A 72,089-nucleotide genomic window follows, 5' to 3' on the forward strand; every position below is an offset into this window, starting at 1 on the left:
TCCGCTCCGGCTGCATCCAGCCCAGCTTCCTCTTTCCACTGAGAGCCACGTCACCGAGCCTCGGTTTCCATCTGTAAAGTGGAGGAAATATCTACCAGCACCTAACTCGGTGGTTGGTGAGGGTTGATGATGGATGTGAAGCACCTGGCAGAGAGGGTTTGCGAAGTCTGTTCCACTAGACTTATCACCCCATAGAAGATGGGCAAGGAAACCCACAGTCAATAATCAGAGGCTTCTATGTCTGTGAAGAATACCCTTGCTGTTTTCATAGGGATTGCAATGAATCTGTTTATCTCTTTGGGTGGTATGGACAGTTTAATGATCTTCCAATCCATGAATGAACACGGGGTATCTTTCTGTTTTTTTGTGATTTTAATTTCAATGTGTGGAGCTTTCATCTCCTTGGATACATTTATTCCTAACACTTTATTCTTGCCATGCTGTTGTAAATGTGAATAGTTTGTTGTTACTGTATGGGAGTGTCTTTTTTTTAGAGACAGGGTCTCACTTTGTCACCCTTGGTAGAGTGCTATAGCGTCACAGTTCACAGCAACCTCCAGCTCTTGGGCTTAGGGGATTCTCTTGCCTCAGCATCCTGAGTAGCTAGAACTACAGGCGCCCTCCACAATGCCAGGCTATTTTTTTTTCCTCAGGGACATAGTCTCACTTTATCACCCTTGGTAGAGCGCTGTGGTGTCACAGCTCATAGCAGCCTCCAATTCCTGGGGTTAGGCAATTCTCTTGCCTCAGCCTCCCAAGTAGCTGGGATTACAGGCACCCGCCAGAACTCCCGGCTATTTTTTTGTTGCAGTTTTGCTGGAGCCAGGCTCAAACCTGCCACCCTCAGTATACGGGGCAGTGCCCTACTCACTGAGCAACAGGCACCACCTTTTTTTTCCTTTTTTTTTTTTTTTCATATAAAGTCTCACTATGTTGCCCTGGGTAGAGGGCTGTGGCGTCACAGCTCACGGCAACCTCAAACTCTTGGGCATAAGTGACTCTCTTGCCTCAGCCTCTCAAGTAGCTGGGACTATAGGCTCTGGTCACAACGCCTGGATGTTTTTGGTTACAGTTGTCATTGCTGCTTAGCTGGCCCTGGTCGGGTTCAAAGCCACCACCCTTGGTGTATGTGGCTGGCACTTTTTTTTTTTTTTTCCCAGTGGTAAGATAGGACTTTTATTAGAAGTTAGAAAGGAATACAGAAAACCACCAGAGCTTCTGGAAGGGGGAAAGAACTGAAGAACTCTCTCGGGAGTCTCCACATGGGCTCTTTTATCTAGGGGTTTTAGGTCTAGAGGATTTTACAATCTTTGTCCCTGAGAAGGGATTAGTGTGTGTGCGCCTACCCAAGGTGGGACCACCCAAAAAACCATCACAGGCTGCTTTGTTCATGATCTTATCAGAGTCCAGAGGGTGTGTCCCGAAGAAGGCAATCTGCTTGTGCCTGGAAATGGGGGGGGTCTGACCTCTGAGCTCACCTGGGCCTAGAGAATGGGGGGCTCCCTGTCTAGCCCTGAGTGGTGGAATCCTGTATCAATCCTCCCTCTCTGAATAGAAGCTCTAATTGCTGTTAGGGAAAAGGGGCGCTGACCGCTCCAAACTGCTTCCTGCTGAAGATGGATGGTGATATGGGGAAGCAATTAGAGGTTCCTCAGGGGAGGTTGATCCAGGATTCACAGTAAATGGAAATTTAGGTTGATTCTTCTAGCTTGGGGGAAAATGTTAATGAAATTGTCCAGGCCCAGAAAATTGGGGTCCCTTGTCCAGGCTGGAATGAGGGAACCCCATATCAATAGAAGGGGACAGTTAGGGTCTCTTCAGATGAGCGGTGATCCAGAGGTTCACAACAGAGTCAGGTCAGGGCTGGAACCCTTTTCACTGTTTGTGATTTGATGATATTATCTCTGAAAGACATAAATCTGATTAGTACATTAAAAGGCAAGGTTAGGACAGTGAAAGGAGGGGGTTGATTTTGAGAGAAAACTATGTTAACACTTTTCTTGCTGTTTTCTAAATAATAATTTCAAATCTTCTTTAGGCTCACAACTATAGGTAAACTGTAGTTGATTCTCTTCTTGGTCACCTTCTGTAGAAGGTGGTGGGTTCCAGGATTTTACTCATGAATGATGTATCCAGAAATCCATTCCCATAACTTTAACAGCTGTAGAAGACAAGATAACAGAAAAGGGACCTTCCCAAGTTGGGGTTAGGGAAGGTGAATTAGAGGGAAGAGTCCTGCGAGCCCCAGACCTGCGAACGTGTTAGACTTCTAACGCATGAGCTCGTGCTCCACCTCCCCTGCACGGCGGGCAAGGCAGGCCAGTGGTGTGCCCTCAGCAGCCTGAAGAGGCCTCAGGATCCCCCCCTCAGCTGGCGAGAGGATTGGCCTTCACCTTCATTGTGCCACAGCAGCTTTCTAGAGTCTAAAAGCCTGTGATTCCTAAGATGCCTTGAAGCTGTTTGAGAGTTTGAAGTTTAGGGTGAACCAATGTTGGTCTTATTCTTTCTTTGCCCAAGGCTCTCTTCCTGTGTGAAAATTGGAGAGCTGAACAGTGAACTTCAGGTACACATAATTGCACTTTAGCCTAGGAAACTTTGTACCCAAATCAGCTAGAAAGTTTAATAGAGCTTCGGTAGCTTTGTGACATTCCTCTGCATCTGGTGCTCCTAATAGAATGTCATCTACATACTGAACAAGAGTCACTGTAGTATATAAAAAATGACTTAAGTCTTTGGCTAGGGCTTGTCCAAACAAGTGAGGGCTGTCCCTATATCCCTTGGGGTAACACAGTCCATGTGAGCTGGGTGTTAGGAGTCAGAGGGGTCTTAGGAATTTTATTTCACTCTTCCCACCTGTACCTCGGTAGCTCACACTTCTGGGTTAATTTCTGTCTCTAATATGTTCCTTTCCAAAAGGGGAGCAGGACTTTCAGGCATGATTAGGAAGGCGTGAGAGAACAGCCAGTCACCCTAATTGCAGCTTAAAGGCTGAGAGAAAAATTTGGTAACCGGCTTTCCAGATACTCCCTGTATAGATACAGATTTGGGGGATAAAAGACCAGGATTAGAGGGGAGTACAGAAAAGGTTGCTCCAGTGTCTAGAAGAAATTCTGTCTCCTGGCCCTCCACTGTGAGGTAAACCCGGGGCTCTTGAGGGGTGATGACACAAGCTGGAGAATCTGCCCCAGGCACCCTCACTCCAGTTTGGGCACTGATGTGATCACTGTCCCAGGAGGCCTTCACCTCTGGGGACAGGCTACCCTCCAGTGATCACCCTTACACTCTGGACAGGGGCCTGATGGCTTGCCCGACAGGTGATTCTGCAGTCTTTCCTGAAGTGGCCAGTCTGACCACATTGGAAGCACTTGTTCTTAGCTCCTCTGACTTCCCTCTGCCCCTGAATGGTGCTTGTTTGTTGGAGTGTCATTACTAGAGCTGTCATTCTCTTTTTATCTCTTCTTTTCCTCCTGATCTCTATTATAAAAGACCACAGTAGCTGTTTTGAGAAGATTCTCCAGGTTATGATCTGGGCCTAGAGCCAATTTCTGGAGTTTTCTTCGAATGTCTGGGGCCACCTGAGTGCTAAATTTATCTTTTAAAATAATTTGGCCCTCTAAGGAGGCAGGTATTAACTAGGTGTGTTTTCTCACCACCTCCCTAAGCCGCTCAAGAAAGGCTGAGGGACTCTCATTTTGTTCCTGGTAAAGGGTAGAGAACTTAGAATAGTTCATAGGTTTTTTTCTTAGATCGACGCAAACCTTCTAGGATGCAAGTTAAAAAATGTTTATACCACCAGTCACCTTGTTTCTCAGGGTCCCATTCAGGATCCTCAAAGGGAACTTCCTGTCTTCCCGTGGGGTATCTGTCCCTTTCCTCGGGAGACATACTGCCATCAGTATTGGACATGAACCACAAATCACCTCACTTCCTAACTTCCTCCAAGACTTCATTTTTCTCATTAAAAGTTGAAGTTTGGGGCGGCGCCTGTGGCTCAGTGAGTAGGGCGCCGGCCCCATATGCCGAGGGTGGCGGGTTCAAACCCAGCCCCGGCCAAACTGCAACAAAAAAATAGCCGGGCGTTGTGGCGGGCGCCTGTAGTCCCAGCTGCTCGGGAGGCTGAGGCAAGAGAATCGCATAAGCCCAAGAGTTAGAGGTTGCTGTGAGCCATGTGACGCCACGGCACTCTACCAGAGGGCGGTACAGTGAGACTCTGTCTCTACAAAAAAAAAAAAAAAAAAAAAAAAAGTTGAAGTTTGATCTAGTAGTAGCATTACATCTTTTCAAAAGAGGTCAAAGCTTTGTCCTAACCCCTGGAGAACATCTATGTACTTATTGGGGTTGTCAGCAAATTTTCCCAAATCAACCTTAATTTGCTTCAAATCTGCTAGAGAAAATGGAGTGTATACTCACACATTTCCCCTTTCACCACCAGCAGTCTCCACTAAGGGACACAAAGATGGATATGGTTGCCTTCTGGTGGTCCCAGTAGGACCAGAAAAATCTCTTAGGACAGCCTCCCTCCTGGGTTTTCAGAATGCATGGAGGAAGGTGTGGGAGAAGTAGATGATGGGTTTGAACTAAGTGGTGACAGCATCTCTCTCGAGAATCTCTGACCATTTGGGGAAGTCACTACAGCCAGGAGAGCTGAGTCTATCTGACAGGTCTTACACAGTAGGGGGTTGTCCCTGAGGAAGAAGAAAGCTTGCACATATGGCACTTCAGACCACTTTTCTTCTTGTTTACAAAAAGTATCTAACTGAAAATGGTATCGTAATTTAAGGTACCCTCCGGGGCCATTGTTCACCAGTGGAGAGTTGATACTGAGGTCAGGCCTGGGCGCAGAAGAAAACCATACATTCTTTTCAGCATCTGGGGATCAAACATGTCCCAGTGCTTCAGAATACAGCCCAGCGGAGTGTCCCAGCAGCACAGGCCAAAATCTCAGGTATCTGGGAGACTGATCCCACCTGATGACAGTTCTCTTGGCAAGAGAACTTGTTACCTGGGTGGTCTCAGAGAGAGAACATTACCCATCTGAGGGAAAGAACAAACATCCAGCGTCTTAATCAATCCCACCCTGTATTCCTGGGTTGTCAAAGTGTCCTCTGACCAACCCGAGAAGACTTCCAGCCAAACAAAAGGAAGCATCCTTCCAGTGCTTGGGGGAGAGTACCTGAGGAGAGTGGCCACCTCAGCCTCTGCGTGGAATTAGCCACTCTTACCAGTGTAGCGCTTAGTACCTGCTGGTTCTCCTGTGCTTATTACTTGTCGGCAGCACAGCCCGAGAAATCAGGTTGTCAGGGAGCCTGGTCCCACCTGATGCAAGTTCTGCCCCTTTCTACACCTGCTTCAGAGTATCAAGCAAAGTGGGGATGAGCCCTACCCTGGAGAAAACAGCTGTGTGGTTACACATTTAACCTTTCATTATTTCTACAAGCTTCTTCTAAATTCCCAGTCACAATCAGGTCTTCAATGCTGTGCTTTCCAACCTCCCTTACTTTCCCAAAAAGTTGGAAAGGCAACAATAATTAAACTCAGGGTTGAGAGACACCTTTAAATTTGCATTATAACCAGCTACAACTAGGCAAAGTCTTAGAGAAACCCAGAATGACTTTGAACTCTTCCATTTATGCCAATAGACGAGGAAAAATCAAATAGCTGGGGTCATTTTTCCTGCCTTTCTTTATTTTCAAGAGACTGGACCTTAGCCGAGGGTTTAGGGTCAGTCTTGCCTTAGGGAGTTGCCCCCAAGCTTCTGTTCATAGGCTCCTGGTTGCCAGAGAAGCCATATAGAGAAGTTATTTTGCTCTTTGTTTGGAGCTAGCTTCTTGGCCTCTGACTCTTTTTTTTTTTTTTTGTAGAGACAGAGTCTCACTTTACGGCCCTCGGTAGAGTGCCGTGGCGTCACACAGCTCACAGCAACCTCCAACTCCTGGGCTTAAGCAATTCTCTTGCCTCAGCCTCCCAAGTAGCTGGGACTACAGGCACCCGCCACAACGCCCGGCTATTTTTTGGTTGCAGTTTGGCCGGGGCCGGGTTTGAACCCGCCACCCTGGGTATATGGGGCCAGTGCCTTACCGACTGAGCCACAGGTGCCGCCCGTCCTCTGACTCTTAACATATTTTTTTTTCTCAAATATATGGAGGGCCAATTGAATTTAATTCTGCAATGAAAGGCAGTAAGAAAGACCTTATGACACACATACAACGTCCGAAACACACTTATAACATTTGGAAAATACCAGAATGAGCCTGTACAAACTTAGCTAGTATTTAAAGCAATCCTTTACCAACATTCAAACTGAGCATGTAAACTACAAGGAGAGAGAGAGAAGCAGAAGAGGTCTGTTTGGAACCACGGAAGAGGAGAGAAGATAGAGCTGGGAGAGCCTGATTTTCTGAAGGCCCTCCCGAGCCGTGGGGTAGGAAACATTGCTAGGTGCCCCCGGACCTCTGGGAGCTACTTCTATTTGTTCAGCTCTCAAGCCTTCTAACATTCCCTTCCACTCCTTTCTTTTGGAACCCAGGGGAATTAGAAAGTTTGTTCCCCAACAGCCTCTAGCCTGTGATGTGGAGGTCAGCAGTCACACTATGCACATTTACCAGCCAAGGGGCATCAAAATAATTACTCTACATTAGTATGGCTATAGAGAAAAGCAGGATAGAGGTAAGTGGTCCCATTGCTTACCACAGATCTTCAATCCTGGACAACGAGCCCCCAAATATGATACCAGAATTTTGCTCTTCAGTAGGTCCTTGGTCTCAGGGATTCAAAGAATGAACCCACGGACCACAGATTAGTGGTAAGATAGGACTTTTATTAGAAGTTAAAAAGGAATACAGAAAAGCACCAGAGCTTCTGGAAGCGGGAAAGAACTGAAAAACTCTGATGTGGCTGGCACTTTAACCACTGTGCAACGGGCGCCAAGCCCAAGTGATTTTTCTTTTTTAGTGAGCCATGTGTGTGTGTGTGCGTGTGTGTGTATGTGTGTGCGTGTGTGTGTGTGTTTAAATCGAAGGTACCTTACTCGGTCCTGCTTCCATGATTGGCTGCCACCGGGGGAAAAGGGAGGAGTCTCTCCCCAATACTCCATTTATTCACAGAACTAAACAGACAAGCACAGAGTCACTTTTGCGGTTAGAAGTTGGCAGCATGGGAAGGGATGGAACAGGTGAGGTGTAGGGGTGATTTTACAAAAAATACAGGCTCCTCCCAATTGGGGTGCAAGGGGAGTGGGACGGACTTGGTCTGCTTCAACCCAAGAGGAAAGAGAAGATCAACAGTGGTTTGCGAAGGCCAGAACCATCAGGGATGGAGGGAGGAGGAAAATCCAGGCATGGGGGGTTGTTTGGCAACTGGGGTAAAGGCATTGCCCTCCCCACTGCTGGGATTCCCCTAGCCCCTTGGGTCTGGCAGGAAGGAGGGCAGCCTGCATCCCCCAGGGTCAGGTCTGGGGCTTCCAGATGCTCCAGGCAGGGGGCTGGAGGGGGCTCACAAAGGCTTGCCCCCCAGCTTCTCTGCCAGCAAGTGCAGGTCCTTGACCTTCTCCTAGCGGTTTGCTGGTAATTCACGCTTGATCCCTGTCAGCTTCTTCTTGATGGCGTCCTTGGAGCTGGCATAAATCATTTTGCTCTTCAGAGGTGCACACTCAGGAGCCCAAAAGATAACCACCGGGTCCTCCTTTTTGCTCTCCTTGGTCTCACAGGTCGCATCATAGAGGGCACAGTGGTAGCCCGTGTCTGGAAGCAGCATGACAAAGGTGGCGTCGAGATCGTCGACAGTGTGGCCCACATCACCTACCAGGACCTCCTTGCCTTGCTCGAGTAGGATGATCTCCTCCTCACTCGGGAAGAAGAGCACCGCCTTCTTGAGCTTCTTCACCTCCTCTGGCGTTCAAGACTTGGGCACCTGCATGTCACTGAACACCTTAAAGACGCCATCAGAGACAGCCAGGCCAGAGGCCATGTTCCCGGAAGCGAAAGGGTGATGGCAGGAGAAGCAGGGAAGAGGAGAGCCGCTGCCGCTGCTGCCAGAATCCGGCTGAACCGCAAGTGATTTTTGTATGTTGCTTTTCTATCCTGAAACTTTACTGAATTCTTGTATTAGTTTTAACAGCTTTGTGGTGCAGTGTCTAGGGTTTTCTATATGTGACATCATATCATCTGCAAGCAGAGGTCATTTAAGATTTTTACTTTCTGATCTGGATACCTTTCATTTCTTTTTCTTACAATAGGGGATCAACTTGGCATGTGGCTGTGTGCCCATGATACTTTATTGGTATGGCGATTTGGCAGGCCAGAGCTTTCTAACCTCTGCCAGACCCCCACCCCCATTCTGAGTTTATTCAAGGACGCAGGAATCCCAAGGGTCAACGACACCCCAACCCCCAAAGATGCTCACCATCATTGATCACGAAGGTACAAACTAAAATCATGGATACATTTTCACATACCAGGTTCACAACAGTTAAAGAGTTTAACCATTCCAAGGACGGGAGAGGTTATGAGCAAAGCAGAGCTTCTGCTCGCTGCCGGTGCAAGGGGGGAAGGTGGAGAGCAGCCATTTCAGAGGGTAATTTGGCAGAATCTGTGAAGTGCAAATTATGCAACATTTACCACGTGCCTGGCTCTCTTCTAAGCGCTGCAGGTGAATATTCACTCACCCTCACAACAGTCCTAGGTTGAAGTACCTACCATGACCACCTTCTTCCAGGTGAGGAAATAGGCACGGAGGGGTTCAGCGACTTGCTCAAGGTTATCTGGCTTGCCAGTATCAGCAGCAGGACCAAAACCAGGCTGTCAGGCTCCACCGTCCGTGAGTCCGTGCTTTAAGCTGAGACGCTTAAAACTGCAAAACTCACATTCCCTCAATGATCTGGCAGACTGGCTGGATACATCTTCTGGAGAAACGCTGGTAGGTGTAGTGGACACGAGGACACCCGCACAAGGATGCTGGTGAAGGGAGAATCGGGTACTGCTCTAAATGCCCTTCCTTCAGTAAGGGGAGGAACAGATACAATGTGGCACGTGCATCCAGTAGGTTGAAACTCAGCAGTCCAAAGGAACACATGAGTCCGTGTTAACAAAAACACTCTCGTGACCGCATGCAGCAAGTTGCAGAACGATGCATAGATTTGCATGTACATTTGTAAACTGAAAAAGCCAAACCAATCCTGTGTGTCATTTGGGAATACATATAGGTGTAGTAAAATCACATTTTCCAAAAGCCTGGAAAGGACACACGACAAAGGCCTCACAGTGGTGTTGGCAGTGTGCCAATTTTCTGACACAGTGTCCCTGAAACTACCAGTTCTCAGCTTCCCTGGGCTCAGCAGTCTTGATAGGTGGGGAATACTCCCTTCCTCTGTTCCTATGAGGCCCTGGAGTGTTTGAGTTTCCTCCGCTTGCCCCCTGAACCTGCTTCAGCAGCCTTTCCCACCTTCCCTTCGTACTCACTCCTCTCACACCTTCCTTCCTCACCTTCCCGCTCATGTTCACCTGTCTTTCCATTACCTCTACCTTGTACATCCTACTCTGACTGGCCTTCCGTAGAGGTCCGGGGTGCCTGAACTCTTGCCTGCTGGAAGTCAAAGGCTTGGTGTCCTTGGGCCGACATTATAGAGCAGGGTCAACTGGGTCAAGCAGGCCCTCCACACGCCCTGCCCGTGTCTGCGTAACTCCTTCCCACATTCCCTGCCATGACTTTGAAAGACATGGTACACTGTTTCCTATATGTCAGGAAAGATAACAAAAGGCAGAGCAAAATCTCCTGTACCCTCCACCTGTCTTAGGAAACCCATGCTTTCTATTATGTTGGGGCCCCACCATTGAGTGATGGTGATAATGAGCCCAGGCCTGGGACCACTGGCCTGCAGAAGATGGCAGCCACTGAACTTCTTAGTCGTGCTCCAGCTCCTCTCATCAGGACACTCCCTGTGGCCTTGGCAAATGGTATGTCCCCCTCGGCGCTACCATGGAGCATAACCCTCAGGCTGGCTCACTGGCCTCACATTTTCTGTCCGCTCCAGGATGGCTGCATCATTCAACTTTGTTATTCCTTCCTCTGCCATCTGCCCATCCCAGGCAGGCATTTCTACTTCTCTTCATGTGGGCCATGACTTTCTCAAAGCTTCTAAGGGTCACCCTGGCAGCGAATTTCCTCCATCTCCTGGAGTCCTCGCCAGGGCGTTAAGTCCTATGACACGAGAAGGTGCCTTCACTCGGTAACACTTGCTTATCCAGTCTTATATTCCAGCCCCTGATCCGGCACCCTCAAAATCCACTCCCAGGGGAATTTCCCCTCCTCCTCCCACCTCCTGTCAGTACAGGCTAGCTCTTCCCTGAGACTTCCTTGTCGTATAATCTCTTTTCTCCCTTATCAAGCTCGGAATTACCCACAAATTTATGGAGAGGAGACAAGGGCGGCCCCCCAGGGTGGCACCTGTGGCTTTGTGGGGGTGAGGGCTCTGCAGCATCTACCAGCATAGAGCACATGCTAGCTCTCGCTAGGGAAGGAAGGCCCACCCTGCAAGTGCCATCCAGCTGTCCTCATCACATAGTTCAGGGCCCTAGTTGTTTTCCAAACAGGGACCCGACCTTCACATGACAGGGCCTGTGCTGGTGGAAGACGAAAACGTCCCCGAGGTACTGCGTCTCTTGCTATATCAACTCACCTTGATATGGTGCTCCTCTCCTTGGGTTGTGTCTGCTCCTCTTCTGCGGGAGGAAAGGGCCTCGTTCTTAGCCATGCAGGAGGCCTTCTGGGTCTTACACTTAGCCCTTAACTGTTTGGTAATGGCCTTCAGTTTCACATTATCTGTCCGCAGCGTTTCTGGACCACTTAGCAATCACCAGCTGCCTCCGCCATCCGCCATCCATGTAGACGTTCTTCCCTTCCGACTGTGCAAACGCCTGAATCATCTCCCTGATGAAGGTGAGACCCTGCAGTGGGATGTTTCTCAGGTAACTCGAGGTGAAACCTCAAGCCATCGGGAGGTTACTTTGTGCTGGAGATTATCCATGCCCCACATAACACTGGGGATGGGATCCTTTTTGTCATTCTGGTGGTGAGTGAGTCCTCAGATGACCCCTGGGGCCACTTTTGTTGGTTTGGGTCCTCCAAAAGTACAGAGGCCAAGAGGTGATTGGCTGTGGAAGATCACTGTGGGCCAAAGGCACCTGAGGGATAAAGGGGGGAAGAGCAGGACCAAGTGGGGAGAGTCTTCAGAGTGCCATGCAGGCCCCCTCAGCTAGCAATCTCAGAGGCAGTTTAGTCCTGGCAACTGTTTCGGTTGGGCTGATGGGAAGTCCCCGGCCTCAGCTATCAGTTAAAGGAGTGGAGTCCAGGCCCTGCAGTGGCATACCCCTGCTGTGCTCGGTCTCCCGCTGGGAGCTGCCCAGAGGAAGTGTCATGTTGGTGCTAACTCAGTGTGGGACCCAGAGAAGTGGCAGGTGGGGCTTCTCAATCAACTGTGCTCCCTGCAGCAGGAGTTAGGAGGGGCACGTTTCCATGGCCACCACTGGGAGGCAGGCGTCCAGGGTGACTAAGATCCCTGTTTTGAGTGACCCTGTGGCGAGGCATTCGCTAACACAGGGACATCGGAAGTTGAGCAAGTTTAGACAGGAAATGATGGGGGCTGTTGTTTGGACTCATCGAGTTTGAGGTACTCACGTAGGATATGTAGACTTCTCTTCAAAATTTGCTTCTGCAGTGATCAAGAAATACAGTAACGTCTCGGGATATAGAACACCAATGTCGGCAAATCGGTGCCCTTCATATATGCCAACAACAGTCAAGCTGAGATTCAAATCAAAGACAAAATTCCCTTCGCAGTAGCTTCAAAGAAAATGAAAGACCTTAGCATAGACCCAACAAAGGAGGTGAAGGATCTCTACAGAAAGCACTATGAACACCCTAGATGATATGATTATGGGGCATCATACACTCACTTCATAAGCCATTTGACACATTTTTATCACAGTGGCTATGTTAACCACTGTGATAAAAATGTGTCAAATGGCTTATGAAGTGAGTGTATGATGCCCCATAATCATATCATGGTATACAGTTATGATTTAATAAAAAAAAAAAAAGAAATAGCTGAAGACGTTAACAAACAGAGGAAGATACCATGTTCGTGTCTGGGGAGAATCGACATTGTTAAAATATCTATGCTACCCAAGGCAATTTACAGATCTCATGCAATCCCCATCAAAGCACCAACGTCGTACTTTGAAGAGCTTGAAAAAATAATTCTTCATCTCATATGGAACCTGAAGAAACTCCAAATGGCCAATGCAATTCTCAGAAATACAAAGAAATCTGGAGGCATCACATTACCAGACTTCAGGTTATACTACAAGTCCATAGTGATCAAAACAGCATGGTATTGGCATAAAAACAGAGACATAGACCTATGAAACAGAATAGAAAACCTAGAGATCAAACCAGCCTCGTGTCACCATCTGATCTTCAATAAACCAAACAAAAGCATGCACTGGGGAAAAGAATCCCTATCTAATTAACGGTGCTGAGAGAACCAGTTAGCCACATGTAAAAGCCTGAAACTGGACCAGCACCTTGAGCCACTGAAAATTGACTCACGCTGGATAAAAAAATTAAATATAAGACACGAAACAATAAAAATGCTAGAAGAAAGCGTGGGGAAAACTCTTAACGCTATAGGGCTGGTGAAAGATTTTATGAAGAAGACCCCATGAACAATTGCAGCAGCATCAAAAATAAACAAATGAGACCTGATCAAGCCTCAAAGCTTCCACATAGCTAAGGACACAATAAACAAAGCAGACAGATGACTTTCAGAATAGGAGAAGATATTTGCATGTTAGAAATCTGACAAAGGGAGGGAGGCGGACCAAGATGGCGCCCGAGTAACAGCTTCTTTGCATCTGGGCACTGTGAGTCTGGGGATATAGGACTCCAGGCATCTCTGGCTGGTGGGATCTGCCTATCATCAGCCCTGTGAAGATACAGGGAGTCAGCAAGAGACTTCTGGACCCCAAGAGGAGGACTAAAACAGTGGGAAAACGGCAAGTGGTCGCGTGTGTTCAGTCCGTCTAAACCCGCCTGCAACTGTAAGTTCAGTAGCAGCGAGACTGCAAACTGGAAAGGCCTTTCCTGTGAACCGTTTTGGTGTCTTTGGACTTGGCACTCAGTTGAACTGCCTTGGGGAGAGCCTGAGCAGGAGTGCGGAGAACTTTGGCCGTTGTCTAGGGCCCCAGTCTGAGCTGCTGAGCCAGACGGAGCTAATAGTGTTTGGCTGTGGGTCACAGGGAGCCATTGTGAGCGATCTGCCCTGGCAAGCTCCGCCCTCAGGGTCACAGAGCTAGAATCGGGTGGGAGCTGGTAACCCCACAACCGAGTAGCCTAAGGGTGGGGTCTGAGCTACCTTGCAGCCCTAACCCTCAGGGGCAGAGTGAGACCAGTTTTGGCACACTGGGTAAGTGGATAGCCACTTCAGCAGTGATTCTGGCGACTAGCACTTTCCTGGGAAAGCTTCTGCTCAGCAAGTTTACAAGTTCAAAGTGCCTTTTAAGTGGGCTGAAGAGAGATTTAGGGTGTTTACCTGCTGGGGTTTGAGAAATCAGCAGCCTCCAGTCGTATCAGAACGGTGATTAACATCTCATACCCCAGAAGACCACGTGTTGCCCAGACAATATTCAATAACATATACATACTGCTTTGTTTTTGGTTGTGTTTTTTTTTTTTTTTTTTGGTTTGGTTGTTTTTTTTGTTTATTTTGATGTTGTTGATGTTGTTTTGTTTTTTTAATTTCAACCTTTTCCATACAGATCCTTTTTCTTTCTCAATTTTTCTAGTTTAATTATAATTTCCCATTGCTGCCTTTTTCAATAACTAGAACTTCATTTTTGCTAGTGTTTCTACTGCTATTATTTGGCTTTTCACCCAATTTTATCCCGTAAAGTTTTCTGTTTGCTTGTTTTGGTTTGATTTATAGCATTTTTGTCTTTTCTCTCTACTTGGTGGAAGTGGGGTACTGTGTCTGATCAGGTTAGCAAAGAGCTGCTGACTTCAAGGGAACCACCCAACTGGGCACACCTAGAAGGTGGGTTTTTTTTTAAAGGTTTTGTCAAAGTACCCTATTGTACACCTCTATTGCTCTGTCTCCCTCTTTCTGTGCCTCTCTTCTTTTTGTCAATATTCCTTTTACCCACCCCCTCTCCTTTCTCCATTTTTTTTTTCTTATCACTCGGTCCTCTTTTCTTTCATCCCTTTTTTGCTCTTCAACCTTCTCACCCTTCTGGTCCTGTAACCCTTAGTCCACAGGCACAAGAACTTAAAGAGCAAGAGGAAGTGAAAGGAAAATTAGGGCAAGGAAACAGATAAAAGAAATCACTCATGAGGAAGAATCAGCAGAAAACTCCAGGCAACATGAAGAACCAGTCCAGAACAACCCTGCCAAGGGACCATGAGGTAGCTACTGCAGATGATTCCACCTATAAAGAAATGTTAGGAATGACAGAAAGGGAATTTAGAATACACATGTGGAAAACATGAAAGAAATGATGGAAACAATGAAGGAAACTGCTAATAAAGTGTAAAATAACCAAAAGGAAATCCAAAAACAGAATCAAATAAGAGATTAACGATACAAAGAATATAAAAAGGATATAGCAGAGCTGAAGGAACTGAAACAGTCAATTAGGGAACTTAAAGATGCAAAGAAAAGTATCAGCAACAAGTTAGACCATGCAGAAGAAAGAATTTCAGAGGTAGAGGACAAAGTTCTTGAGATAACTCAGATAGTAAAGAGGCAGAAAAGAAGAGAGAGAAAGCAGAACATTCACTGTCAGAATTATGGGACTTTATGAGTTATAGGAATCCCAGAAGGGGAAGAAGAATACCCCAGAGGAATGGAAGCCATACTAGAGAATATTATAAAAGAAAATTTCCCAAATATCACCAAAGACTCTGACACACTGCTTTCAGAGGGGTATCGGACCTCAGGTTGCCTCAAAACTAACCGAGCTTCTCCAAGACACGTTGTGATGAACCAGTCCAGAGTCAAGACAAAAGAAAAGATTCTGCAAGCTGCCAGGAGTAAGCGCCAGTTGACCTACAGGGCAAATCCATCAGAGTGACCGCAGACTTCTCTAATGAAACTTTCCAAGCAAGAAGACAATGGTCATCTACCTTTAATCTACTTAAACAGAACAATTTCCAGCCCAGAATTCTGTACCCTGCTAAGCTAAGCTTAAAAATTGATGGAGAAATCTAATCATTTACGGATATACAAACAGTGAGGAAATTCGCCACAACATGACCAGCTCTACAGGAAATACTTCAACCTGTTCTGCACACTGACCACCACAATGGATCAGCAGCAAAGTAAGAACTCAGAAATTAAAGGACAGAACGTAACCTCCACACTGATGCAAAAGATAAAACTAAGCAATGGACTCTCACCAAATAAGACAAATAGAATACTACCACACTTATCAATTATCTCAATAAATGTTAATGGCTTGAATTCCTCACTGAAGAGACATAGATTGGTTGACTGGATTAAAAAACACAAGCCATCCATTTGCTGTCTGCAAGAAACACACCTGGCTTCAAAAGACAAATTAAAGCTCCGAGTCAAGGGTTGGAAGACAATTTTTCAGGCAAATGGAATTCAGAAGAAAAGAGAAGTTGCAATCTTATTTTCAGATACATGTGGATTTAAAGCAACTAAAGTCAAAAAAGACAAAGATGGTCACTTTATATTGGTCAAGGGAAAACTACAACAAGAAGACATTTCAATTCTAAATATTTATGCACCCAATTTAAATGCTCCCAGATTCTTGAAACAGACCTTACTCAGTCTGAGCAATATGATATCTGATAATACCATAATAACAGGGGACTTTAACACTCCTCTTATAGAGCTGGACAGATCCTCTAAACAGAAATTAAACAAAGATATAAGAGATTGAAATGAGACCCTAGAACAACTGTGCTTGATAGACGCATATAGAACACTCCATCCCAAAGAGAAAGAATATACATTCTTTTCATCACCGCATGGAGCATTCTCCAAGATTGATCATATCCTGGGACACAAAACAAATATCAACAGAATCAAAAGAATTGAAAATTTAAAACTGCAGATGCTGGCGTGGATGTGGAGAGAAGGGAACACTTTTACACTGCTGGTGGGACTGCAAACTAGTACAACCTTTCTGGAAGGAAGTATGGAGAAACCTCAGAGCACTCAAGCTAGACCTCCCATTTGATCCTGCAATCCCATTACTGGGCATCTACCCAGAAGGAAAAAAATCCTTTTATCATAAGGACACTTGTACTAGACTGTTTATTGCAGCTCAATTTACAATCGTCAAAATGTGGAAACAGTCTAAATGCCCACCAACCCAGGAATGGATTAACAAGCTGTGGTATATGTATACCATGGAATACTATTCAGCCATTAAAAAATGGAGACTTTACATCCTTCGTATTAACCTGGATGGAAGTGGAAGACATTATTCTTAGTAAAGCATCACAAGAATGGAGAAGCATGAATCCTATGTACTCAATTTTGATATGAGGACAATTAATGACAATTAAGGTTATGGGGGGAAGCAGAAAGAGGGACGGAGGGAGGTGGGTGGGGCCTTGGTGTGTGTCACACTTTATGGGGGCAAGACATGATTGCAAGAGGGACTTTACCTAACAATTGCAATCAGTGTAACCTGGCTTATTGTACCCTCAATTGAATCCCCAACAATAAAAAATATAAAAAGAAATGTGACAAAGGGCCAATAACCAGAATCTACAGAGAACCCAACCTAAAAGACCAATGATCCAATTAATCACTGGGCAAGAGAAATGAACAGAACCTTCTCCCACGAAGACAGAACGATGGGTAACAAACACATGATAAAATGCTAATCATTCCTAATCACCGGAGAAATGCAAATCAAAACCACCTGGGCATGTCACCTATCACCAGCGAGAATAACCCACATCACAATGTCCCAACGCTACAGATGTTGGCGAGGGTACGGAGAGAAGGGAACACTTATATACTGTTGGTGGGATTGCAAACTAATACAGCCTTTCTGAAAAGAAGTATGGAGAATCTTCAAAGAGCTAAAAGGAGACCTTCAACTTGATTCCACAATCCCATTTACTAGGTATCTATCCAGAAGAAAAAGAATCATTTCACCATAAAGATGTTTGCATTCAAATGTTTATAGCAGTTCAATGCACAATCTCAAAGATGTGGAAACAACCCAAGTGCCCATAGACTCATGGATAGATGAATAAACTGCGGTATGTGTATAGAATGAAATGCTATTCAGCCATAAAAAGATGGGGGACTCCTCACAAAAATTGATTCAAGATGGATAAAGGACTTAAATTTAAGGCATGAAACAATAAAAATCCTTAAAGAAAGAATAGGAAAAACACTGGAAGATATTGGCCTGGGGAAAGATTTTTATGAAGAAGACTGCCATGGCAATAGCAACAACAGCAATAATAAACAAATGGGATTTAATTAAATTGAAAAGTTTTTGTACAGCCAAAGAGACAACAACCAAAGCCAATAGACAACTTACCCAATGGAAAAGGATATTTGCATGTTTTGAATCAAACAAAGTTCTATACAGAACTTCAATTAATTCACAAGAAAAAAACCAACAATCCCATACATCAATGGGGAAGAGAAATGAATAGACTCTTCTCCAAAGATGACCAATGAATGGCCAGCAATTATATGAAAAAATGCTCATCATCCTTAATTATTGAAGAAATGCAGATTAAAACCACCCTGAGATCTCACCTAACCACAGCAAGTATGGCCTATATCACAAAATCTCAAAACTGCAGATGCTGGTGCGGTTGTGGAGAGAAAGGAACACTTTTACATTGCTGGTGGGACTGCAAACTAATACAACCTTTTTGGAAGAATGTATGGAGAAACCTCAAAGAACTCAACCTAGACCTCCTGTTTGATCCTGCAATCCCATTACTGGGCATCTATCCAGAAGGAAAAAAAAAACCTTTTATTATAAAGACACCTGTACTAGGCTGTTTATCACAGCCCAATTTACAATTGCCAAAATGTGGAAACAACCTAAATGTCCTTCAACCCAGGGATGGATCTGTAAGCTGTGGTATAAGTATATGATGGAATATTATTCAGTCATAAAAAATGGAGATTTTTCAGCATTTGTACTAACCCAGATGGAGGTGGAACACATTATCCTTAGTGAAGCATCACAGGAGTGGAGAAGTATGAATCCTATGTACTCAATTTTGATTTGAAGACAATGACAATTAATGACATGGTGGGGTGTGGAGGGAGGGGAGAGCAGACAGAGAAGGAGGGAAGGGCTGAGGGAGAGGAAAAGAAGAAAAAAAAAGAACAAGAAAAGAAAATGGTGACTGTCCTGACCCGCAGGACAGCAACGGGGGACGCAGGAACCACCTAAAGGAGAAAAACAAACAAGGGGCGCGAGAAAGGGAGACAAGACAGTTTTCTGATCAAGCCTCAAACTTTATTGAAGAAACTTGTGCCTTATAAGCATCACGGGGAAGGAGGGTGTGTCTCGTTGGGAGGTTCAGAGGAGTTGTTAACTGGGGATTGGCTAGAGTAAGTAAGATGGGGCATAAGGTGATTGGTTGGCTAGTTGCCGGGTAAAGTTACCGGGAAAAGGTGAAACTGTTTTTTACTTAAAGAGGAAGTAAGGCAGAGCTGTGCCTTATATGGCTTCCGACATCTCCTCCCTTTTTGTTTTAGGGAGGTGGGCATTAACCGAGAGAGGGAGTAGTGACCTGGCTCCTCTCGTGGATTTCCCAGATCCACATTTGTTATTTGCGGTATCTTTTGGAGAGGAGAGGGAAGCGAAATTTTTGATACCAACCTCTATGCAAGCCAGGTTTGCTCTCAGAGAAAAATCAGAGGGGATCTGATCCTTCATTTGACTTCTCCTTGGGATCGGGAGGTCGAAGGATTGTGGGACCTTCTCTTGCAATGCCTTGCTGTGCACTCAACTCGGTGCCCATACCCTTTTTTCCTTTTATTAGGAATGGGTAAGTGTACCTCTGATCTATACACTGCCCTCATTATGAGGGGAAGCCATGAGAGTCGGTTTCTTGGTCAGACAAAGCCAGGCGATGGTAGTGAATTTGAATTGGTTTTGCTACTGCAGAGTCTATTTGTTGTTTAATGAAGGTGGTGACATTTTTGAATAGCCAGGGACCAAAGGAAAGGACTAATAGAAGACCTAACAGGGGGCCTAGGAGCAGGAGGAGATAAGGGAGAAGTCCATTGAGTCCTGTCCAAAGGGGGTTATCACGAAGTTCCTTTCTTCTTTCTTCGAGCTGGTCTTGCAGGGTTTTTATCTTGTCTCGAACAATGCCTGACTTGTTGGCGTAGAAACAACATTTCTCCTGTAAAGCCAAACAGATACCTCCCTGCTCTGCCGTGAGGAGATCTAAGCCTCTACAATTTTGTAGGACTACCTCTGCTAGGGAGTCTATTTGATCTTGAAGATTGTGAATTGTTTCAGAAAGAGCTGAGACATCCTCTATTAGTTGACGAGACAGTTTGTGGTAGGAATGTATAGATATTCCTGTTCTGGTAACTCCTGTGGCTACTGCTGTAGTGATGCCTAGTCCTGCTATTAGTGGGATAAGTTGAATAGCTCTTTTAGAGCATGGATGTCCAGCTATATAATCAAGACTGGGGAGAGGAACAGGTTGATCTCCTAGTATAATAGAGATATCAGGGAGTAGTTGGGCGGTTATGCAATAGCCTGTCCAGTTACCTGGTAGGGCCATGTAGGCCAAATTTCCTCTGCATACAAAAACATGTCCGGGAGGGGGGCACTGGTGTGAGGTGTTGTTAGAAATGGAGGAGCAGTTTGTGAAGGTGATGCTTCCTAAGTCTACATCATAATTATTGTTCTGGGGAGATTTGTATATACAAGGGGTTTGCGTAAATTCTATGGGTTGGACTCTAAAAGGTAGACTGTCGCTACAGTTTAGATGTGAGTTGTTTAGATGTGAAGTGGAGGTGTTTGTTAGTAGGGCTAGGGGCATAGGTATGCCAAGAGTTAGACATAGCCAGCAGTTTTCCACGAGGGTTGGGTTGGAATTATTTAAAGCTTTGAAAGTGGCTTCTAAAATATCAGAGGTTTGGACGTCGAGATCTATGTCTCGAGATTTAGGTAAAGCTAAGGGGTGGTATTGTAGGGGAGTATATTTTTCTTTAATTATTTTTTCAATTTGTTTTTGTACCGCATCTTCTCTTATCCTATCTGATGGCCCACCGCCATCAGATGTGTGAATTGGTGGTTTTAGTGGCCAGCAAACATTTTTGCCAATAGTGCCTAAGCAGGAGGCTTGGGCATATTTGGAGTGTCCCAGGTTATGAGTAGAATCAAGCTCACCTCCAAAGGAGCCAGAATAAGTTCTTTGTAAAATGGCTGTTAGATATGTGTTGCCGTTTGTGTGGGTGCACTGCTGGACACTATTGTAGCACATAGAGTGCATTTGATCGGTTATTTCGCACTCCGTGGGACAAGGTCCTGGTTCGTTTTGAATTGGGAGTATTATTTTGGGTGCATTAACACACTGCCAGTTTTGCTTATGTCCTCCTCCTATCTGTGATGTGAAAGTTAAATAGGCAGTTTTGCCACTGCAATCAACTTGGCTAGTATGGGAGGTGGGTATTATTGTAGTTGTTCCTCCCTTACAGTCACAAGGTGCCCCATATAGTTTTTGGAGTAGTTGTTCTGTGGTAATTGGGGGCCCCATGGCACCTAGGGTAGTGTTTAATAAGGTAAAGAATATTATGGTAGGGTAGAAAACCATGGCTTTGATTGATTTTGTTCTAGTAGGTAGGAGTTTATTGAGAAGTATTGTCTTCAGGAAGGTCGTGTTCCAGGGCTGCATCTGTAGAGGAAGATAAAGTTTTCTCAGGGATTTTCCCTGGAACTGATAGTGTTACTGAGGGGTTGATGGGTTTGATTAATCGTTCTGGGAGCCAATGAGGTCCATCTTCTTTGGTATCATATATACAGGCATGTCCTCGACCCCAAATGAGAACGGGGTCAGGGCCATTCCATTTTAAAGTAAAGGGATCTTTCCACATGACTTTGGCATATTGGGTGTTTGTTTCTTGGTGCCAGAGTCTGTCAGCTGCAGACTTTCCGTGGTAATCTAATTGTAAGAAGTTTAGGACAAATAGAGCATGGTTAAGGAGGTTACGAGGGGAGCCTTTGGTGGGATAAAAGGAGTTAGTTTTAAGTTTGTTAATTGTGGTTTTTAAGGTTTGATGTGCTCTTTCAACGATCCCTTGGCCTTGTGGATTATAAGGAATCCCGGTAATATGCTTGATTCCTAATTGATGGCAGAATGATTGAAAGGCTTTGGAAATGTATCCGGGGCCGTCGTCAGTTTTGATTTTTTGAGGTTTATTCATGGTAGTAAGACTTTGGAGAATATGGGCTATGACATTTTTTGTGGCTTCACCGCTTTGAAGAGTGGCGAAGATGAATCCACTGAAGGTGTCAATAGTGACATGGACATATTTAAGGGTGCCAAATTCAGGGAGATGGGTAACATCCATTTGCCAAATTTCATTGGGGAGTATACCCCTGGGATTGACTCCTAAGTGAGGAACCAGTAATGAGGTTACACATCTGGGACAGGACTTGACAATTTGTCGAGCTTGTTCTCTGGAAATTTTGAATAGGAGTTGGAGGGTGTGAGCATTAAGATGGTGAGTAGCATGAGTTTGTTGGGCTTTGGTAATAGGGTCTGTAAACATGGGGTATATAGGTCGGGTATTTTTGTCAGTGATGGCATTGCCCTGGGAAAGGGGTCCTGGTAGTTCTGTATGTGCTCTTAAGTGTCCGATGTAAAAGGGAGTTTGCCTGGTTCTTATTAACTTTTGTAGTGGATAGAATAGAGGTACTGCATTAGTGGTAGGTTTGATATAGGGAATAGTTTCTAACAAAGGGATGGAAAAGGCTAGATAAGAACTATCAGTGTAAAGATTAAAGGGAGAGTTGAGTAATTCTGTAAAGACTTGAAGGATTGCAAAAAGTTCTACAAGTTGGGCAGATTTGAAAGGGGATTTAATGGAATGTTCTTTATCATTGATAGTAAAGGCAGCCGTGCCATTGGAGGAGCCATCTGTAAATACTAAGAATGCTTGTTTAAGTGGTGTTTTTGAGGTGATTTTGGGGATAACGAAGGGATGTAATCGTGCAAATTGGAGTAATTTGTGGGGAGGGAAATGGTTATCTATTGTTCCTTGGAATGAAGTGAGGGAAATGGTCCAATTGTCATCATGTTGAATAAGCCAATTTAATTGTTCCTTAGTATATGGAAAAATAAGTTGATTGGGATCTCTTCCGAAGTATTGTAAGCTTTTTTCTCTCCCTTGTCGTATGATTTTTGTGACTAATGAAGGGTAGGGGGTAAGTACCCGGGAGGGAGAGGAGGGTAGGTGAATCCAAAGAAGGGGATTGTCTTGCCATAAAACTCTGGTTGGTGTGTGAGGTGTAGGGCATATGATAAGAGAGAAAGGTTTATTGTAGGAAAGGAATGTAATTTGTTGTTGTTGAATGGCATTCTCAACGGAGCGAAGGGCTTTCTTTGCTTCAGGGGAGAGGGAGCGTGGTGAGAGAGGATTAGAATCACCCTGTAGGGTGTTAAAAAGGGGCTTAAGTTCCTCGGTTGTAAGTTTTAGATAGGGCCTTAACCAGTTAATATCGCCGAGGAATTTTTGGAAGTCATTAAGGGTTTGAAGGTGTGAAGTTTTTAGTTGGACTTTTTGAGTTGTAATTTTATTTGAGTTTAATTCGAATCCAAGATAATAATAGGGGTCTTTGAGTTGTATTTTATTGGGAGCTATTTGGAGTCCTAAGGTGTTGAGTTGATTTGTTAGATCTTAGCTGCATTTGAGTACTTTCGAGGCTGAAGGTCCTGCTAGAAGAATATCATCCATATAGTGAATGATATACATAGAGGGCCATAGTGGTCGGAGGGGGTCTATGGCTTGGGCGACAAATTTTTGACATAGGGTGGGACCGTTTGCCATTCCCTGTGGGAGTACTTTCCATTGATAGCGGGGCATAGGCCCTTTGAAGTTGATGACGGGGAGGCTGAAGGCAAAACGCTCCCTGTCCTGAGGGTGTAAAGGAATGGTGAAGAAACAATCTTTAAGATCAATAATAATTTTGAAATAATTGGCTGGAATAGCAATTGGGGAGGGGAGGCCTGGTTGAAGGGCTCCCATGGTATACATGGTTTTATTAATTTCTCTGAGATCTTGGAGAAGTCTCCAGGATCCTGTTTTCTTTTTTATTGTAAATATGGGGGTGTTCCAGGGGGAAGTAGTAGGTTCTAAGTGGCCAGCTGCTAGTTGTTCCTGTACTAACTGAGTAGCTGCTGTAAGTTTTTCATTACTTAGAGGCCATTGATCTACCCACACCGGTGCGTCGGATTTCCATTTTATCTTATCAGCATGGGGTACAGGAAAGTCAATGGCCATTATGGAAAATGTTCACTCCCTAAACCCGAGCAGTTATTGTTTTGTACTAGGGAAAGGGGTTGTTTTATTCCTTGGCCGTTTTTACCTAATCCTTGCCCTGGTAAGAAGCCCTGCTTAAGCATTTGATGAGTGATGATTTCATTGGGACTGCACATAATGATTTTCATCTGGGATAAGATGTCTCGCCCCCAAAGATTGATGGGCAGCCCTGAAACTATGTAAGGTTGTACTTGTCTGGTATTACCTTCTTCGTCTTTCCATGTTAATATTTTGGAACTTTGTTTAGGGTTGGTGGATTGACCAATACCTTTAAGGTGAGTTATGGAGGCTTCACAGGGCCAACTAGAGGGCCAGTTTTGGGCAGCGATGACTGTAGCATCAGCCCCTGTATCTACTAGGCCTGTAAAGGCTTTGCCATCAAGATGTAAAGTTAACAATGGTCTTTCAGGGGTTATTTCTTGTGCCCAATAAGCATCAGCTGATCTGAGAGCAGCATTTAGTCTGGGGAAGGAGGAACTATTTTTATTGGAGGAATTTATGGGGAGCAATATAAGTTGAGCTATTTTTTTGCCTTTGGGGATGGACACAGGTCCTGATGGTGCTGAGGCTAAGAGTGTTATTTGTCCTGTATAATTATTATCAATAATTCCAGGAGTGATGTGGAGACCGGCCAGTGTAATACTTCCTCTGCCTAAGACGAGGCTGAAGGTCTCAGGAGGTAGGGGCCCATATGATTCTGTGAGTATGAGCTGTATTCCTTGGTCAGGAATTAATATTGTATCGGTGGCAGCACAGAGGTCCAATCCTGCGCTACCTGGTGTAGTGTGGAGGAGAGATTTGACATCTGAGCGGGGAGAATTTGTTGTTGGTTTTCTTGGGTTTGAGGGATGAACCTGGTGGCCCCTTGGTTCAGTCCCTGAGTTGGGGCCAGGGGCTGGCCCCTCAGGGAGTTTCCCTGGTTGGGGTTTTCCCATGAAGGGGTAAGGAGTTTACCTTCGATATCAGTTTTGGAGTAGCATTCATTAGCCCAGTGAAGGCCGCGCTTGCAACGTGGGCAACGAGTTTTGGGAGGTGCTCGGGGCTGGGAACATTTAGGCGGGGAATTGGTGGTAGCTGCTGATTGTTTTTCATTAGGGCAGTTACAGGCGAAGTGCCCTGGCTGTTTACAATTATAACAGGTTTTTTGTTGGTTATTTGAGGTGAGGTCTTTTAAGGCTGCCCCAATGGCTAGACCAAGCGTGTGAGAAGTGCCAATGCCTGAGCATAATTTTATGTAGTCGGACAGACTGCCACAACGATGGGGTCTAAGGATTTCCTGGCATGTTAAATTTGCATTTTCATAAGCAAGATGTTTAATGAAGGTGCCCTCGGTTTCTGCTTCCCCTAATAATCTTTCGGCAGCGTCAGTGAGGCAGCTGACAAAGTCAATATAGGGTTCATCAGGGCCTTGGCGAACTTTAGCCAAGGAGATGGTGGCTGAGCCTTTAGGAGGGAGTCGTCGCCAAGCTTTGAGGCCTGCATTCTGAATTTGGGCTAATAATCCAGGGGGAAATGTTGCTTGGATTTCATTAGCTTCATAGGGACTCTGGCCGAGTAGTTTATCTCGGGTCCAAGAGCGTGTGGTTTTACTTTCACTATTGCACTGGGTGGTTTCTCGACAATTTTCTACAAAGTCAGTCCGTCAAAGGACATAGTCACCTCCTGATAATGTAGCTCATGCCAGGGAGAGCCAATCGTTGGGTGTCAGCCATCGGTCACTAAGGCTCTCAAGGATGGTAAGTGTATAAGGGGCAGTGGAGCCATAATTGGTTACTGCCGCTTTTAGATCTTTTAAATGTTTAAGGTTTAGGCAGTGGTATTTTTGTCCTTTAACAAGATTCTTTTGGTCAGTGTCTAAATCCTCCGTGTCTGAAATATCAGGATCAGGTTTTATGGAGTCGGGGGAGGTTTCATTTTCATTAGAAGGGTCTTCCTCAATCTCATTGTCTTCAGATTCTGCTACGGCAAGGTTAGAATTTTGGCTACGGGTGACTGGGAATGTAAGAATAGGGGGGTTGTCTTTGGCCCTTTTTGTTCTCCCTATCTTTTGTGGTGGTGAGGGAGATGGATTATTGGCGGTGAGGTTAGGATTTAGTTTAAAAAGTTCAGTTTCAAGGGCCTGAATTTCTTTAATAAGGTGAAGGTGCTCACACTTGGTTTATAATATTTCTTTGAGGGAGGAGACTTCTTGAGTGAGTGTTGTTTTTGCTAGTCGGATGGGGTCAAGTGGGAGATTATTGGGTGTAGAGGGAGGTTTTGGAATAACTGAGGTGTTGAGGTTGTAAGAGTGTGGGTTATGGGGGGGGGCTTATTGATGACAGGGGCTGTAAGGCCCCAGGGGTTATCATGGTAATGGACAGCTTGATTTTTTAGGGATTCTTCTTCCTCAGGGTTTAAATGATGTATTTGATTATTAGAAATGAGCAATGGGTAGAGTTTGGGAGATGAAGGTTTTTGAGGGCAAGGGTTGGTAACATTTGGAGTTTTAAGAGCATTGTCGGGGCTGTTCAGGGGTTTAGGGGAAACTGGGGGGTTGTCAGGAATTTCTACCGTGACAGAGGGGCAGGTGGAAGGAGGGCGAGAAGCCTCTTTAAGGACTTCTTCTCCTACTTTGATGACATCTCAAATGTCAGGATCTAGTGAATGAACTTTTAACATGTCGTGAATTAAATTCCAGTAGGAAAAGGCTGTAACTGGGACTTTGTCAGGACCAAAGGTGTGGTAAAAGTCCTGCAAAGCATCTACTACTTGTTCCCAGCGTTTTTGGCTGATTGTTCCCTCTAAAGGGAACCAGGGGCAGGTTTCATGAATAAAATTAAAAAATTCTCTAAGGTCCTTTCTTTTAACCCTTACTCCTTGCACTCTGAGTGATCCCTTGAGTCCGTCAAGGAACATTTCATGTGTACTCAGCGAATTCCCCATTATGTTGGCTGGATGGCTCTCTCAGGATCTCGGTTCATGCAAGTCTCCAGTCGACTGGGAACTTAAGTTTCTCTGTGACCACTCTCTCTGTGCCTTATGATCTCTGCTCGCATGTCATAGGTCGGCAGGTATAATCCGCCTGCTCGGACCCTCTCAGGCAGGACAGCTGCCTACCACCCTCAGGCATAGACTTTGGGAGGCAGCGTCCCTGGGAGTGCCCTTGAGGTGGACGACCGTGTAAGACTTAGTGAGCTCAGAGTTTGTTAGAGAGTGTTAGGCAGAAAAACTAGTCCAAGTGTTTTGGAGTTCTCACTGCCGAAACGGGTACCTCTCATCCTTCCCCGCTTTGGCTCTGTGAGCTTGGTAAGTGAATTAGATCCGGGAGAGCCAATAATAACAGCCAAGACGAAGGGATGAAATGTTTGAAATCTTGTAAGTTATCGTTTGCCTACCTTATCTTCCGATCCGTCTCACGGTGGGTGAACCGAGGCGATCTGAATGGGGAGTGCACGCGGGTCCTCACTGCAGCTCCGAAGGGTGCCCGGCCGGGGCTTCCGTAGGCAAGTGTTCTCCAGGGGGGTCCCGATCACCCCACGTTGGGCGCCAGGATGTCCCGACCCACGGGACAGCAACGGGGGACGCAGGAACCACCTAAAGGAGAAAAACAAACAAGGGGCGCAAGAAAGGGAGACAAGACAGTTTTCTGATCAAGTCTCAAACTTTATTGAAGAAACTTGTGCCTTATAAGCATCACGGGGAAGGAGGGTGTGTCTTGTTGGGAGGTTCAGAGGAGTTGTTAACTGGGGATTGGCTAGAGTAAGTAAGATGGGGCATAAGGTGATTGGTTGGCTAGTTGCCGGGTAAAGTTACCGGGAAAAGGTGAAACTGTTTTTTACTTAAAGAGGAAGTAAGGCAGAGCTGTGCCTTATATGGCTTCCGACAGGTGACTAATTTTCACATAAATTGGTTTTAATTTTGACTAAAGTATATTACTTAAACATTAATTTTTAACTCAACATGCTAATATGTTGTTTAGGATATTGTATCCTCATTTATAAGTGACATATGTTTGTAATTTCTCCTTTACAATAATATATTTTCTCCAACGTTAATATCAGGTGTACCCAGATCAAGTAGAATGATTTTGATGTATTTCTTCTTTTTCTACTGTCTATAAGATTTAGCATGATCTGTTTTTTGAAATTATCTGTTACTTTTATATATAAATATTAGTTGTCTATTTTTTGATACTTAAAAAAATAATAAGAAGTTAATTGATGACTCCATACTGAATCTCAAAGTCAAAGCATTCTATAATAGACATACTCTTATTTGACAATGTGAATGTTACTTTCTTTGCATTATTATTATTATTGTTATTGCTTAATATTTCGATGAAGCAATTGTCTGATTCCTTTTCTGAATGTATTTATGTTCGTTCGTTCTTTACAAGTTTTTTGTTTCGAATCCTTATATTAAACATTGTTATTGTTATTAAATTTTAAGTCTTTTTAATTTCGTGAAGGCAAAAACATGGAAACCTAATTAACACATGTATATGTAAAAATTAAAATTAAAATTAAAAAAAAGAAAGAAATGCTCTAACACATACAGCAAAAAAAAAAAAAAAGATGAGGGACTTTATACCTTTTGTATTTACCTGGATAGAGTCGAAGAACATTCTCCTTAGTAAAGTATCTCAAGAATGGAAAAACAAGCATCCTGTGTACTCAATGCCAATTTGAAACTAGTAGATGAACAACCACAGGCTCACATGAGAGGAAAAACACAATTAAATTCAAGAAGGGGGGAGGGGTACAAGGGTAAGGAGCTCAGTAAGCTCTCACCTAATGGATACAACATAGGGGTATATAGCACACCTCGTGGGTAATGGACTCAAATTCAACTCTAACTTTTCCTAACAAACATAAACTATGGAACCTAATCGTATGTACCTTCATATTAATCTGAAATAATAACAACAATGATAAAGGCATTTGCTTCTTTTTTTTTTTTTAAGACATTTGCTTCTGTGGCTGCAGGGAAGGGACAGGGCTAGAGTTATAGATTGAGGCATCATTCTTTCCCCCAGCAAGCATTTATGGGAGTACTTTTTCACACTTACCGTCACCGTACAAGTCCCCTGTGTTCTCCCTCCTGTTCCCACTTCCTTCACCCTTCTCAGAGGTGACCTCTATCCTTAACTTGTCTTCATCATTTCTTTTCTTTTCTGTCTTTCTTTCCCCCCCCCCTTCACTGTCACCCAGACTGGAGTGTGGTGGTGTCATCATAGCTCTCTACAACCTCAAACTCCTGGGCTTGAGTGATGCTTCCACTTCAGCCTCCTGAGTAACTGGCACTACCGGTGTGCATCATCACGCCCAGCTAATTTTTCTTCTTTCTTTTGGTAGGGATGGGGGGGGCGGTCTTGCTATGTTTTCCAGGCTGGTCTCAAACTTCTGGCCTCAAGCAATCCTCCCACCCCCAACCTACCAAAGTGCTGGGATTACAGGTGCGAGCCAGCACGTGGCCTCTTCTCTTTCAGTTGTTTTCTACTGCCTTCATATTCCTAATAATACATTCCTTACTACATATTTCTAACAATATACATCCTTTCTTTGACTTTTTATATGTGGAATAATTTATATTAAATAACATTGTATGGGAGAAGAGACCCATCCCCATTGTTGTATGTGTTAAGCAAGTGTCCATTGTCGTTGCTTGATGCTATTTTACTAAATAAATCCCAAGTCGATTCTCTTTATCATGGTCGTTATGTTCTATAACATCACTGTCAACATTGAATTAGGCAATCTTGAAATGTTGCTCCTAGGGGAAATACACTGTCACGTTCCAGTGATCCTCTGGTCACAACATTCTCATCAACCGGTCATTACATAACCTTGTTTCGTGTGTGTTTCAGTTTAAAGACACCTCATTTATTATATGTATATAGTTGATTCATCGATTTTGAAACCATGGCCAGCAGCGCTCTAACTCATGTCTGAAACAAACGGAAAAAAAAAGCTTTCCTAACATGTGTGTTTTCTCCAGCAGGCACATCACAGCCATTTTGCTCTAGGAACACTAGATAGCACCTCATCACTGAGCTTGGGGACATTTTTAATGGTGAGATCCCCAATGGAAAGCACACACAAAAAATGCAAAACGTGGCACTCAATAGAAGAGGATACTTGCTTGTAGTATGAGCACTAACGTAAGAAGGCAGAGGTCCCCTCCACCTCTTTCGACCTCAGGTGACTAACATACGTGTGCTTTGAAGAACTCAAAATTTTCCCTGCTCTGCACATGTTTGTGAATGACCTTGAAAGCATGCCTACATTGATTTGGTGTCATAAGTAAAGTTTAGCAAGTAGGCAAATTTGCAAATATGGGGTCCATGTATTATAAGGAGTGGCGATAGCTCAATCTATTGATATCTATCCATTCTACGGTTGATGAGCATTTGTGTTGTTTCCAGCTTAGAGAATATCACACACAGTGCCTCTGTAAACCTTCTGGGGCACATTTCCCTGTAAACGTGCACAAGAGTCCTCCTGGCCAGAGCTTTCTGACCTTTGGACTGGGACGCTGAGAGCCTTACCCTTGGAGGCAGGCACCCCTGGACCTGTCAGGTCTTGCCCTGAGTGGCCTTGTCTTCTTACTGCTTCGAGCCTCACAAGCGTCATTTTGTGTGTGGACCGTAGAACAAAGTGGCCTGGAAACCATGTTCCAGTATTTGTACCTCGGAGTGGACTTGGTGGCTCATAGGAGAGGTAAGCTTGCAAGTTTACTAGATTATGTCAGGTTTCTTACAAAGTGACTGTGCTAATTTATGCTCCTATCAAAGATATTTTTAATTGTTTCTGTTGGTCTACAGCCTCATCGACATTTGATGTTATCAAACTACAAAGTTTTTGTGTATCGGGTGAATGTGAAATGGTATCTTACTGTGGTTTTAATGTGTAATTTCCTTGATTAGTAGTGCGATGCTGCATCTTTTCGCGTATGTATTGGCCTTTAAGTTTTCTTTTCTACGAGGTGACCCTATTTACTATCTTTCACCCACGTCCCCCTTGGATTATTTGCCTGTTCATTTGTGAGAGCTCCCCTTGTAGTCTGGGTTTTAAGTCTTTGCTGCTTTCATGTGGTATAACTATCTTCTTGTAGTTTTGTGGCTTGCCTGTCCTCCCTTCGTTGTACCTTTGAATGAGAAGGAGGACTTTTGAAAGTTTTGCACAACATTTTATTATGAAAAGCTCCAAACATACAGAAAAGATGAAAGTGTTATCTGTACCCATTGTCTATGTTCCACTCTTCACATTTTGTTACGCTTGTTTCTCACACATCCATCCATTCCTTCTTCATTCCTCAATTCATCTTAGTTTGAAATTCAGGTGCATTTCAAAGTAAAATGTCAGACATCATAGTGCTTAATTTTAATGTACTAGAATTTTAAAATTCTTTTCAAAGTTTTTTTTTTTTTCTGTCTTGTTTATGAAATCTTCCCTACTCCAAGGTCATGAAGACATTCTTCTATAATCTCTTCTTCAAATGAGAGTTTTAGACCTACCTGGAGTTAATTTTTGTTCATGGTTTAAGGCAGGAGTCCATTTCTTTTTCTTTTCCAACCCCATACCCAGTTGTCCTCGCACTCTCTAATGAAAAGGCCATCCTCTTTCAAGTGCTCTGTCATGGTGTCTCTTTTCATAAATTGTCTACGTATGCGAGAATGTTAGGTCTATTAGTCTACTTTTGAGCCACTCCTATACTTTCTTGTAATGATTACAGCAGCTTCATAATACATTTCATCATGCTTGCCCTTGAAACAGTGCTGCAAAAAAATATTGATCACCTTTTAGAGCAAGTCCTCTCACCTCATTCTTCTTCATGAGAGAATTGTGACCATTCTTGGCTCTTCACACTTCTATATACATTTTAGAATCAGTTTGTCACACTCCACAAATACCCTTTGGGGTTTTGATCGGGACTGCATTGAATCTACAGATTGCTTTGGGGAGAACTGACATCTTTATAAAATTGACTCTTCCGATCTGAGAACATGGACCTTACTTTCAGTTAGGTCTTTCAATACAGTTTGGGGAGAACTGACTCTTCCGATCTGAGAACATGGAATATCCTTACTTTTAGTTAGGTCTTTCAATAAAGTTTTATTATTTTCCTCTTAGTGGTCACGTCCATTGAGATGTTATCATCAACTGGACTTTAAAAATTAATCTTCTGTGTGTTCAAACTATTTAGAAATACACTTAGTTTCTGTATATAGACTCTACACAGAACTTTGCTGAGTACTTTCAATCATTTCTATAATTTAAATGTGGATTCATTTGCCTTTTCTGTGGACACGATCAAGTCCTCCACAAATCATGAGAGATTGTATTTATATTCCCTTATTTTCAAACTCTGCTTTCTATCTATTTGCTTGCCGTACTGTACTGCCTAGGTGTTCTAGAACAATGATGAATAGAAGCTGCAATAGCAGACATTTTGCTTTATTCCTGATCTTGAATCCTCTCAACATTTCTGCATTAGAGACGATGTTTCCTGTAAATTCTTTGTAGATACCTTCATCAACTTAAGACAATTCCTTTCTCTTCCTGGTTTCTTAACATTTCAAAAGGTCATGAATGTTTCCTGATCCCTTAGTGCCCAGGGGATCTGTAATGATGTTCCCCTTTTCATTCTGATGTTGGTATTTCATTTCTTGTCTCTTTTTTCTTATCAATCCATCTGGAGATTTAACAATTTTATTTATCGATCTTCTCTTTCAAATAACCATCAGTAATTACTAATGTTTTCTTTTGTTTTATTGTTTTCTTACTGAATTCTGTTTTTGTCTTTATTGTTTACCTCCTTCTGCTTACTCTGGATTCATCTGTTCTTTCATTTCTACTTTCCTTATTTTTTTCTTTCTTTCTTTCTCTCTTTTTTTTTTTTTTTTTTGAGATAGAGTCTCACTCTGTTGCCCAGGCTAGAGTGCCGTGGTGTCAGCCCAGCTGGCAGTAACCTCAAACTCCTGGGTACAATAGATCCTCTTGCCTCAGTTTCCCAAGTAGCCGGGACTACAGGTGCCCGCCATAACACCTGGCTAATTTTCTACTTTTAGTAAATATGGGGTCTCATTCTTTCTCTGGCTGGTCTTGGCCTCCTGAGCTCAAAGGATCCTCCCATCTCAGTCTCTCAGAGTGCTAGGGTTACAGGTGTGAGCCACCGTGCCTAGCCCCTTTTCTAGTTTCTTAAGATGGAAACTTCGGTCAGTGTTTTGAGATTTTTTTTCTTTTTTAATATGAGCATTTAATTTTTATAATTTTTCCTGTAAATACTGCTATAGCTGCATCTCACAAATTTTGATATGGTGTGTTTTCATTTTCCTTCATTGAAAATAATTCTTATTTGTTCTCATTTTATCTGTTTTACCCATCATTTATTAAGAAGTCTGTTTTTCCATTATCCTAAGTGAAGTATCTCAAGAACAGGAAAAGAAACACCACATGTACTCTCTAACAAGCTGGAACTAACCAATGGGTACACATGTTCACAGAGGGAAGTAAAACTCAGTAGAAATCACCTGGGAGGAGGGAGGAGGAGTGGAGGGGCAGAAACCTACCTAACAGGCACAATGAACACTATGCGGTGATGTGCACTCTTGTGGCCCTGACTCAAGCACTACAAAAACTATCCCTGTAACAAAAAAAGTTTGTACCCCATTAATATTTTGAAATAAATATGGCAAATATAAACATAAAAAAGAAGTGTGTTAATTTACAAATATCTGGGGATGTCCCAGGTAGTGTTCTGTTATTCATCTCTAGTTGCATTGCATTTTGGTCAAAGAACATACTTTTTATGATTATACTCATTTTTGGAGGTTTGTTTTGTGCCCCAGACATGATCTTGGTAAATGCCCTGTGTGTACTTGAAAAGAATATTTACTCTGCTGTTGTTGATCAGAGTTCTATAAATATCAAATAGGTAAAGTTGGGTGATAGTGTTGTTCAAATCTTCTACATCCTTACTTATTTTCTGTGTACTTATGTTATTGATCATAGAAAGAAGAATGTTGAAGTCTGCAAGTATAATTTTAAAATTGAATAATTACTCTTTTTTTTGAGTTGTTTAGATTACTTAAACATATTTATTTATTTTATTTATTTTTTTACTGTTGGGGATTCATTGAGGGTACAATAAGCCAGGTTATACTGATTGCAATTGTTAGATAAAGTCCCTCTTGCAATCATGTGCCCCCATAAAGTGTGACACACACCAAGGCCCCACCCCCCTCCCTCCGTCCCTCTTTCTGCTGAATAATTACTCTTTTTGGTTGTATTACTTTGGCTTCAACTGTTTTGAAACTTTGTTGTTAGGTGAATATTAATTTAGAATTTTAACATTTTCTAACAATTTGTAATTGGTGAATTTTTACATCTTTAATCTTTTGTAACATCCTTTTTTATCCCAGGCGATATTCCTGAAGTCTACTTTCTCAGTTATTGCTATAGCCACTTGGGTTTTCTTTGAGTAGTGTTTGCATGGCAAATCGTTTTCTATCCTTTAACTTGTAACTGATCTATGATATTATATTTATATTTATATATTTATTTATTTGTTTGGAGACAGAGTCTCACTTTGTCACTCTTAGTAGAGTGCGTGGTGTCATAGCTTACAGTCACTTCAAACTCTTGGGCTTAAGCGATTCGCTTGTCTCTGCCTCTCCAGTAGTTGAGACTACAGGTGCCTGCCACAATGCTCAGCTATTTTTAGAGATGAAGTTTCACTCTGGCTCAGGCTGGTCTCGAACCTACAAGCTCAGGCAATCCACTAGCCTTGGCCTCTCAGAGTACTAGGACTGCAGGCATGAGCCACTGCAACCGGCATATGATATATTTAAAGTAGATTTCCTACCAACAGACTGGAGTTTGGTTTCTTTTTTTATATAATCTGACATTCTAGCTTCTCTATTGATGTGTTTCAAGAACTGACATTTAATACGGTTATTGTAGTAAATTTAAAACTACCATCTTGCTATTTGTCCTCTTTCTTATTACCTCTTTAGATCAGTAAATATAGTTTACCATATTAACAAAAAAGAACCACTATATGATGAATTCAATAGATGTAGAAAAAGCTTTTTGACAAAATTCATCATCCATTTAAGATTAAAAATTAAAAACCTCTCAGAAAAGTAGGAATTAAGTAGAACTTTGTAAATTTAGGATAGGTATGAAAATGACAGGTGACATACTATTATTTTTATTAAAATATTCTTTCTTGGGGATTCCCATGTTCCCATGTTCCACGTCCTGTTCTTTTTTTTTTTTTTTTTTTTTTTTTGTGGTTTTTGGCCAAGGCTGGGTTTGAACCCGCCACCTCTGGCATATGGGACCGGCACCCTACTCCTTGAGCTACAGGCACCGCCCTCCACGTCCTGTTCTAAGACATGGAGCTACATCTGTGAAAACAGCAGATGATGTTCTCGGTTCCAAGAGCTTACTCTCCTTTTTTTTGGATAGAATGTCAGTATGTTGCCCTCATTAGAGTGCGGTGATGTCACAGCTCACAGCAACCTCAGACTCTTGGGCTTAAGCGATTCTCTTGCCTCAGCCTCCCAAATAGCTGGGACTACAGGCACCCAACACAACACCCAGCTTTTTTTTTTTTGTTTTTGTTGTCATTGTTTTTCAGCAGGCCCGGGCTGGGTTCAAACCCACCATTCCTGGTATATGGGGTTGGCACCCTAACTACTGAGCTATGAGCCCTGAGCCAAGAGCTTACCTTTCTATCATAGGTTTATAGCAGCATTTTTCAAATCTTCAAATCCTTTATTCTTGGAGATTGCCTTTCTAGATGCTGGTTCAATCTTTATTGATTGCTCAGGGTGTTGCACTGATCTAGAACACTCCTTTACTAAATTCCAAGTGGCGAACCCACCATTTCTTGGTTTATTCCAGTGTTTCAAGAGGACCCATCCTCCAGGAACTTCCTGAGAAAGGGTACATGTAATACGATTTCTTTTCAGAGTTTGCATGACCAGTGTTTTTGATCTCATACTTATTTGATAACTTGGCATATGATTTTATGTTGAAAATAATTTTCTCCAATTATTGTGACATAAGAAAAATTCTTCTAGATGTCTGCCTAGGCACAGAACTTATGAATATGACCTCAAAGGAAAATATAACATCAAAAAAAAATAAACAAATGGGACCTAATGAATTATAAAGCTACTTCACAGGTAAGGAAATAACTGACAGAGCAAATACATCCTTCAAGGGCTAATATCCAGACTCTAAAAAGAATTCAGACAAAATAGCAAGTAAAAAACAAACCACTCCTTCAAAAAGTGGGCAAAAGACATGAACAGAATTCTGTCAAAAGAAGATAGTCACTGGCCAAGAAACTTGAAAAAATGCTCAATGTCACTAATCATCAGGGAAATGCAAATTAAAACCACAACGAGATACCACCCTACCTTGTCAAACAGAATGGCTATTCTTAAAAAGTCAAAAACAAGGGTGGCGCCTGTGGCTCAGTCGGTAAGGCGCCGGCCCCATATACCAAGGGCGGCAGGTTCAAACCCCGCCCTGGCCAAACTGCAACCAGAAAATAGCCGGGTGTTGTGGTGGGCGCCTGTAGTCCCAGCTACTCGGGAGGCTGAGGCAGGAGAATCGCTTAAGCCCAGGAGTTGGAGATTGCTGTGAGCTGTGTGAGGCCACGGCACTCTACCGAGGGCCATGAAGTGAGACTCTGTCTCTACAAAAAAAAAAAAAAAAGAAAAGTAAAAAAAAAAAAAAAGTCAAAAACTAATAGATGCTGGTGTGGATACAGAAAGAGTGATTCTGCCATGATTAGGAGCCAGAGGGAATGGCTGCCCCCACCCAAAGATGTCTCTGAGTGGGAGGAAGCCTTTCCACAGGTTTCAGTTCTTGGGGGGAGGCTGCACATCAAGTTGAAAACTTGGAAGACTATGTGGACTTGAACAATACACAGCTGCAGATTTGAGTGAGGGTTAGAGTGGATTTGCCATTGATTTGGTGGCAGATGGGGCAGCCATCCTGGGAAGGTCCTGGCTGCCAGGGGCCCACCATTGTGTGAAGGTTGTGAGAAGGTTGTGAGAGTGGGCATTCTTACCAGCATCCTAAAGCACGGCCATCTTTATTCTGTCTGCTGGGATCAAAACTCCACTCTTGGGTCAGGCTCAGTAGCTCTTGCACACTGGTGGAACTCTTGTTAGGGGGCACTGTGAAACCTGCCTCTGAAGGATTCTGGAGGGCTTTATGATCCCAACTCAGCAGGGTCTGAATGATGAGGAAATAATCATATGATCACCAAGGGCAACTAAGTTGCCGGGTGCATGCCTGGGAACTAGAGAGGTTACCTGCTGTATTCTTCATCCCCTTAAAAAACTAAAGAGCCACCTGGTGTTCCAATATATTCATTTACATATATATATATATATAATAATTGGTTCCTTCCAAGATATCTATCACCTATCTATATTCATATATATAAATATTTTTAAAGTTTTTTTCTCTTCTCTTTGTTGCTGCTTTTTGGCTATTAGATCTACTCTGTTTTGTTTGTTTTTTAACTAATTTGGTTGGTTCTATTCTTTTTTCTTTTGTAGAGACAGAGTTTCACTTTATGGCCCTCGGTAGAGTGCAGTGGCCTCACACAGCTCACAGCAACCTCCAGCTCCTGGGCTTAAGCGATTCTCTTGCCTCAGCCTCCCGAGTAGCCGGGACTACAGGCGCCTGCCACAACGCCCGGCTATTTTTTGGTTGCCCGGCTATTTTTTTGGTTGCAGTTCAGCCGGGGCCGGGTTTGAACCCGCCACCCTCGGTATATGGGGCCGGCGCCTTACCGACTGAGCCACAGGTGCCACCCCGGTTGGTTCTATTCTTAACTTCCATTTTTACTTTTATCATGAGCAACGGCTCCTGTATTTTTTGGTTGCGGTATTTTAGCCTCATTTATTCTCTCTCTATTTCACTCCTCCTCATTGTCTCTTTTGATAGAGACTTTTCTACTTTTCTCATCTTTCCCACATAAATCACTCTTGAAACAGCTAAGATATCCCCTCCTTTAAAAAAAGCAACCTCCAACTCCTGGGCCTAGGCAATTCTCTTGCCTCAGCCTCCCCAGTAGCTGGGACTACAGGCACTCGCCACAATGCCTGGCTATTTTTTTGTTGCAGTTTGGCCAGGGCTGGGTTCAAACCCGCTAGCCCTTTGTATATGGGGCTGGTGCCCTACCCACTGAGGCACAGGTGCCACACCTTCCTTTAGCATTCTTAAACAAAACAAGTTTTAGGCCAGAATTCTGTATCCTACTACACTAAGCTTCAAAATTGATGGTGCAATCCAATCTTTTGCAGAAAGACAAACACTGAGGAAATTTGCCACAGCAAGATCAGCTCTACAGGAAATACTTTTTTTTTTTGAGGCAGACTCTCACTTTGTCACCCTTGATAGAGTGCCATGGCATAATAGCTCACAGCAACTTCAAACTCTTGGGCTTAAGCAATTCTCTTGCCTCAGCCTCCCAAGTAGCTGGGACTACAGGCGTCCACCACAACACCCAGATAGTTTTAGAGATGAGATATCGTTTTGGCTCAGGCTGGTCTCGAACCTGTGAGTTCAGGCAATCCACCCACCTTGGTCTCCCAGAGTGCTAGAATTGCAGGCATGAGCCACCTTGCCTGGCAGAATCTAGTTTTTATAGGCTTTTTCAGTGAATGTTCACATGTTCTTAATCTGGGAGGAATTATAAAGAACATCCAAGTTCTTTAGAAAAGCATTCTGGTTTGGAGTTAGTGTCAAAATTTCTTTCTGAAGTGTGGGTACTTTGAGACTTTTATGAGAAAGTTCTGGAAGAGAGAATACACTACTACTATCCATTTGAACCACCTTTTTTTAAAAAATTAAATCATAGCTGTGTACAATAACGCAATCATGAGGTACAATGTGCTGGTTTTATATACAGTTTGAAATATTTTCATCAAACTGGTTAACATAGCCTTCATGGTATTTTCTTAATTATTGTGTGCAGACTTTTATATTCTACATTTAGTAATTTTCACCTGTACCCTTCTAAGATGTGCTGTAGGTGTGGACCCACTAATTACCCTCCATCCACCCATCCTCCCCTCTTCCCTCCCCTCCCTTGCCCTTTTCCCCGTATTCTTGTGCTGAGATTGGGTTATAGCTTTCTTATGAAAGCTATAAATTAGTTTCATATTAGGGCTGATTATATTGGGTACTCTTTCTTCCATTCTTGAGATATCTTGCTAAGAAGAATATTTTCCAGCTCCATCCATGTAAACATGAAAGAAGTATAGTCTCAATCTTTCTTTACAGCTGCATAATATTCCATGGTGTACATATACCACAATTTATTAATCCATTCGTGGATCGATGGGCACTTGGGCTTTTTCCATGACTTAGCAATTATGAATTGGGCTGCAATAAACATTCTGATACAAATATCTTTGTTATAATGTAATTTTTGGTCTTCTGGATATATACCTAGTAGAGGAATTATAGGATCGAATGGCAGGTCTATTTTTAGATCTCTAAGTGTTCTCCAAACATCTTTTCAAAAGGAATGTATTAATTTGCATTCCCACCAGCAATGTAGAAGTGTTCCCTTTTCTCCACATCCACGCCAACATCTGTGGCTTTGGGATTTTGTGATGTGGGCTAATCTTACTGGAGTTAGATGATATTTCAAAGTAGTTTTCATTTGCATTTCTCTGATGATTAAGGATGATGAGCATTTTTTCATGTGTCTGTAGGCCATGTGCCTGTCTTCTTCAGAGAAGTTTCTCTTTAAGTCCCTTGCCCAGCCGGAGATGAGATCACTTGTTCTTTTCTTGCTAATACGTTTGAGTTCTCTGTAGATTATGGTTATTAATCCTTTGTCAAAGACATCTCCTGCAAATATCTTTTCCCATTCTGAGGACTGTCTGCTTGCTTTACTTACTGTGTTCTTGGCTGTACAGAAGCTTTTTAGTTTCATCAGGTCCCAGTAGTGTACACCTGTTTTAATGTCTTCTCTTCTTCTTCTACCTCACTTGCCAGAATTTCAATTTTGTTCCTTAGACTCTGAATATTCCCAGTCATCAATTCTGCAGTCTCTACCACTATTTCTACTTCTTCCTGCAATAATGCCAGACCTTCTTTATTAGCTTCCTCCTGTGCACTTTCCACATTCAGTAGACTTGACATGTGAATTAAATCTTTCCACTTTTCAGGGTTTTATAAGTTGTAGCAATTTTTTCTTCAGGAAGTTGAGATGATACCGTATTTCTTCTTTTTCTTTACTACTATTACTCAATTGTTATTATTACTATTCCATTATTGTTTGCAAATGCTCTTTGGTACTCTTTGAAAGAGGTTGCCATGTTTTTCTTTTGTTGGTAGTATCTTTATCTGTTTTATGTTAGTATGCTTTGTTTGTTCTTCAGAAGACCGATGCTTTGGATGATTTTTATTTCTTTTTGCTGTGTTTCTGTTTTCTCAGACAACTCTTCATCAATTTTTCTTTTTGAATTTCTTTTAAATTGTTGAGACTTTTTCTTGGAAACATGTAGTTTACCAGACATCTTGATCATTGATTTCTCAGGAACCTTTCCGGTTCAGAATAATTCACACCCAAACAATCAAAAGCAGAGGAGATCTGCTGTGTGGCTTCTTTTAATTGCATATGGTAAAATGTGATAAGAGAGAAATAATTTAAAGACAGGACTTACAGAACTTATAATCCAGTCCTCAAGAGACACAAATCCTGCACGTGCCTTGATACTGGACTTCCCATCTTCCAGAACCATGAGCCAATAAATTTTTATTTTTTATAAATACTCAGCCTATGGTATTCTGCTATGGCAGCACAAATGGACTAGGACAAACACTTGCCATGAGATGTCCTCTCTCAACAGAGTTAAAAGTGTATTAATACTGAATTGTTATCTATTGGCACAAAGCAGATCTCTAGAACTTACTTGTTTCCCATAACTGACATCTCTTTCACTTTTAAAGGATTCTTTTGTAAGATACAGAATTCTAAATCAGTGGGGTTTTATTCTGAACTTTTTAAATACTTCACTCCACTCTCTTTTTGCTTATATGGCTTCTGAGGAAAAGTTGGATATAATTCTTACCTTTAGGTAAGGTGTTACTCCACTCCTGGCTTCTTTCAAGATTTTTTCTTTATCTTTGATCTTCTGAAGTTTGAATATGATATGCCTACATGTAGTTTGTTTATTTTGCTTTTCTTTTAGCATTTATCTTACTTGGTTTCCTCTGAGAATCTTGGGGCTGTGGTTTGATGTCTGACATTAATTTGGGGGAATTCTCAGACGTTATTTCTTTTCTTGCTTCTCATTCTGGTCGTTCATTATGTGTATATTACACTTCTTGTAGCTGCCCAACAGCTTTTGGATATTTTCTTCTGGGTTTTTCTTCAGTCGTTGTTGTCTTTGCTTTTCAGTTTCAAAAGTTTCTATTGACATACCCTCAAACTCAGAGATTGTCTCCTCAGCCATGTCCAGTCTTCTAATGACCCCATTGAAGGCATTCTTCATTTTTATCACAGTGTTTATGACTTCTAGCCTTCCTTTTTGATGTTTTCATAGATTTTACATCTCTCTGCTTACATTATCCATCTGTTCTCATATGATTTTTACCTCTCATATTAAAATACTTAATATGTTACTTATAGTTAAAAAAATCCCGATTTGATAGCTTCAACATTCTTGCCATATATGACTCTCTTTCTGATGTTGGTTCAGTCTCCACGAACTATGCTTTTTGCCTTTTAGTATGCCTTGTAATTTGTTTGTTTAAAGGTAGAAGTGATATACTGGATAAAGGGAACTGTGGTAAATGGGTTTTTGGTAATGTGGTTGTAAGGTGTGGGGGGAAGGCAAGCACTCTATAGTCCTATGATTAGGTCTTACTCTTTTGGCAAGCCTGTGCTCCCGAACTGTGAACTTCACCAGTATTTGTTAGTTTTTCCTCCTTAGCTGGAATAGGATTGCTAGAAGGAGCTGGAGTTGGGTAATTTCCTTCCCCCATGTGTAACACATGGAGTTGGATATTTTTCTTCCTGTGTATAGATTAAGCTCTGTTACAACCTCGGAAGGTTAGGCTCTGGTAGAATAGTTTTTCTTGAGGGAAGGTATTTTTAAGAAAAACAGAATGGTCTGACATATTTTTAAATGGTTTCTTTTCCCCTTCCCATGCCAAAACCATGAGGAGATTCTTCTTTACTATTCATTGTGAAGACCCTGTACATTTCCTAGAGGTGTAACTCACCAAAGGGTGTGGCCTTCCTGTGTCTGGGTCCCTTTAGATTTTTTAACTTTCAAACTCCTCCATGATCAATCTCTAGGAATTCATCAATTACAGTTTAGATTTTTCTACTCTGGCACTGGTTCCCGTGGCAGCTTCTATTCACAGGTTTCTTCTCTGCTAAGTTGTGATTCTCTGTATCTACCTGTCTTTTTAATTTTGGGGACAGTAATTTGCTATGTGACCTTACTTCTTTGACAGGATCTAAGAAAAGTTGTTGATTTTTTATTTGTTCAGCTTTTTACTTGTTAGAATGGAGTAGTGATTTACAAAGTATTTAACATGATGTCCTGGAAACCAGAAGTCCTCCTCTGCCCATTTTAAAATTAGTTTATTGAGCCATCTCCTATTCAGCAACATGGTCACCCTCTGACCCCTTGTGAAGTCCAAGATCATCAAAAAGAAGACCAAAAAGTTCACCTGGTACCAGTCGGACTGATATGTCAAAATTAAGCATAACCAGTGGAAACCCAGAGGTATTGACAACAGGGTTCAGAGAAGATTCAAGAGCCAACATTAGTCCAACATTGGCCAATATTGGCAAAAGAAAACAAAGCATATGCTGTCCAGTGGTTTCTGGAAGTTCCCCATCCACAATGACAAGGAGCTGGAAGTGCTACTGATGTGCAACAAATCTTATTGTGCAGAGGTTGCTCACAACCTTTCCTCTAAAAACCACAAAGCCATGGTGGGAAGAGTTGCCCACATGGCCATCAGAGTCACCAATCTCAATGCCAGGCTGTGCAACAAAGGAAATAAATGGATAGTTCATGTACACATTTTATTTATTTATTAAATAAAATCATAAAAACAAACAAACAAAAAATCAGATTCTTTGCTCCCTGGTTGTTGAGTGGTAGGAGTTCTTTATATATTCTGGATAGTAACCTCTTGTGAAGCCCAAGGTCATCAAAAAGAAGACCAAGAAGTTCTTCTGGCACCAGTCTGATTACAGACTTTATAGGTTACCTATTCACTCTGTTGATTGTGTCCTCTGATGCACAAATGTTTTACAATTTGTTTTTTCTTTTTCTTTCTTTTTTTTTTTTATTAAATCATAGCTGTGTACATTAATGCGATCATGGGGCACCATACACTGGTTTTATAGACCATTTGACATATTTTAATCACACTGGTTAACATAGCCTTCCTGGCATTTTCTTAGTTATTGTGTTAAGACATTTATATTCTACATTTAGTAAGTTTCACATGTACCCTTGTAAGATGCACTGTAGGTGTAATCCCACTAATCCCTCCTGCCCATCCTTCCCCCTCCACACATCCTCCCTCTGCTGATCCTCTCCCCCTTCCCTATATTCTTAGGTTATAATTGGATTATAGCTTTCATATGAAAGCCATACATTAGTTTCATAGTAGGAATGAGTACATTGGATACTTTTTCATCCATTCTTGAGATACTTTACTAAGTAGAAGAATTCTAAGAAGAATATGTTCCAGCTCCATCCATGTGAACATGAAAGAGGTAAAGTCTCTATCTTTCTTTAAGGCTGCATAATAAATATTCCATGGTGTACATATACCACAATTTATTAATCCATTCGTGGATCAATGGGCACTTGGGATTTTTCCATGTCTTAGCAATTATGAATTGGGCTGCAATAAACATTCTGATACAAATATCTTTGTTATAATGTGATTTTTGGTCTTCTGGACATATGCCTAGTAGAAGAATTATAGGATTGAATGGCAGGTCTATTTTTAGATCTCTAAGTGTTCTTCAATCATCTTTCCAAAAGGAATGTATTAATTTGCATTCCCACCAGCAATGTAGAAGTGTTCCCTTTTCTCTGCATCCACGCCAACATCTCTGGCTTTGGGATTTTGTGATGTGGGCTAATCTTACTGGAGTTAGATGATATCTCAAAGTAGATTTGATTTGCATTTCTCTGATGATTAAGGATGATAAGCATTTTTTCATGTGTCTGTAGGCCGTGCGCCTGTCTTCTTCAGAGAAGTTTCTCTTCAAGTCCCTTGCCCAGACTGCCCTGGGATCACTTGTTCTTTTCTTGCTTATACGTTTGAGTTCTCTGTGGATTCTGGTTATTAATCCTTTGTCGAAGACATATCCTGCAAATATCTTTTCCCATTCTGAGGGCTGTCTGCTTGCTTTACTGACTGTGTGCTTGGCTGTGCAGAAGAATTTAGTTTGATCAGGTCCCAGTAGTGTATTTTTGAAGTTGCTTCAATTGCCTGGGGGCTGGTCCTCATAAAATATTCACTCAGATCGATTTCTTCAAGAGTTTTCCCTGAACTTTCTTCTAGTATTTTTATAGTTTCATGTCTTAAGTTTAAATCTTTAATCCAGTGAGAGTCTATCTTAGTTAATGGTGAAAGGTGTGGGTTCAGTTTCAGTCTTCTACAGGTTGCCAGCCAGTTCACCCAGCACCATTGGTTAAATAGGGAATCTTTTCCCCACTGAATGTTTTTATTTTTTTATTATTTTTTAAATCTCAAAATCTTTTATTTAATTAATTAATTTATTTTTATTGTTAAATCATAGCTGTGTACATTAGTGCAATCAAGGGGTACAATGTGCTGGTTTCATATACAATCTGAAATATTCTCATCAAACTGTTCAACGTAGCCTTCATGGCATTTTCTTAGTTACTTTATGTAGGCATTTGTATTCTGCATTTGGTAAGTTTCGCCTGTACCCATTCTAAGATGTACTGTAGGTGTGGCCCCACCCATTACCCTCCCTCCACCATAACCTCTCCCCTCCCTTCCCCTTCCTTGGCCCTTTCCCCATAGTCTTGTGCTATAGTTGGTTTATAGCCTTCATGTGAAAGCTATAATTTAGTTTCATAGTAGAGCTGAGTATATTGGATAATTTTTCTTCCATTCCTGAGATACTTTGCTAAGAAGAATATGTACCAGCTCCATCCATATAAACATGAAAGAGGTAAAGTCTCCATCTTTCTTTAAGGATGCATAATATTCCATGGTATACCTGTACTACAATTTGCTAGTCCATTCGTGGGTCGATGAGCACTTGGGCTTCTTTCATGACTTAGCAATTAGGAAGTGGGCTGCAATAAACATTCTGGTACAGATGTCTTTGTTAAATGGTGATTTTTGGTCTTCTGGGTATAAACCTAGTAAAGGAATTATAGGATTGAATGGCAGGTCTATTTTTAGCTTTCTATTCTCCAAACATCCTTCCAGAGGAACGTATTAGTGTGTATTCCCACAAGCAGTGTAGAAGTGTGCCCTTTTCTCCATATCCACGCCAACATCTCTGGTTTTGGGATTTTGTTATGTGGGCTACTCTTACTGGGGTTAGGTGATATCTCAAAGTAGTTTTGATTTGCATTTCTCTGATGATTAAGGATGATGAGCATTTTTTCATGTGTTTGTAGATCGTGCGTCTGTCTTCTTCAGAGAAGTTTCTCTTCAAGTCCCTTGCCCACCCTGAGATGGGGTCACATGTTCTTTTCTTGCTAATATGTTTGAGTTTTCTGTGGATTCTGGTTATTAGACCTTTATCGGAAGTATAACCTGCAAATATTTTCTCCCATTCTGAGGGCTGTATGCTTGCTTTACTTACTATGTTCTTGGCTGTGCAGAATCCTTTTAGTTTGATCAGGTCCCAGTAGTGTATTTTTGATACTGCTTCAATTGCCTGGGGAGTCCTCCTCATAAAATATTCACTCAGGCCGATTCCTTCAAGAGTTTTCCCTGCACTTTCTTCAAGTATTTTTATAGTTTCACGTCTTAAGTTTCAATCTTTTATCCAGTGAGAGTCTATCTTAGTTAATGGTGAAAGGTGTGGGTCCAGTTTCAATCTTCTACAGGTTGCCATCCAGTTTACCCAGCACCATTTGTTAAATAGGGAATCTTTTCCCCACTGAATGTTTTTAATAGGCTTGTCAAGGATCAAATAACGGTAAGTAGCCGGATTCATCTCTTGGTTCTCTATTCTGTTGCATACATCTTCCTCTCTGTTTTTGTGCCAGTACCATGCTGTTTTCATCACTATCGATTTATAGTATAGTCTGAGGTCTGGTAGCGTGATTCCTCCTGCTTTGTTTTTATTTCTGAGTAATGTCGTGGCTATTCAAGGTTTTTTCCTGATTCCATATAAAATGAAATATTATTTTTTCAAGATCTTTAAAGTATGACAATGGAGCTTTAATAGGGATTGCATTAAAATTATATATTGCTTTGGGTAGTGTGGACATTTAAACAATGTTGATTCTTCCCAGCCATGAGCATGGTAAGTTTTTCCATTTGTTAACATTTTCAGCTATTTCTTTTTTTAGAGTTTCATAGTTCTCTTTATAGAGATCTTTCACGTCCTTTGTTAGATAAACTCCCAAGTATTTCATCTTCTTTGGCACTACTGTTTTTTTTTTGCAGTTTTGGCCAGGGCTGGGTTTGATCCTGCCACCTCTGGCACCTGGGGCTGGTGCCCTACTCCTTTGAGCCACAGGTGAGGCCCCTTGTCACTACTGTGAATGGAATAGAATCCTTAACTGTTTTTTCAGCTTGACTATTGTTGGTATATATAAAGGCTACCGATATATGAATGTTGATTTTGTAACCTGAGATGCTGCTGTATTCCTTGATCACCTCTAAGAGTTTTGTAGTTGAATCTGTGGTGTTTTCCAGATATACAATCATATCATCTGTGAATAGCAAAAGTTTGATCTCTTCTGATCCTATATGGATACCCTTGATCGCCTTTTCTTCCCTAATTATGATGGCTAAAACTTCCATTACAATGTTAGAGCAGTGGAGACAATGGGCAGCCTTGTCTTGTTCCTGATCTGAGTGGAAATGATTTCAATTTAACTCCATTCAATACGATATTGCCTATGGGTTTGCTGTAGATGGCCTGTATCAGTTTAAGAAATGTCCCTTCTATACCAATTTTCTTAAGTGTTTTAATCTTGAAGAGATGCTGGATATTATCAAAAGCTTTTTCTGCATCAATTGAGAGAATCATCTGGTCTTTGTTTTTTAATTTGTTTATGTGCTGAATTATATTTATAGATTTACGTATATTGAACCAGCCTTGAGACTCTGGGATAAAACTGACTTGGTCATGATGTATAATTTGTTTGATGTGTTGCTCGATTCTGTTTGTTAGGATCTTGTTGAATATTTTTGCATCTACATTCATTAGTGATATTGGTCTATAATTTTCTTTTCTTTTTGGGTCTTTTCCTGGTTTGGGGATCAGGGTGATGTTTGCTTCAGAGAATGTGTTGGGTAGTCTTCCTTCTTTTTCTACATTTTGGAACAGGTTGAGTAATATAGGTACTAGTTCCTCTTTAAAGGTTTGGTAGATTCTGACTTGGAGCCATCTGGTCCCGGGCTTTTCTTTTTAGGGAGATTTTGTGTGGTTGATGCCATTTCAGAACTTGGATATAGGCCTGCTCAACATTTCTGCTTGATTCTGGCTAAGTCTTGGAAGGTGACATGCTTCCAAGTATTGGTCAATTTCCTTCAGATTTTCATATTTCTGAGAATAAAGTTTCTTATAATATTCATTAAGGATTTTTTTGATTTCTGAGGAGTCTGTTGTTATTTCATCTTTGTTATTTCTGATTGATGAAATTAAAGATTGTACTCTTTTTTTTTTTTTTTTTTTTTTTTTTCTTTTTTTTTTATTGTTGGGGATTCATTGAGGAAGATTGTACTCTTTTTTTCCTGGCTAGGGTAGCCAAAGGTTTATCTATTTTATTGACCTTTGCAAAAAACCAACTTTTTGATTTATTGATCTGTTGTATAATTCTTTTGTTTTCAATTTCATTTAATTCCGCTCTAATTTTGGTTATTTCTTTTCTTCTACTGGGTTGGGGGTTGGACTGTTCTTCCTTTTTCAGTTGCTCGAGATGTCCCATTAAGTTGTTAACTTCCTCTCTTTCCTTTCTCTTGAGGAAGGCTTCCAGTGCTATAAATTTGCCTCTTAGGACTGCCTTTGTTGTATCCCAGAGGTTCTGATAATTCATGTTTTCATTGTTGTTTTGTTCCAGAAATTTGGTGATTTCCTTCTTAATCTCATCTCTGACCCAGCTCTCATTCAGCATGAGGTTATTTAACTTCCATGTTTTTGTATGAGTATGCAGATTCCTGCTGTTACTGAGTTCAACTGTTATTCCATGGTGGTCCAAGAAGATGCAAGGAATAATTTCTATTCCTTTGAAATTACTCCGGTTAGACTTGTGACCTAAGATGTGATCGATTTTGGAGTATGTTCCGTGGGCTGATGAGAAGTATGTGTATTCAGTTTTGTTGGGATGAAATGTTCTGTAGATGTCTGTTATATCCAAATGTTGGATGGTTAGGTTTAAATCTAATGTTTCTTTGCTCAGCTTCTTATTGGAGGATCTATCTAACACTGCCAAAGGAGTGTTGAAATCTCTGACTATTATGGAGCTGGAAGAAATCAAGTTGTTCATGTCTGTTAGTTTCTCTTAGAAATTCAGGCCCATTCTGGTTAGGTGCATACATATTAATAATCAAAATCTCATCATATTGAGTATTACCCCTAACAAATATGAAGTGACCATTCTTATCCTTCCTTACTTTTGTTGGTTTAAAGCCTACTGTGTTTGCAAATAGAACTGCAACACCTGCTTTTTTCTGATTACCATTTGCCTGAAATATGGATGACCATCCTTTCACCCTGAGTCTATATTTATCTTTTAATGTAAGATGCGACTCTTGTATGCAGCAAATATCTGGCCTCAGTTTTTGTATCCAGTCAGCTAACCTGTGCCTCTTTAGAGGACAGTTTAAGCCATTCAGATTAATGGAGAATATTGATAAGTCTGCTAAAATTTTGGGTATCAAGTTTTTCAAAAGTCTAGTGGACATTTTTAATCCTTTCACCACTGTGGAAGTTGGAGTTTGATCAAAAGTTTCTGACTGCGTTTATTTTTGTTGTAGAGGATTGGGCTGGTCATTATGGAGGATAGGTCTGAGAATATCCTGAAGAGCTGGTTTGGTTATGGCAAATTTCATCAACATATGAATGTCATTAAAGTATTTAATTTCTCCATCATAAATGAAACTCAGTTTAGCTGGATACAGAATCCGGGGTTGAAAGTTATTTTGCTTTAGGAGATTAAAAGTCGATGACCATCCTCTTCTGGTTTGAAAAGTTTCAGCAGAGAGATCTGCAGTCATTCTAATATTCTTCCCTTTGTAGGTAATGGATTTCTTATGTCTGGCTGCTTTCAGAATTTTCTCCTTCATATTAACTTTAGTGAAGTTAATTATGATGTGCCTGGGGGATGTCTTATTCAGATTGAGTCATACTGGGGTTCTGAAACTGTCTGCTATCTGAATTTCAGAATCTCTTGGCATGTCTGGAAAATTCTCTTTCATAATTTCATGGAGAAGGACCTCTGTGCCTTGCAAGACCACTTCATCACTTTCAGGGATTCCAATGAGGCGGGTATTTCCCTTCTTCCAATTATCCCAGAGCTCTCTGAGAGAACGATCCATTTTTGCTCTCCATTTCTCTTCCTATTTGAGAGTTCGGGAACATTCAAAAGCTTTGTCTTCAATGTCAGAAATCCTTTCTTCTACTTGCTCCACTCTGTTACTGAGGGATTCTACTGTATTTTTCAGATCTTTGAGGGCTGCAAATTCTTGCTTCAGTATGTCAAAATCTTTGGTGGTTTTGTCTTTAAATTTGTTAAATTCTTGATACAACTTTTGAATTTTTACTCAAATTTCTAATTCTGACTTTTGAATTGCTCCTCAAATTTCTAATTCCAAATTTTCCTCCATTCTATTAATCTTGTTTGCAATTCAAATTCTGAATTCGATTTCTGACATCTCGGCCATCTGTTTATGAATGGGATCTTCAGTTACATCTGCCATATCTTTCCTTGGGGTGTTGATCTATTCCGGTTATTCATGTTACCAGAGTTTTTCCGGATTCCACCCCATGATTATTTTACACCATTTTACTTTTCCCCTGGAGCTTTGTAGAGGACCCATAGATTGCTATGGCCTGAGAAACTAGGGACCTGTTTGGTGTGGTGGGGCTAAGTGGTTCTGTGTTGTTTTCAGCTGGTCTCTGTCTGACCCTAGTGAAACAGTTACTCTTTGTTGAAGTCTCAGCTGTGGAGAAATACCAGCAATTAAGTCACTCCGCCCCCCACAGGCAACAATTGGAAGAGGAAAATCAAACCTTCCTACAACCACAGAACTAGGGCACCACTTGAATAGTCCTCAGGTGATTGGCTCAGTTCAAAAGGTCCAAATCAATTGTCTCAATCAGCATCTGTCTCAGATGGGAGAGTTTAAAAGTTCTCTGGGAACTGGATCACAGGGGTCTGGTGACAACTCAAATATGACTTGCTCTGGTGCTCCGTGAAGTCAGGAGGACCCACCCAGCAAATAGAATAGTCTGGGAAGGTTGATGCCTCCTTCCCCACCTTGCACCTCTGTCACACCCAGTCACTGACAGCCCTGCAGTGCTGTGACCCAGTTACCTCCAATGAGCAGATACTCCATGGGTTTGCACCTGCATGAATCACAAGGAAATCTGTATCTTCTCAGCCAGGCCATTGCTCTCTGCCTCTATCCAGCAGGAGGAGGTGAGGCCTGACAACCTAGTGTGCTTGATGGAGGCTGGGGGTGTTCACTCAGTTCCAGCCCCGCCCCTGATTGATGTTACTGACAGAACAGAACAGCTTTGTGGGAATTTGTTTCTGTCCATGCTAAATTCTCCTGCAGAAGAGAAGCTGTTTTGAGTTCCCAGAAGCTGCACCTCAGGCCCTGTCTTTGCTCCTGCAGGTTTGTATTTGCAGCACGGTTAGGTGTCAGTTCTAGCCTCCTGCCTTCCTTTGTCTATAGGCTGACGATCTCCTGAGTGCGTCTTAGGCTCAGTAAAGCAGTCCTCTGGGTCAGCCCTGCCCTGGGAATTTCCCGGCTCTATGCATGCATTTTCTAGTACCCACACTCCAACCAGGCTGGTACCGCCTCAGGCAAACCCTTTACTCATGGGGCCTGCGCCTTTCAGTCCCAGATCTTTTCCACAGTGGTTGCCACCTGAGAAGATGCCCGGCCTCCTCTGGTTGCCCAGGGAGACAGAGGGTGTGGCTTCGGAATTTCTGGGGGTGAGCCCTATTGTTGCCAAAAACGGCTGCTGCTCTGTGCCTTGAGGCACCGCCGCTCCAGTGTGGTTCCCTCTCAGCCAGAGAAGGAAGAGTTTGAAGTAAGCTGCAACACCACGGCACTCTACCAAGGGTGACATACTGACACTTTGTCTCAAAAAAAGGAAAGTAAGCTCTTTGAACTGAGAACTTCATCTGCTGTTTTCACAGATGTAGATCCATGTCTTAGAACAGGACATGGAACATGGGAATCCCTAAGAAAGAATATTTTAATAAAAATAACAGTATTGCACCTGTCATTTTCATACCTATCCTAAATTTACAAAGTTCTACTTAATTCCTACTTTTCTGAGAGGTTTTTAATTTTTAATCTTAAATGGATGATGAATTTTGTCTAAAAGCTTTTTCTACATCTATTGAAGTCATCATATAGTAGTATTTTTTGTTAATATGGTGAATTATATTTACTGATCTAAAGAGGTGATAAGAAAGAGGACAAATAGCAAGATGGTAGTTTTAAATTTACTGCAATAACTGTATTAAATGTCAATTCTTAAAACACATCAATGGAAAAGCTAGAATGTCAGATTATATAAAAAAAGAAACCAAACTCTAGTCTGTTGGTAGGAAATCTATTTTAAATATAATATCATACGCCAGTTGTAGTGTCTCACAACTGCAGTCCGAGCACTCTGAGAGGCCAAGGCTAGTGGATTGCTTGAGCTTATAGGTTCGAGACAAGTCTGAGCCAGAACGAAACTTCATCTCTAAAACTAGCTGAGCATTGTGGCAGGCGCCCATAGTCCCTACTCCTGGGGAGGCAGAGACAAGGGAATCACTTGAGCCCAGGAATTTGAGGTTGCTATAAGCTATGACACCATGCACTCTACTGAGAGTGACAAAGTGAGACTCTGTCTCCAAACAAACAAATAAATAAATATAAATATAATATCATAGATTGGTTACAAGTTAAAGGATAGAAAACGATTTGCCACTCAAACACTAACCCAAAGAAAACCCAAGTGGCTATAGCAATAACTGAGAAAGTAGACTTCAGGAATATCACCTGGGATAAAAAAGGATGTTACAAAAGATTAAAGGTGTGAAAATTCACCAATCGTGAATTGTTAGAAAATGTTAAAATTCTAAATTAATATTCACCTAACAACAAAGTTTCAAAATGGTTGAAGCCAAAGTAATACAACCAAAAAGAGTAATTATTCACTTTTGCAATTATACTTGCAGACTTCAACATTCTTCTTTCCATGATCAATAGACTTCAACATTCTTCTTTCTATGATCAATAACATAGGTACACAGATAATCAGTAAGGATGTAGAAGATCTGAACAACACTGTCAACCAGCTTTACCTATTTGACATTTATAGAACTCTGATAAACAACAGCAGGGTAAACATTCTTTTCAAGTACAGACAGGGCATTTACCAAGATCATAACTGGGGCACAAAACAAACCTCCAAAAATAATTATAATCATACAAAGTATGTTCTTTGACCATCAGAGAAATGCAAATCAAAACTTCTTTGAGATATCATCTAACTCCAGTAAGATTAGCCCACATCACAAAATCTCAAAACCAGAGATGTTGGTGTGGATGTGGAGAAAAGGGAATAATTCTACATTGCTGGTGGGAATGCAAACTAATATATTCCCTTTGAAAAGATGTTTGGAGAACACTTAGAGATCTAAAAATAGATCTGCCATTCAATCCTATAATTCCTCTACTAGGTACATATCCAGAAGACCAAAAATCACATTATAACAAAGATACTTGTATCAGAATGTTTAATGCAGCCCAATTCATGACATTTATAGAACTCTGATAACAGCAGAATAATCATTCTTTTCAAGTACACACAGGGCATTTACCAAGATCACATCTGGGGCACAAAACAAACCTCCAAATATAATTATAATCATACAAAGTATGTTCTTTGACCAAAATGGAATGAAACTAGAGATGAATAACAGAAGACTATCTGGGACATCCCCAGATATTTGTAAATTAACACACTTCTTTTTTTTTATGTTTATATTTGTTATTTGTATTTCAAAATATTAATGGGGTACAAACGTTATTTTGTTATAGGGATAGTTTTTGTAGCACTTGAGTCAGGGCCGTGAGAGTGACCATCACTGCATAGTGTTCATTGTGCCCATTAGGTAGGTTTCTTCCATTCTACTCCTCCTCCCTCCCCCTTGGTTGATTTCTACTGAGTTTTACTTCCCTCTGTGAACATGTGTACCCATCGGTTAGTTCCAGCTTGTTAGAGAGTACATGTGGTGCTTCTTTTTCTGTTCTTGAGATACTTTACTTAGGATAATGAAACAACAGACTTCTTAATAAATGATGGGTAAAAGCAGATAAAACAAGAACAAATAAGAATTATTTTTAATGAAGGAAAATGAAATCACATCATATCAAAATTTGTGAGATGCAGCTAGGGCAGTACTTATAGGGAAATTTATAAAAATTAAATGCTTATATTAACAAAAGAAAAAAATCTCAAAACACTGACCTAAGTTTCCACCTTAAGAAACTAGAAAAGTGGCTGGGCACAGTGGCTCACACCTGTAACCCTAGCACTCTGAGAGACTGAGATGGGAGGATCCTTTGAGCTCAGGAGTTCAAGACCAGCCAGAGCAAGAGTGAGACCCCATATCTACTAAAAGTAGAAAAATTAGCCAGGTATTATGGTGGGCGCCTGTAGTCCCAGCTACTTGAGAAACTGAGGCAAGAGGATCTCTTGAACCCAGGAGTTTGAGGTTACTGCCAGCTGGGCTGACACCACGGCACTCTAGCCTGGGCAACAGAGTGAGACTCTATCTCAAAAAAAAAAAAAAAAAGAAAAGAAAGAAAGAAAGAAAAAAATAAGGAAAGTAGAAATGAAAGAACAGATGAATCCAGAGTAAGCAGAAGGAGGTAAACAATAAAGACAAAAACAGAATTCAGTAAGAAAACAATAAAACAAAAGAAAACATTAGTAATTACTGATGGTTATTTGAAGAGAAGATCAATAAATAAAATTGTTAAATCTCCAGATGGATTGATAAGAAAAAAGAGACAAGAAATGAAATACCAACATCAGAATGAAAAGGGGAACATCATTACAGATCCCATGGGCACTAAGGGTATAATCAGGAAACATTCATGACCTTTTGAAATGTTAAGAAACCAGGAAGAGAAAGGAATTGTCTTAAGCCGATGAAGGTATCTACAAAGAATTTACAGGAAACATCGTCTCTAATGCAGAAATGTTGAGAGGATTTAAGATCAGGAATAAAGCAAAATGTCTGCTATTGCAGCTTCTATTCATCATTGTTCTAGAACACCTAGGCAGTACAGTACGGCAAGCAAATAGATAGAAAGCAAAGAGTTTGAAAATAAGGGAATATAAATACAATCTCTCATGATTTGTGGAGGACTTGATCATGTCCACAGAAAAGGCAAATGAATCCACATTTAAATTATAGAAATGATTGAAAGTACTCAGCAAAGTTCTGTGTAGAGTCTATATACAGAAACTAAGTGTATTTCTAAATAGTTTGAACACACAGAAGATTAATTTTTAAAGTCCAGTTGATGATAACATCTCAATGGACGTGACCACTAAGAGGAAAATAATAAAACTTTATTGAAAGACCTAACTAAAAGTAAGGATATTCCATGTTCTCAGATCGGAAGAGTCAGTTCTCCCCAAACTGTATTGAAAGACCTAACTGAAAGTAAGCATATTCCATGTTCTCAGATCGGAAGAGTCAATTTTATAAAGATGTCAGTTCTCCCCAAAGCAATCTGTAGATTCAATGCAGTCCCGATCAAAACCCCAACAGGGTATTTGTGGAGTGTGACAAACTGATTCTAAGATGTATATAGAAGTGTGAAGAGCCAAGAATGGTCACAATTCTCTCATGAAGAAGAATGAGGTGAGAGGACTTGCTCTAAAAGGTGATCAATATTTTTTTGCAGCACTGTTTCAAGGGCAAGCATGATGAAATGTATTATGAAGCTGCTGTAATCATTACAAGAAAGTATAGGAGTGGCTCAAAAGTAGACTAATAGACCTAACATTCTCGCATACATAGACAATTTATGAAAAGAGACACCATGACAGAGCACTTGAAGGAGGATGGCCTTTTCATTAGAGAGTGCGAGGACAACTGGGTATGGGGTTGGAAAAGAAAAAGAAATGGACTCCTGCCTTAAACCATGAACAAAAATTAACTCCAGGTAGGTCTAAAACTCTCATTTGAAGAAGAGATTATAGAAGAATGTCTTCATGACCTTGGAGTAGGGAAGATTTCATAAACAAGACAGAAAAAAAAAAACTTTTGAAAAGAATTTTAAAATTCTAGTACATTAAAATTAAGCACTATGATGTCTGACATTTTACTTTGAAATGCACCTGAATTTCAAACTAAGATGAATTGAGGAATGAAGAAGGAATGGATGGATGTGTGAGAAACAAGCGTAACAAAATGTGAAGAGTGGAACATAGACAATGGGTACAGATAACACTTTCATCTTTTCTGTATGTTTGGAGCTTTTCATAATAAAATGTTGTGCAAAACTTTCAAAAGTCCTCCTTCTCATTCAAAGGTACAACGAAGGGAGGACAGGCAAGCCACAAAACTACAAGAAGATAGTTATACCACATGAAAGCAGCAAAGACTTAAAACCCAGACTACAAGGGGAGCTCTCACAAATGAACAGGCAAATAATCCAAGGGGGACGTGGGTGAAAGATAGTAAATAGGGTCACCTCGTAGAAAAGAAAACTTAAAGGCCAATACATACGCGAAAAGATGCAGCATCGCACTACTAATCAAGGAAATTACACATTAAAACCACAGTAAGATACCATTTCACATTCACCCGATACACAAAAACTTTGTAGTTTGATAACATCAAATGTCGATGAGGCTGTAGACCAACAGAAACAATTAAAAATATCTTTGATAGGAGCATAAATTAGCACAGTCACTTTGTAAGAAACCTGACATAATCTAGTAAACTTGCAAGCTTACCTCTCCTATGAGCCACCAAGTCCACTCTGAGGTACAAATACTGGAACACAGTTTCCAGGCCACTTTATTCTACGGCCCACACAGAAAATGACGCTTGTGAGGCTTGAAGCAGTAAGAAGACAAGGCCACTCAGGGCAAGACCCGACAGGTCCAGGGGTGGCTGCCTTCAGGGTAAGGCTTTCAGCGTCCCAGTCCAAAGGTCAGAAAGCTCTGGCCAGGAGGACTCTTGTGCACGTTTACAGGGAAACGTGCCCCAGAAGGTTTACAGAGGCACTGTGTGTGATATTCTCTAAGCTGGAAACAACACAAATGCTCATCAACCGTAGAATGGATAGATATCAATAGATTGGGCTATTGCCACTCCTTATAATACATGGACCCCATATTTGCAAATTTGCCTACTTGCTAAACTTTACTTATGACACCAAATTAATGTAGGCATGCTTTCAAGGTCATTCACAAACATGTGCAGAGCAGGGAAAATTTTGTGTTCTTCAAAGCACACGTATGTTAGTCACCTGAGGTCGAAAGAGGTGGAGGGGACCTCTGCCTTCGTACTTCAGTTCTCATACTACAAGCAAGTGTCCACTTCTATTGAGTGCCACGTTTTGCATTTTTTTGTGTGTGCTTTCCATTGGGGATTTCACCATTAAAAATGACCCCAAGCTCAGTGATGAGGTGCTATCTAGTGTTCCTAGAGCAAAATGGCTGTGATGTGCCTGCTGGAGAAAACATACATGTTAGGAAAGCTTTTTTTTTCGTTTGTTTCAGAAATGAGTTAGAGAGCTGCTGGCCATGGTTTCAAAATTGATGAATCAACTATATACATATAATAAATGAGGTGTCTTTAAACTGAAACACACACGAAATAAGGTTATGTAATGACCGGTTGATGAGAATGTTGTGACCAGAGGATCACCGGAACGTGACGGTGTATTTCCCCTAGGAGCAACATTTCAATATTGCCTAATTCAATGTTGACAGTGATGTTATAGAACATAATGACTACGATAAAGAGAATCGATTTGGGATTTATTTAGTAAAATAGCATCAAGTAACGACAATGGACACTTGCCTAACACATACAACAATGAGGATGAGTCTTTTCTCCCACACAACGTTGTGTAGGAGTGTTAACACAATATAAATTATTCCATATATAAAAAGTCAAAGAAAGGATATATATTGTTAGAAATATGTTGTAAGAAATGTATTGTTAGGAATATGAGGGCAGTAGAAAACAACTGAAAGAGAAGAGGCCACATGCTGGCTCACACCTGTAATCCCAGCACTTTGGTAGGTTGGGGGTGGGAGGATTGCTTGAGGTCAGAAGTTTGAGACCAGCCTGGGCAACATCGCAAGACCCTCCCATCCCTACCAAAAAAAAAAAAAAAAAAAAAAAAGAAGAAAAATTAGCTGGGCATGATGATGCCCACCGATAGTGCCAGTTACTCAGGAGGCTGAAGTGGAAGCATCACTTGAGCCCAGGAGTTTGAGGTTGTAGATAGCTATGATGACACCACCACACTCCAGTCTGGGTGACAGAGTGAAGGGAAAAAAGGAAAGAAAGAAAGACAGAAAATAAAAGAAATGACGAAGACAAGTTCAGGTAAGAGGTTACCGCTGAGAAGGGTGAAGAAAGTGGGAATAGGAGGGAGAACACCGGGGACTTGTATGGTGACAGTAAGTGTGAAAAAGCACTCCCATAAATGCTTTCTGGGGGGATGAATGATCCCTTCATCTGTAACTCTAGCTCTGTCTCCTCCCTGCATCCACAGAAGCAAATGTCTTTATCATTATTATTATTATTATTTCAGATTAATATGAAGGCACATACGATTAGGTTACATAGTTTACGTTTGTTAGGAAAAGTTAGAGTTGAATTTGAGTCCATCACCCATGCGGTGTGCTATGTACCCCTATGTTGTATCCATTAGGTGAGAGCTTACTGAGCTCCTTACCCTATTACCCCCTCCCCCCTTCTTGAATTTAATTGTGTTTTTCCTCTCATGCGAACCTGTGGTTGTTCATCTACTAGTTTCAAATTGTCATTGAATACACGGGATACTTATTTTTCCATTCTTGAGATACTTTACTAATGTTCTTCGACTCTATCCAGGTAAATACAAAAGGTATAAAGTCCCTCATCTTTTTTATGGCTGAATAGCATTCCATGGTATACACATACCACAGTTTATTCATCCATACATGAGTCGATGGGCACTTGGGTTGTTTCCACACCTTTAGCATTGTGCATTGAACTTCTATAAACATTTGACTGCAAATGTCTTTATGGTGAAATGATTCTTCTTCTTCTGGATAGATACCTAGTAAATGGAATTGCGGAATCAAGTGGAAGGTTTACTTTTAGCTCTTTGAAGATTCTCCATACTTCTTTTCAAAGAGGCTATATTATTTTGCAATCTCACCAATAGTGTATAAGTGTTCCCTTCTCTCCGCACCCTTGCCAACATCTTCACCTTTGGGACATTGTGATGTGGGCAATTCTCGCTAGTGGTAGATGACATCTCCAGGTGGTTTTGATTTGCATTTCTCCAGTGATTAGGGACGATGAGCATTTTTTCATGTGTTTGTCGGCCATCCTTCTGTCTTCGTGGCAGAAGGTTCTGTTCATTTCTCTTGTCCAGTGATTAATTGGATCATTGGTGTTTTTGCTTGGGTTCTCCGTAGATTCTGGTTATTGGGCCTTTGTCAAATTTCTAATATGCAAATATCTTCTCCCATTCTGAAAGTCGTCTATCTGCTTTGTTATTGTGTCCTTAGCTGTGTGGAAGCTTTGAGGCTTGAGCAGGTCTCATTTGTTTATTTATTTTTATTTATTTATTTTTTTGTAGAGACAGAGTCTCACTTTATGGCCCTTGGTAGAGTGCCGTGGCCTCACACAGCTCACAGCAACCTCCAACTCCTGGGCTTAAGCGATTCTCTTGCCTCAGCCTCCCAGGTAGCTGGAACTACAGGCGCCCGCCACAACGCCCGGCTATTTTTTGGTTGCAGTTTGGCCGGGGCGGGCCTGAACCCGCCACCCTCGGTATATGGGGCCGGCGCCCTACCGACTGAGCCACAGGCACTGCCCCTCATTTGTTTATTTTTGATGCTGCTGCAATTGCTCATGGGGTCTTCTTCATAAAATCTTTCACCAGCCCTATAGCGTTAAGAGTTTTCCCCACTCTTTCTTCTTGAGTTTTTATTGTTTCGTGTCTTAGATTTAAATTTTTTATCCAGCATGAGTCAATTTTTGTCAGTGGCTTGAGGTGCAGGTCCAGTTTCAGTCTTATACATGTGGCTAACTGGTTCTCTCAGCACCGTTAATTAGATAGGGATTCTTTTCCCCTGTGCATGCTTTTGTTTGGTTTATTGAAGATCAGATGGTGACATGAGGCTGGTTTGAGTTTCATAGGTCTATGTCTCTGTTTTTATGCCAATACCATGCTGTTTTGATCACTATGGACTTGTAGTATAACCTGAAGTCTGGTAATGTGATGCCTCCGGATTTGTTTTTATTTCTTAGAATTGCATTAGCCATTTGGAGTTTCTTCTGGTTCCATATGAGATGAAGAATTATTTTTTCAAGCTCTTCAAAGTACGACGTTGGTGCTTTGATGGGGATTGCATTAGATCTGTAAATCGCCTTGGGTAGCATAGACATTTTAACAATGTCGATTCTCCCCAGCCATGAACATGGTATCTTCCTCTGTTTGTTTGTTAACGTCTTCAGCTTTTTCTTTTCTAGGGTGTTCATAGTGCTTTCTGTAGAGATCCTTCACCTCCTTTGTTGGGTCTATGCTAAGGTCTTTCATTTTCTTTGAAGCTACTGCGAAGGGAATTGTGTCTTTGATTTGAATCTCAGCTTGACTGTTGTTGGCATATATGAAGGGCACCGATTTGCCGACATCGATGTTCTATATCCCGAGACGTTACTGTATTTCTTGATCACTGCAGAAGCAAATTTTGAAGAGAAGTCTACATATCCTACGTGAGTACCTCAAACTCGATGAGTCCAAACAACAGCCCCCATCATTTCCTGTCTAAACTTGCTCAACTTCCGATGTCCCTGTGTTAGCGAATGCCTCGCCACAGGGTCACTCAAAACAGGGATCTTAGTCACCCTGGACGCCTGCCTCCCAGTGGTGGCCATGGAAACGTGCCCCTCCTAACTCCTGCTGCAGGGAGCACAGTTGATTGAGAAGCCCCGCCTGCCACTTCTCTGGGTCCCACACCGAGTTAGCACCAACATGACACTTCCTCTGGGCACCTCCCAGCGGGAGATCGAGCACAGCAGGGGTATGCCACTGCAGGGCCTGGACTCCACTCCTTTAACTGACAGCTGAGGCTGGGGACTTCCCATCAGCCCAACCGAAACAGTTGCCAGGACTAAACTGCCTCTGAGATTGCTAGCTGAGGGGGCCTGCATGGCACTCTGAAGACTCTCCCCACTTGGTCCTGCTCTTCCCCCCTTTATCCCTCAGGTGCCTTTGGCCCACAGTGGTCTTCCACAGCCAATCACCTCTTGGCCTCTGTACTTTTGGAGGACCCAAACCAACAAAAGTGGCCCCAGGGGTCATCTGAGGGCTCACTCACCACCAGAATGACAAAAAGGATCCCATCCCCAGTGTTATGTGGGGCATGGATAATCTCCAGCACAAAGTAACCTCCCGATGGCTTGAGGTTTCACCTCGAGTTACCTGAGAAACATCCCACTGCAGGGTCTCACCTTCATCAGGGAGATGATTCAGGCGTTTGCACAGTCGGGAGGGAAGAACGTCTACATGGATGGCGGATGGCGGAGGCAGCTGGTGATTGCTAAGTGGTCCAGACATGCTGCGGACAGATAATGTGAAACTGAAGGCCATTACCAAACAGTTAAGGGCTAAGTGTAAGACCCAGAAGGCCTCCTGGATGGCTAAGAACGAGGCCCTTTCCTCCCACAGAAGAGGAGCAGACACGACCCAAGGAGAGGAGCACCATATCAACGTGAGTTGATATAGCAAGAGACGCAGTACCTCGGGGACGTTTACGTCTTCCACCAGCACAGGCCCTGTCATGTGAAGGTCGGGTCCCTGTTTGGAAAACAACTAGGGCCCTGAACTATGTGATGAGGACAGCTGGATGGCACTTGCAGGGTGGGCCTTCCTTCCCTAGTGAGAGCTAGCATGTGCTCTGTGCTGGTAGATGCTGCAGAGCCCTCACCCCCACAAAGCCACATGTGCCGCCCTGGGGGGCCGCCCTTATCTCCTCTCCATAAACTTGCTGGGTAATGCTGAGCTTGATAAGGGAGAAAAGAGATTATACAACAAGGAAGTCTCAGGGAAGAGCTAGCCTGTACTGACAGGAGGTGGGAGGAGGAGGGGAAATCCCCCTGGGAGTGGATTTTGAGGGTGCCGGATCAGGGGCTGGAATATAAGACTGGATAAGCAAGTGTTACTGAGTGAATGCACCTTCTCGTGTCATAGGACTTAACGCCCTGGCGAGGACTCCAGGAGATGGAGGAAATTCGCTGCCAGGGTGACCCTTAGAAGCTTTGAGAAAGTCATGGCCCACATGAAGAGAAGTAGAAATGCCTGCCTGGGATGGGCAGATGGCAGAGGAAGGAATAACAAAGTTGAATCATGCAGCCATCCTGGAGCGGACAGAAAATGTGAGGCCAGTGAGCCAGCCTGAGGGTTATGCTCCATGGTAGTGCCGAGGGGGACACACCATTTGCCAAGGCCACAAGGAGTGTCCTGGTGAGAGGAGCTGGAGCATGACTAAGAAGTTCAGTGGCTGCCATCTTCTGCAGGCCAGTGAGGCTGGGGGAAGGACCGTGGTCCCAGGCCTGGGCTCATTATCACAATCACTCAATGATGGGGCCCTGACATGATAGAAAGCGGGGAACAGCCCATAACCAACTGGCACCAACCAGGACACTAAATTTCCTTAGCAACCAGCAAAGTCAGTGGGGCAGTCACGAGCGCCTGACCTGTAGGAAGCTAGAGAGATTGTTCACACACGGCCATCTCTGTGTAGCTACAGGCAGAAAAAAGCAAGAATGGAGGGCGGCGCCTGTGGCTCAGTCGGTAAGGCGCCGGCCCCATATACCGAGGGTGACGTGTTCAAACCCAGCCCCGGCCAAACTGCAACCAAAAAAAAAAAAAAAATAGCCAGGCATTGTGGCTGTGGCGGGCGCCTGTAGTCCCAGCTACTCAGGAGGCTGAGGCAAAAGAATCGCTTAAGCCCAGGAGTTGGAGGTTGCTGTGAGCTGTGTGAGGCCACGGCACTCTACTGAGGGCCATAAAGTGAGACTCTGTCTCTACAAAAAAAAAAAAAGCAAGAAAGGAGGAGTGGGAAGGCGGTCATCCCTCTAACAAGTCACAATCCCTTGTTCAGCTCCTGGTCCTGGACAACTTTCAGACCAGCCCCATTGACTGAGGAGGTGGAAGGACTGGGAAATAAGGTGGGGAGGATCTACTGTCTCTATGCCACGGTCTCTCCCTAAAGAGAAAAGACTGCCATCTGCTAGGGTGACTTTACACTTGGGAAAGGCGGATAGCCAACATTTCTGGGACTATTTGAAACAGGGCCTGAGATGACGTTGATCCTGGCAGTTCAAGATGTCAGGATGGGGCCCTGGTAATAAAAGGAGGTGGGGACAGAGATGGATTCACAGTGAGGCTCCCAGGACCTCCACAGTGGTTCTTTTTCCTGTCCCCAAGTCAATCCTCATAAGTGATACACTTGACAATTGGAGCAATAACTCCCACGCTGGGTCCCTGGCCTGTATGATGAGAGCTATCATGGTGGGGAAGGCCATGTGGAACCCCTGAAACTGGCCCGAGCCTCGGGTCAAGAAATTAAGTCAAAACTGGTATGAGATCCTGGTGGAAGTCCAGGGCTTGGCAGAGATTAGTATTAATGCCAGCACTGAAGACCTGTAGGATGCCGGGGAAGAGAAAGTAACAGAGTCGCAGGGATGAAGAGAGTGAACAAGGCTGAAAACAGTGTGGGATTGTCTGTATGAGACAGGGAAGGAGGAAGGGAATGAAAGTGAGGAGAAGTACACCAGAGGCTTCAGCTAGAGTGATCGGTAATGTGTTTCCTAAGACAGGTGGTGGGTACAGGAGATTTTGCTCTGCCTTTTGTTATCTTTCCTGACATATAGGAAACAGTGTACCGTGTCTTTCAAAGTCATGGCAGGGAATGTGGGAAGGAGTTACGCAGACACGGGCAGGGCGTGTGGAGGGCCTGCTTGACCCAGTTGACCCTGCTCTGTAATGTTGGCCCAGGGACACCAAGCCTTTGACTTCCGGCAAGCAAGAGTTCAGGCACCCCGGACCTCTACGGAAGGCCAGTCAGAGTAGGATGTACAAGGTAGAGGTAATGGAAAGACAGGTGAACATGAGCGGGAAGGTGAGGAAGGAAGGTGTGAGAGGAGTGAGTACGAAGGGAAGGTGGGAAAGGCTGCTGAAGCAGGTTCAGGGGGCAAGCGGAGGAAACTCAAACACTCCAGGGCCTCATAGGAACAGAGGAAGGGAGTATTCCCCACCTATCAGGACTGCTGAGCCCAGGGAAGCTGAGAACTGGTAGTTTCAGGGACACTATGTCAGAAAATTGGCACACTGCCAACACCTTGAGGCCTTTGTCGTGTGTCCTTTCCAGGCTTTTGGAAAATGTGATTTTACCTACACCTATATGTATTCCCAAATGACACACAGGATTGGTTTGGCTTTTTCAGTTTACAAATGTACATGCAAATCTATGCGTCGTTCTGCAACTTGCTGCATGCGGTCACGAGAGTGTTTTTGTTAACATGGACTCATGTGTTCCTTTGGACTGCTGAGTTTCAACCTACTGGATGCACGTGCCACATTGTATCCGTCCCTCCCCTTACTGAAGGAAGGGCATTTAGAGCAGTACCCGATTCTCCCTTCACCAGCATCCTTGTGCGGGTGTCCTCGTGTCCACTACACCTACCAGCGTTTCTCCAGAAGATGTATCCAGGCAGTCTGCCAGATCATTGAGGGAATGTGAGTTTTGCAGTTTTAAGCATCTCAGCTTAAAGCACGGACTCACGGACTGTGGAGCCTGACAGCCTGGTTTTGGTCCTGCTGCTGATACTGGCAAGCCAGATAACCTTGATCAAGTCACTGAACCCCTCCGTGCCTATTTCCTCACCTGGAAGAAGGTGGTCATGGTAGGTACTTCAACCTAGGACTGTCGTGAGGGTGAGTGAATATTCACCTGCAGCGCTTAGAAGAGAGCCAGGCACGTGGTAAATGTTGCATAATTTGCACTTCACAGATTCTGCCAAATTACCCTCTGAAATGGCTGCTCTCCACCTTCCCCCCTTGCACCGGCAGCGAGCAGAAGCTCTGCTTTGCTCATAACCTCTCCCGTCCTTGGAATGGTTAAACTCTTTAACTGTTGTGAACCTGGTATGTGAAAATGTATCCATGATTTTAGTTTGTACCTTCGTGATCAGTGATGGTGAGCATCTTTGGGGGGTTGGGGTGTCGTTGACCCTTGGGATTCCCACGTCCTTGAATAAACTCAGAATGGGGGTGGGGGTCTGGCAGAGGTTAGAAAGCTCTGGCCTGCCAAACCGCCATACCAATAAAGTATCATGGCACACAGCCACATGCCAAGTTGATCCCCTATTGTAAAAAAAAGAAATGAAAGGTATCCAGATCAGAAAGTAAAAATCTTAAATGACCTCTGCTTGCAGATGATATGATGTCACATATAGAAAACCCTAGACACTGCACCACAAAGCTGTTAAAACTAATACAAGAATTCAGTAAAGTTTCAGGATAGAAAAGCAACATACAAAAATCACTTGCGGTTCAGCCGGATTCTGGCAGCAGCGGCAGCGGCTCTCCTCTTCCCTGCTTCTCCTGCCATCACCCTTTCGCTTCCGGGAACATGGCCTCTGGCCTGGCTGTCTCTGATGGCGTCTTTAAGGTGTTCAGTGACATGAAGGTGCCCAAGTCTTGAACGCCAGAGGAGGTGAAGAAGCTCAAGAAGGCGGTGCTCTTCTTCCCGAGTGAAGAGGAGATCATCCTCCTAGAGCAAGGCAAGGAGGTCCTGGTAGGTGATGTGGGCCACACTGTCGACGATCTCGACGCCACCTTTGTCATGCTGCTTCCAGACACGGGCTACCACTGTGCCCTCTATGATGCGACCTGTGAGACCAAGGAGAGCAAAAAGGAGGACCCGGTGGTTATCTTTTGGGCTCCTGAGTGTGCACCCCTGAAGAGCAAAATGATTTATGCCAGCTCCAAGGACGCCATCAAGAAGAAGCCGACAGGGATCAAGCGTGAATTACCAGCAAACCGCTAGGAGAAGGTCAAGGACCTGCACTTGCTGGCAGAGAAGCTGTGGGGCAGTGCCATCATCTCCCTGGAGGGCAAGCCTTTGTGAGCCCCCTCCAGCCCCCTGCCTGGAGCATCTGGAAGCCCCAGACCTGACCCTGGGGGATGCAGGCTGCCCTCCTTCCTGCCAGACCCAAGGGGCTAGGGGAATCCCAGCAGTGGGGAGGGCAATGCCTTTACCCCAGTTGCCAAACAGCCCCCCTATCCCTGGATTTTCCTCCTCCCTCCATCCCTGATGGTTCTGGCCTTCGCAAACCGCTGTTGATCTTCTCATTCCTCTTGGGTTGAAGCAGACCAAGTCCCGTCCCACCCTCCTTGCACCCCAGTTGTGGGGAGCCTGTATTTTTTGTAAAATCACCCCTACACCTCACCTGTTCCATCCCTTCCCATGCTGCCAACTTCTAACCGCAATAGTGACTCTGTGTTTGTCTGTTTAGTTCTGTGAATAAATGGACTGTTGTGGAGAGACCCCTCCCTTTTCCCCTGGTGGCAACCACTCATGGAAGCAGGACCGAGTAAGGTACCTTCGATTAAACAGACACGCACACACAAAATGGCTCATTAAAAAAGAAAAATCACTTGGGCTTGGCACCCGTAGCACAGTGGTTAAGGTGCCAGCCACATACACCGAGGGTGGTGGTTTTGAACCCGGCCAGGGCCATCTAAGCAGCAATGACAACTGCAACCAAAAAAAAAAAAAAAAAAAAGCCGGGCATTGTGGCCGGCGTCTGTAGTCCCAGCTACTTGGGAGGCTGAGGAAAGAGAATCGCCTAAGTCCAGGAGCTGGAGGTTGCTGTGAGCTGTGACATCACGGCACTCTACCCAGGGTGATAAAGTGAGACTCTGTCTCTGAGAAAATAAAAATAGCCTGGTGTTGTGGAGGGCGCCTATAGTCCCAGCTACTCGGGAGGCTGAGGCAAGAGGACCGCCTAAGCCCAAGAGCTGGAGGTGGCTGTGAGCTGTGACACCATGGCATTCTACCCAGGGTGACAAAGTGAGACCCCGTCTCTAAAAAACAACAACAACAACAACAACAAAACACTCCCATATAGTAACAACAAACTATTCACATTTACAACAGCATGGCAAGAATAAAGCATTAGGAATAAATGTATCCAAGGAGGTGAAAGCTCCACACACTGAAATTAAAATCACAAATAAAGGGAAAGATATCCCGTGTTCATTCATGGATTGGAAGATCATTAAACTGTCCATACCACCCAAAGAGATAAACAGATTCATCGCAATCCCTATGAAAACAGCAAAGATATTTTTCACAGACGTAGAAGCCTCTGATTATTGACTGTGGGCTTCCTTGCCCATCTTCTATGGGGTGATAAGTCTAGTGGAACAGATTTCGCAAACCCTCTCTGCCAGGTGCTTCACATCCATCATCAACCCTCACCAACCCCTGAGCTAGGTGCTGTTAGATTATTTCCTCCACTTTACAGATGGAAACCGAGGCTCGGTGACATGGATCTCAGTGGAAAGAGGAAGCTGGGCTGGATGCAGCCGGAGCAGAAGAAAGACGTGGGGCTAGAGTGCAAGGCCTGGATCCCAAGACCCAACAGGCTTCCAAGGACTAATTTCGGGGGCAAACCAAGCGTCCTCGTCCCCTATTGGTTGGCGTCCGAGAGGGCCCGCGCTGGTTGGCGGGAGCTGAGGGACAGACCAATGAGAAGACAACGACGCCCACGGCGTGAGCCGTTGAAGGTGCGTGGAGGCCCGGCTGTTGTTTGAATCGTCGGCCCCGCTGCTGTTTGAATCGTCGGCCTCGCTGCTCCTGACACGCGGGGCCGGACTCTCCGGCCGTGACAAAGGTGACCGGGTCGCCATAACCCGGATCGTCCGAAGTCTCGACATGAGTTCTCCGGATGAGGTCTCTGTTTGGGTTGCCGCTGTGGGACTGGAGGGCGGGGAGTGGGCCGGCATGCGACCTGCGAGCCCCAGAGCCCCGTGGGACCCAAGACTCGGCCTCGATTTGGGGGCGCCATGGAGAGGCGAGGGCGAGGGCGCGCTGGCAGACCCCGAGGGCTTTCGGGACGAGCAGGAAGTGGCAGAGGCGGGAATGCCGGTGTTTTGGGGCCGGGAAGGCTGGCCTGACACCCTGAGCGACAAGAAGGATCTGGACTACGAGTCTGTGACCGTCGAGCCGCGGCTGAGCGACTGGGATGTCCGGGGCGTCCGCAGACTCCCATCCCCAGAGATCCGAGACCCTGAAGTGTCCACCATCTGGGCCGACCTAGAGGCAGGTCCCGGCGGCAGAGGCGCGCTTGCCGCTAGCTGCGTGGCCTCTCAGCAGGTTTCTGCCACCCCTTCTCGCCCCAGTGTGCCCCGGAGAGGCCGGGCCTGGGGGAACCCGGTGAGAAGCGCTAAGAGTAGGTTGAGCGTCAGCGTGGACCTCCCGCGGCCCTCCGTGGAAGGCGTGGTCGGGCCGCCTTCCGACCCCGAGTCCTCAGATGAGTGCAGTGAGGTACAGATGATGAGGGTGAGCATCTACCCCAAAGAAGGCCGCCGAGGCGTGCCTGACAGCCCCGAGGAATCTGGAGACACACCCAGACACTCGAATTTCCTTGTCAGGGAGAATTTCCTTCAGGTGCCAGGCTCTTTCCTGACCTCTGCTACCCGAGGACTCACCTCGGCCAAGGAAAGACAGGCCTTTGGAGAGCTGGACAGCTCTTCCTCTAGGAAAATGCCAGGCGTGCTCTGGAGGAAGGGAGAGAGCAGGCCTAGCTGCCCAGGACCTGCTGCTGCTGCTGCTGCTGCTGCTGCTGCTGTTGGGAGCAACCTACCCCGGGCCACTCCTCGGAAGAAGGTGGCCCAGGAGAAGAAGTCCCCAGGGAGTGCCTCAAAATTGGCTGTGGGGAGAGTCTTTCCTTCCTGGGGACAGAGGCTCTCGGTCGTTCCCCTGGAACCGGCCACCTTCCCCCCAATTGCTGGTGTACCTCTGTTTGGGAGGTCCCAGAGATATTCCTTGCTGTCATCGGGACCCCCCCAGTCCAAGCACAGCAGCACTGGGAAGAAATCTGCGGTGAGGAAGGCAAAGGAGTACCAGCCTGTGGTCAGGGAAGATAAGGAGCCAAAGAGAGATCCAGTCCCAAGGGCCCAAGTGAGTAGGCCGTCTCTCCCCTGTCTCCCCACACTTCCCCTGCCCCGGGCACACACATCACTACTCTGTCCTTGCTCAGGGGTTGTCCGTGGGAGTCCACGGTCATTAGGAGGCCCAATCGGGATCATCTTAGTAGGGGCACACATTAAGGGAGCGCTTGGTATGGTTCGGGCACTGTTCTTGACACTTTGCATGCTTCCTGCCTCCTCCCCAGAGAGGGGCTGGGATGGAAGGCAGGGCTGGAAGTTGGTTTGGATTGGAGGGTTCCTTAAAGTTCGGGCTGCAAAGCTTGGGTTGTCCAGACTCATCAGCCTCCTAGCTCCTCCTTCCTAGCTGTTCCTCAAGCCTGCCTGGCAGTGGGCCTGGACTGTCTGAGCGTCCCCATTGTTTTCCCTGGCTTGGTGCTGCCTCCTGGCCTGGGGCTGACTGAGGACGAAAGGTTGCAGCCTCTGTATTTCCCTCCTTATTCCCCACCTCACCCCAGCCCCTGCACATGCATGCTCACACTCACACACCCTAGGCCAACTCTGAGAAATTTTTGCTTCAGCTTCCAACACACAGGCTAGGGCCACCTTGCCTGTGGGTGCATCGTGGAGAACTCAGCAGTGGCAACCCCAACACCGGAGCCCCCCAAGTTCCAGGAAACTCACAGGTCTCGGCCTTGAGCCAGGGAGGCATCATGCCCAGAGGCCCTTCATCCTCCAGTGAGTCTTGTGGGTTTGCTAGGATGGAGGGGAGAGGGGTCGAGAAGGGAAACCTCTGGCTGTGTCACTTCCGGGGATCAGCCTTCCTCCTGGGCTTCCCTGCCTACCCATGCAGCTCTCCCACAGAAAACGGGGTGTCGACGGGGCTGTTGTGGTGTTTGTGGGCTGGGGGTGATTTGTAGCAGCACCCCAAACTCGTGACACCAGAAGTAGAATCTCCACAGTACAGAGCCTTTTCTGTTAAGTCCTGTTCAATCACGTTGCGCCTCCCAGGGGCTGGCTGTGGCTGCAGCTCTTCTAGTTTAAGACCCAGAGCCACAACCCCAGGGGGCCACAGGCGCAGAGGGGCTCACACTAGGGAGCAGGGAAGGCAGGCCCAGAGAGAAGGTTGGTGCTACTGGGCAGAGTAGGGCCCTCTTCTTGCCAGCAGAGGGTGCTGCTGCCTCACTTTAGACCCCGCTAGGCCCTTTCCCACTTCACTGTGAGACTTGGAAGCTGGATTTTGTGTTCTTTCAGGTGACCAGGAACCACCTGTCCAGACCCCAAGACTGGAAAGGCAGCAGCAGCCTCCAGGAGCACAGGGCTGTCCTCGGGTAATGCCTTGTCTGGCTCCTAGAAACCCAGGTCCTAACTAGGTGGTGGGGAACATATCCAGGTTAAACTGGCTTCTGTGTCCCCTGCCCCTTTCCTCACCCCGCGGAGAGAGAGAGGGCGCCTCCTTTCCACTGAGGATTCCTAGCCAGTCTAGCCACTGGACTGTGGGCAGTGGGGACATGCAAGGGCTGGGGTGGGGGCGGGAAGGATGAGGAGTTAGGAGGCCAGAGTGTACTAATAATGTCTCTTCTTCCTGTGTCTGCTGGGTTAGTGTCTGCTGCTACAGAGAGAAATAGATGACCTTAAGGAGCAACTAGGTATGAGGAACCCCTGGCTGGGGCAGGGGAAGGGACAGACCAAGACCACAGTGTCTTACTGCGGGTGCTGGGGACACAGGGAAGGGCTGGGCTACAGGTGCAGGCGCATCTCTGGGACTGACGTTTCCGTTGGGAGGAGGACCAAGCGGGCCTGGCCCTGGAGCCTGCTGTGCATTTACTAGAGCTGCGGGTGTGCACGAATAGCAGTGTATCCGCTGAACCCCATGTGCACTTTGTCAACAAATCCCAGAGATCTCCTTCCCTTAGCACGTTTAGAGTTACCTCGTTTGTTTTCCCTTTCCCTGCTTGGCATGGCGCCTACGGGTTTTGTTGTTGTTTACTTGCTTATTTGTCTTTTTAACACGTTCCGAACAGTCCTGGTATGCCCCAGTGTTTGAGAAACACTGGTACATTTTGTTCACGTTTAGAAGAAGTTTCCACATTTAATTCAGGTGTTGGGTGGGAGAGTCAGTCCCAGGGCTGCCCGGACAGGGGCTGCTGAGGTTTCAGGTTGCAGGGACAGGCGGTTCCCCGTGGGGGAAGGGGGATGGGTTTCTGTCTCCCTACATCTGGAGTGCCCCGTCATGCCTCTCTATTCCAGTGGCCATGCGGTGCCTCGTTGACAGGTTCCAGACCCTTTGAAGTGAGTGTTACACATACCACACCCCTTCCGCTACCCCTTCCCGCAAAGCTGGCTGCTTAGGAGGGCAGTGGGCCGGCCCTGGCTTGTGGCCCTCGGACCCTGCCCGACTCTGCTCTGTTTGACAGGTGGGACCCAGCATCATGTACGAGACAAACAGCTGGTAGCTTTGGAGCCCAGGAGCTGCGACCGTGCTGTTTCCCTCCGTTTCTTCTTCTGCCAGGGCTTCCTCTCTTCTGCTGCTTTTGCCCTCACCCCACCTCAGTTTACAGTGATTTCAAATTAAAAGTGGTTCTCATGTTCTCCAGCTCTGTGGTCGGCCCTGTTTCTACAGGGAGGGGCTGTTGTGAGGAAGGAGAGGGGAGGGCAGGGGTGGGGTGGGGAACTGCTCCATTCGGGAGCATTTTAAGAGCCCTTGTACCCCTGGCATGCTGTGGTCGGCCCTCTCCCTGCGGGGCATCTGGGCCAGGCTGCGGGCGGTGGCAGCCCTGCACTCAGGCTCACCGTGGTGCCCTGGGTCTAGGCTCTGTGGGAGCCCTACCCAGCCACGTTAAAATTTCTTCCCTTTCCACTGCAAACTAGTACAACCTTTCTGGAAGGAAGTATGGAGAAACCTCAAAGCACTCAGGCTAGACCTCCCGTTTGATCCTGCAATCCCATTACTGGGCATCTACCCAGAAGGAAAAAAGTCCTTTTATCATAAGGACACTTGTACTAGACTGTTTATTGCAGCTCAATTTACAATCGCCAAAATGTGGAATCGGCCTAAATGCCCACCAACCCAGGAATGGATTAACAAGCTGTGGTATATGTATACCATGGAATACTATTCAACCATTAAAAAAATGGAGACTTTACATCCTTCGTATTAACCTGGATGGAAGTGGAAGACATTATTCTTAGTAAAGCATCACAAGAATGGAGAAGCATGAATCCTATGTACTCAATTTTGATATGAGGACAATTAATGACAATTAAGGTTATGGGGGGGAAGCAGAAAGAGGGACGGAGGGAGGGGGGTGGGGCCTTGGTGTGTGTCACACTTTATGGGGGCAAGACATGATTGCAAGAGGGACTTTACCTAACAATTGCAATCAGTGTAACCTGGCTTATTGTACCCTCAATGAATCCCCAACTATAAAAAAAAAAAAAAAAAAATTTCTTCCCTTTCCCCTGCGGGTCCTGCTCATGGTCCCTCCTAAAGTCCTCCTATTTGCGGGTCTTACGGTTCCCACTTTTCACCGCTATTCCCCCCTCCCCTTCAGCCGGAACTAATTGACCCCCTTCCAGAGTCCCAACCCCTCTCTCCCTTCCTCATTTGGTTCATTCGCTGTCCTGGTTCT

General features: G+C 43.7%; 3 pseudogenes; 1 reads left to right on the forward strand and 2 right to left on the reverse strand.

The window, feature by feature from the left end:
- Nucleotides 1-7,491: 7,491 nt before the first annotated feature.
- Nucleotides 7,492-7,965, reverse strand: LOC128576866 (cofilin-1-like; annotated as a pseudogene).
- A 30,261-nt stretch (nt 7,966-38,226) lies between these two features.
- On the reverse strand, nt 38,227-40,121 carry LOC128576867 (centromere protein Q-like; annotated as a pseudogene).
- A 24,812-nt stretch (nt 40,122-64,933) lies between these two features.
- LOC128578472 (cofilin-1-like) lies at nt 64,934-65,431 on the forward strand (annotated as a pseudogene).
- Nucleotides 65,432-72,089: the final 6,658 nt, after the last annotated feature.

The sequence above is a fragment of the Nycticebus coucang genome, chromosome X (assembly GCF_027406575.1).
Source record: "Nycticebus coucang isolate mNycCou1 chromosome X, mNycCou1.pri, whole genome shotgun sequence".
In the NCBI taxonomy this organism is placed as follows: Eukaryota; Metazoa; Chordata; class Mammalia; order Primates; family Lorisidae; genus Nycticebus; species Nycticebus coucang.